General features: G+C 44.0%; 2 protein-coding genes across 10 annotated transcripts; one reads left to right on the plus strand and one right to left on the minus strand.

The window, feature by feature from the left end:
• Positions 1-23,893: 23,893 nt before the first annotated feature.
• Positions 23,894-54,591, plus strand: GDPD4 (PLC-like phosphodiesterases superfamily protein). 9 transcript variants are annotated; one of them, XM_086825233.1, is made up of 9 exons: positions 23,896-24,097; positions 24,334-24,420; positions 35,038-35,135; positions 35,270-35,354; positions 35,497-35,577; positions 53,074-53,166; positions 53,278-53,367; positions 53,833-53,960; positions 54,080-54,591. In XM_086825233.1, exons 1-9 carry the CDS (start codon positions 23,954-23,956, stop codon positions 54,108-54,110), a joined length of 837 nt encoding a protein of 278 aa, XP_086681359.1. In that variant the 5' UTR covers positions 23,896-23,953; the 3' UTR covers positions 54,111-54,591. The 9 variants fall into 9 exon arrangements, with proteins under 9 accessions (XP_086681362.1, XP_086681359.1, XP_086681360.1 ...); XM_086825234.1 differs by having other exon boundaries at positions 53,833-53,969; positions 54,075-54,212; XM_086825235.1 differs by having other exon boundaries at positions 53,833-53,969; positions 54,080-54,124.
• LOC147620958 (uncharacterized) lies at positions 35,591-40,768 on the minus strand. The gene is made up of 3 exons (XM_086825511.1): positions 40,526-40,768; positions 39,413-40,249; positions 35,591-35,677 (listed from the first exon to the last, which is right to left on the minus strand). Exons 1-3 carry the CDS (start codon positions 40,766-40,768, stop codon positions 35,591-35,593), a joined length of 1,167 nt encoding a protein of 388 aa, XP_086681637.1.
• Positions 54,592-72,089: the final 17,498 nt, after the last annotated feature.

A 72,089-nucleotide genomic window follows, 5' to 3' on the forward strand; every position in this document is an offset into this window, starting at 1 on the left:
CTATTTTTTAATACGTTGTTTGTAAACATTGTGTATTATTGATAAAGACTGTTTAAACGAACCATGTGTAAGGCTTTTAATTAAGAAACTTGTTTATTGATGTCAAACAATGTGGTAGGATTAAATAGAAAATAAATTGATGAGTGGGTTGGGTGGAAAGTGGAAGGATGGGATGCCCTACGACGACAACATCCTATGGATGGACGGATGGGTGGACCCGATTAGTCGGGTATGCCCTACGACGACAACATCCTATGGATGGACGGATGGGTGGACCCGATTAGTCGGGTAACTTTCCAGTAAATTAATTAGAGTGCTACATTAGATAAATTAATCCCTGGGCAACCCTACTTTAGAGGACTAGGTCAATGGCTGTGCCTTGCATAGATAAGAAAAAAGTGTTGTTTCTAGAAGTCAAGAATAGAGGTTGCCCGAATTAAAGTTGATCACTCTATGAGTGGTTTGATTTTAGAAACCCTTTAAAAAGACCACGCTCCCCTTGCGAGATAGAACTAGGTCATACCTACTAATCGTATCCTTGTATCTTACATGGTCAAGGTGTCGATGATTAGGAAACTACCCTAAGTTAGACTTAGTAGACTATCTTAAAGGTTTCCCCTATTTAGGAAGCGCGGGACCTTACAAGTGGTATCAGAGCCGATCTTAGTTCCTAGGACTTGTTAATAGAGATTGTTTTGGAACATATGCTTTACCTAATGCTGATTTATGAATTAACTTACTAGAATAATTTGAATTGGTGATTGAATGATTGTAGGAAGAGGGTGATGCCTACTCAAGATTCTTAGTCTTTCAGTGCATCTTCTAGACGGTATGTCTCTCTCCAAATTTTGAATTCCATGATACTATGGTGCAGATACTTGAGAGATTGTCCCTCCCTCATACCTCTCGTATCCAAAGAGGGTGGGGTAGAGATCACCTTTGGAATCGTGGGCCAAGGTATTTTTTCATTAGAGTAGATCGAACTGGGAACATCACCACCGATTTAAAGCGGATTCATTGGATCAAAAAATTGAAGATGGTTCGTTTATTTTGGTTCATGTTGGTGGGTACTCCCAGGCCTAACAGTTCTATAACCATAGATGGGAATCACATACCTCAGGACCACTGGTGGGTATATGACCAAGTAATGCAGGTCTTACCCACCGACAAGGTAGCCATTTTGGGACACAGCCCAATCCAGAGTCTACCACCCTTACTGTTAGTGTTTCGTGTCTTAGACTACGACGGAACCCCCATATTTCACCTATGTGGACCGCTCCAGTCTCATGTCTAGTTGAGCCTAGGATTTTTCTTTTCAATAAATAAGACTAATTATATTAGTCTCAAACCTTTGTAGTAATAAAACTTGTCCTTATAAATATTTGAGAAATAAAATGATTTCAAAAGTTTTACTTCTAAAGGCATGAGCATAATGTAAAGTATGAGTCTTGTAATAATCGTAAAATTTAATCGATGATGAATGACCAGGACAATCAACCTCCACTCTCCAATGCGTTATATACGGATGTCCAGGAGAAGAAGCTCCTACTCAAGCAAATGCAACCTCCCTCCTTTAAGGGGGAAGGTTCAAAGATTGAGAAGGATGCTGAAGTTTGGATCAAAGAAGCAATGCATGATTATTTCTCAGCTGCCAGTACTAGAGCGGCAAACTAGTCCATGTTTGCACGATTTTGACTTACTGGGGATGCTAAGCTCTAGTGGAAACAATGGTGCCCTGAAAAAGGAGTCACTGAACACTCCCAAACCTGGGAGGATATCAAGAAGGCTGTGAAGGAATGATATCTCCCACCTTCTCATGAATCCATCAAGATGAATGAATTTTTTAGTCTCAACAAACGGTTCAGCTTAACTTTGGAAAAGAGTAATATTCTAAATTCATCACTCTTTAGAAGTATGCCCCAGCCATGATGAATTCTCAGCAAGTGACTCGTTTCTGCCAAGGATTGAATGAACCCTTGGATTCCTGCATTGAAGCAATGAGACCAAGTACATTGCAAGATACTCTTATACGAGCAAAGCCTCTTGTGAAAGAACTAAAGTCTAGTAAAGCCAAGCCTAAGAAGAGATCTTACCCCGAAGCAAACCCTAAAGATCAAACTTACGAGAAGCCCCAACAAAATGCTCCCTACTACAATTGAGGGCAGCAAGCCAATTCTTTTGTTCCCCACTCATATGCTACTTCTTCTAGAGAGGCCCCTCTTTGTTTCAAATGCAATGAGTTGGGACACTTCAAGGTCAACTGTCCCAAGCTAGTATCATCTCTACCTCAAAGCGGTAGATCAAATCAAGGCCGTGAAACCCCCATCCATATGAAGGTGCAAGGGGTGGTGGACGTGGCAAAGGCGGCGGAATAGTTGCTCGCACTGCATGTGCTATAAGCGAAGAACCAACTCTGGAGATAGCTGAAGAAGAACGTGCCACAATCCATGCGGCGGTAGTAGAACACCAAGGTCCAATTTTGATGCCAAATGATCCCATACTGGACAAGGTCAAAGAAGTCTCATCTCATGATCCTGATTACTAGAGGATGGTGAATTAGTAGAAGAAGGAGAAACTTCAGAGAAAGAGAAAATTCTAATCAAAGGGTACTTTATCCATGATGGGAGTCTTTACTTCAATCAAAGGCTATGTATTCCTAAGAATCTAGATCTAAAGAGGCTAATCCTCCATGAAGCTCATAATAGCCCCGCTGTGCTGGCAAGGCATACAGGCTATGCAAAAACATTGAATGTTGTAAGGAGGAGCTATCATTGGGCAGGCTTGAAAAATGATGTCCTTCGATACTTAAAGCAATGTCTCTCATGTCAAAGGATCAAAGCTGAAAGAGTCAAGATGCCTGGGAAGCTTCAACCCTTGGATGTCCTCTAAATGAAATGGGAATGCATAAGCATGGATTTTGTCACAAGTCTCTCCACTGTACAAGGAGGATATGATTCCATATATTAGTGTGGTGGTAGACTTGCTTACCAAAGTAGCTCATCTTATACCAGCAAAGAAAACCTTCATTCAAAGCTTCTGATGTTGGTTGGTTATTTGTCAAAGAGGTCTTCAAGCTCCATGGTCTTCCAAAGATGATAGTTAGTGATCGGGATTCTGATTTCACTTCAAAGTTTTAGCAGTCCTTATTTCAGGCCTTAGGAACTCAGCTTTGCTTTAGCACAACTTATCATCCAGAGACCGATGGCTAGACTAAGAGAGTCAACCAAGTAATTGAAGACATTCTTAGGGCATATGTGGATGGGAACCAAGAAGATGGATTGAATGCCTTCCTCTTGTAGAATTCGCTTATAATACATCTTATCATCAGAGCATAGGAATGTCTCCATTCAAAGCGCTCTATGGACAAGAATGTTTATCTCCTCTAAATTTCTCTGATCCAACCATAAGAGTTGAGGCATCCAAAAAAATGCTCGAAGAGATGGAGTAATAGACCAAGGCGATCCAAAAAGATATTAAAGCTGCTCAAGATCGGTAAAAACATTATGTTGACACAAGGAGATCTAAAAGGATCTTCAAGGAAGAAGACAAAGTTCTTCTAGGAGTGTGAACCAAGCATAGTTCTCTGTCACTTGCAAAATATAAAAAACTCAGCCCAAGGTATTGTGGGCCCTATATACAGTTATAAGTGTTTGGGTAAAAGTGCCTATAAGCTCCAACTCCCAACCCATATCAAGGTCCATAATGTATTTCATCTAAGTTTATTAAAACTTTACGTACCTAGTCTAGATCATATTCTTGATGATAAACAAGTTGTAAATCCAACTCAGGGAGTCCTTGAGTTACAACCTAGTAGGATCATAGATTCTAGAGAAAGACAACTCTGATAAAACTCTTGTAGAACATCTAGTACAGTGGAAAGATTACCGTGAAGAAGATACAACTTGGGAAGATGAAGCGACACTCTTAAAGGATTATCCTAAATTCATTAACAAGATGAGGACATCTCGATTTCTTTAAGGGGGGAAGGATGGAACATGCCCATCTTCAATAATACTACATGCCCATGCCCATCTTCAATAATACAACATGCCCATGAATTTATGGTCTTTTATGATGTAAAAAAATTAATAATTTTAATAAACGAGCTATTTCCACTTAGAATCTTAGAATTCTGAGTCCAAATTCAAAATCTGCCAACGATTCTACCCTAATATAGGATTTTACATCATTCAAAACAGACACTGGATCGAGCCTATACGTAAATTTTTAGTTATTTTCAATTAAACTACAACAAACTTAAACCTTAATAAATACACGAGCGGGTGTCCGATTGACAAACGGTCAGTACCCCTACGACCAGGGAGATACCCCGGACATTTTTGCCAAAAAAAAAGTTTTTTGCACCGCCGGGCGCTCTGGGCACGCATATTAAGGCCAGCGCCCCAAAAAGATATCGTACACACACTCAAGCACCCGCACAAGGACCAAATACCCTGACCGCCCTAGTGTATAGTCCACATAGACTGCCACGTGGACGCCCATGCTGCCTCTGACCCGGAAGGTACATGCGGACCATAGCTTTTGTCCACACACAGGCACCACTCCTTTCCCCAAGCACACGCAGACCACAGGTCGGTGTACTTTCACCGTAAAACCAGTACCTCATGGTCGAGAAACCCCATCACACTACTGTACTCGTACTTGTCATTCTGCCAGCGTCTGCACCCAGCTCCCTGCGCAGTACTGAAGCGTTGTACTGTACCCGACAGCCTTCTAGCAAGCCATTTTTGTCCATCTCCAGGTAAGGCCTTTGCATGATATTTCTTGCCTCCTCCCACCCTTGAGGCTAGAGTGTCCTTAGTTGCTCCCCCTCTCCCACGTGTGAATAGACCTAAGGGGAGGACTCCTCCTCCTCTCCCTCTAGTTGTAGCCATCTCCTTGCAAATCCAGTTTAAGGACACCTTCCCCCCCCCAATTAGCAATGACTTTAGTAAGGGATTTTAGTCTCTTGGAGGTGATTCACGCCTAGGGGTTTTTTGCCCATATCTTGAGCAAACGAGCTCCAAATTGTGATCTGACACTGAAGCATTGGATTCATGGCATTGTGGTCTACAAGAAGGCAGGCAGAATGAATCCTTCACGAAAGTGCCAAAATATCACCCCCGAGAGCTACGCACATCAACGAGTCTTGAGAAGTTGCTCCTCTAGATACCGCCCCATCTCTCCCCTTGGGAGCCCCAGAAAGAAATAATCACCAGGTTAGCTTGGTCATCATTTAAAAGAAGGTTTTTATTTATTATTAATCTTTAATGTTAACTTTAAAGACATTAAGAAAGAGATGCTATTCTTCTTTATACCAAAATTTGCTGAAATTATTATTTAGTGATAAAATCTATCATGTTCTAGAATTCTGTTTGTAAAGTGTTATCTTGATTGAGTTAAGAAGTACAGGTATATATCTTCTCCTGCCTCGACGCTAACCCCGTTTTCGTGCTTGTGTAACCGGGCGCCGATGTTAGCGAGGCCCGAAGTTGACCCAAGGTATCCCTCATACCGTTGGGAAAATAAGATTTCGCCACCAATGGAGGCGAATATTGTGATGCTGCCTAGTTCTGCGGGCCTAGGCTAGTGCGGTGAATAAGCCCTCCTTAGCGCATAGACATCCCTCTGAGGAGAGGGAGGATCAAAGCGATGGAGCCTGAGAGGGCGACAGGTCCGCTCGAGTCCTCATTAGCTACTGATGACGATGAGGTGTATGGTCCCGTAGGGATTGCCCAGTCCGTAGAGGTTGGAAGGCCGAATTCTAGATCATCGCAGAATAAAGTAAAGAGCCTGGATTTGGCTATGAATGATTTTGAACATTGTAAAGAGCCTGGATTTGGCTATGAATAATTTTGGACATTGTACCTATTTTTTAATAATTTGCTTGTAAACATTGTGTATTATTGATAAAGACTATTTAAACAAGCCATGTGTAAGGCTTTTAACTAAGGAACTTGTTTGTTTATGTCAAACAGTGTGGTAGGATTAATTAGAAAATAAATTGACGCGTGAGTTGGGTGGAAAGTGGGAGGATGGGACACCCTAACGGCATTATCCTATGGATGGGTGGACCCAATTAGTCGAGTAACTTTCCAATAAATTAATTAGAGTACTACGTTAGATAAATAAATCCATGGGTAGCCCTAGTCTAGAGGACCAGGTCAACGGCTGTTCCTTGCACAAATAAGGAAAAAAAGGTTGTTTCTATAAGTTAAGAATAGAGGTTGCCCAAATTAAAGTCGATCACTCTATGAGTGGTTTGATTTTCGAAACCCTTTAAAAAGACCACGCTCCCCCTGCAAGATAGAATTAGGTCATGCCTACTAATCGTATCCTTGTATCTTACATGGTCAAGGTGGCGATGAATAGGAAACTACCCTAAGTTAGACTTAGTAGACTATCTTAAAGGTTTCCCCTATTTAGGAAGGGGGTGACCTTACACCCAGATTTTGTAAGCTTAGGTGTTGCTGCTGGTGGGGCTGTTGAAGGGTGACTATCCACAGGTGTTTTCCTTCCAATGATATCTTACTCAATTCCTCACCCCAATCCTTGGAAAACTCATCGTGTACCTTAGTGGCCTCAAGGTATCTCAGCCACCACCACTGGGTATCCGTGGGTTTTCTTCGTAATAGGGCATTTCGTCGAGCAATATATCGTTTCTATTTTCGCCATCTTCATAGGCATTGAGCGCTGGTACGGCCTTGTGTTATGGTCTCTTCTATGCTAGAGGTCTCCTCTTCTGATTCTTCATCAATGGTTTGATAATTAACCATACAAACAGAGGTCGTAGGGATAGTTCCAGATTTCACATACTGGGTCCCCCTAGGTTGCATCACATCTATGGTAGCTAGCACATGCATCCAATTTTCACTGAAGTCCGTAGGAGGAAGTGATGCGTACATTTTCGTTTCCTCTTCTCCCTTGGAATTTTCCACCGTGGTTTGGCATATTTGTACAGATGCGGTCCGCTCCATTACCTGTGACCGAATCATTACTGAACAATTGTCCTTCCATGGAGTGTGCTTTCTATGTTCTCAGATCTATCTTTAAAATTTGTGAATCCCTCTGCACATACACGTGATCTAATGCCCAATCATGCACCAATTTGGATTCCCTCATGAAGGGTCTCCCCAATATTATGTCATATGAGTCAGGGTTGGCGTAGGAAGTCCATTACCACAAATGTATGATGGTAGCAAAACGTAAAGAGTTTGAGTTTCACATTCTCCAACCAAAAGTCCAATGGGCCTTGAAGATGTTCCGTCATCCATTTTAACGATTAGATTTGCCCTTTTTAGATCAGGTTTTTCCCAGTTTTCCCAGCAACGTTTTGTGATGATGCTAACTCTCGTTCCACCATCTAGGATAGCCAGTGCCTGGTACCCGCCATGATGAATCGAGATTGTAGCATTTCTGTTGTCACTTTTGTAATAACGTCCTAGTTGATTAACTCGTATCTTAACGACTCGGGTTTTGCTTATGTGTCTTAGGGTTCTTTCTGCCAGAGGTGGCAGAACCTCCTCTATAGTATCGGCTAGATTTAATCCACCTTCTACCCATTCCTTTATGTCTATCCATAGGGTTGGTGAATTGCGTAACAGTTGTCCCAATGGCATTTGTACATGCATGGACAATACAGCCACGAGACTTCTTATGTCTCTAGGATCTTTGGTGATTCTCCCTAGGTGTGTGTCTCATATTCATCCATAGGGAAAGAATGGATAGACTCACCCAGTGCATTTTCCTCAAACATTCTGTACAGTGTGTTTGCTCGAGATCCCTCTTCTGTCTCTTCTGGAATTGGAGTAGGTACGTCCAAATCCCTTTACCTTGTTGGCTTGTTTCGTGGATACATTGTATCCCTGACCTGGTTAGCCCTTAGCTTGGCTTCATGAAGCCGTTGACATTCTTCTACTAAGGCCCTAGCGTCTTCAAGCTTTCTTATCTCCTCATCGACGTTGGGATACTCACCGACTCCTTTAGAAGTTGATGTGGTCGCTCCCTTTACTCCTCTAGGTCCGGCCCTTTGCGGTTGATCCTTTGATCCCAATCTTCTCTCAATTGGGTGGATCCACCGGTGTCGATCGTATCTTCTTCGGATCCATCTTGGCGGCGAGTTATGGAAATAGTCGCATCTGCTCGGTTCTTCCCCTTGTATCCCAATTAGGCTTGGACTCGTGTCAGGACATTAAGTGATGTGATATTTCTAGGCTATACACTAATGGTTCAGATGGTGGCCTGATTAAAAGTGGAAGCCGAACCACTTGCGCGATATGGACAATCCTTGATCAAATGATCAATACCACATTTAGTAAGTACTAGCATGTCATTGGGCGAAGCAGTCACTTGTTGGGGTAGGTGCGTATAAACCACGTTCTTGTTTGGGCACTCAACAATTCGATGCGACCCTCCGTAGTAGCCAAAACATTGTAGCGGTTCTCTCCTCATTTTTGAGTTCATATCCTTGCCCTTCCACTGTACCGTGGTTTGAAACATAGGTACTGGCGTGTTATTCTGTAGGACATAGAATTCTGGTGTGACCTCCATAGCTTCTTCATAGTACTCTTTGCTAAGTTCCATTTCACACACCATATCAATATCTTCAGATGGCTCTTCAATCAATACTTGGTTGATTTTAGCCTGTGGTGGTTGTGGTGGTAGAGGTGAAGTGTTCTTTACCTAGAACATCCCCCTACGTAAATAGGAAGAGTTGGGTTGTCTTGCAGCTGTAGTGATTTGTCCACGTGGTATTGGTAAAGCCAATGGAGCTCTAGGTGCTGGCAGCCGTGCAACAGTTTGGAACCTTGGATATCTACACATTGAAGTGTCATGATTCCCTAATTTACATAGTGTGCACAATAGAGTAATGGCCTTGCTCTTAATTGCGGACATTTGGTGGTAGTGTGATTCAATCTGCACATAAAGCACCACACCAATTCCCTACGGGGGTAAAGATGGTTATGCCCATGCCCAGATGTTTCTCTCCTCTCCTTTACCTTCAATTTCTCTAGTGTATTGTGTTACTGAGCCTGTCTACAGTCATGTTTCCGACTTGCTTGCTCCAAGTTCCAATCTCTTGGTGACTCGAAACACGTGAAGTCATTGTTGCTGAAGATATTCTGACGTTGCAGGAATTCTAGCATATTATCTTCATATTCAATTCCAGTTTGCAACATGCATCTAGAGTGGCTGATCAGGCTAATACCAGATAATCATGCATCTTGTGGTCTCTAACCCCTCTCCGAAAGCAAGGTAACAACTGATCGTCTCAGCAGTTAACCTTGTTGAAATTTGAGCTAAATGATGAGCTATGGTGGATCAAACACTAGAATCAACATCATTAACAAAGTGATTAGCAAATGATTAAGACGTAATTAGTGAATAATTAGCAAATAGATTAATGTAGGCATGGATACTCAAAAACCAGCAAATTCTCATTAGGGCTATGCCTCAATTTATAGAGTTTACATCAAGCATCAAATCCCATTGATTTCTCCATGATTCACTCCCAGAATATCTCCACCTCTTGCTTGATTCTCTCCACCTCTTCTCTTTTCCCTGAATATCTCCCAGAATATCTCCACACTCCTAAATTCCCTCATGCCACCCATTATTCTCTCCCAGTAGATTCTTCTCACCTTTTCACAGGTTCTTTCACAATTACATCTCCTCTTTTACAGCCTCTATCCAAGAGCTTGTTCCCACACACACCCTATTCACTTGTATATTTCAATACCTCCCCTCAAGTGAATAATCCTAGCACACCTGGACCCTGTATCAAGTTTCCCTCTTACTTGATAGCCCGCGACCAGTGCCTCAAGTCCCTAAACTCCATAGTCCTTGACACTCTCTCTCTCTCTCTATGTGTCCAAGGCTACTATAAGTGCCCGCGACCTTGACTAAAGTGCTCACACATACATCTACCACGTGGCCTACATCATCGGTGGCTCAGAGGTGGTTTTACTTTATTGGGGCAGGTTACATTGGGTTGTGGGGTCTCTCTCTCTCTCTCTCTCTCTCAAAAAAGATGATCCGACTCCACTTCCTTTGGAGCCTCCATGAAGTTTGCCGATGTCGTTCCTTCTTCACTGGGTTTGCTGTAGCAGTCTCTCGCCATGTGTCCTGGCTTTCCACATTTGTGGCAAGTGAAGGTCCTCCCTCCTACTCTGCCTCTTCCTCGTCCTCGTCCTTGAGAGAATCCTCCTAGGGTGAAGAATGCTTTTTCTTCTCCTGCTGTTAAGTTGAGCCCTTTCTTCTCTTTGCCTCTGCTCTCTTGCTCCAGTAGAGCTGCTTCTATCTCATGTATCTTCAATTCAGGTACATTCTTTAGTGTTGCTACAATGTTTTCATAATCTCCTTTGTCCACACTCTTCAAAAGTACAGCTAATGCTTCATCATCTTCTACCTTTTTGCCAATAGCTTCTGCCAGCTGTTGCTTAATGCTTTTATATTTGTTCAAGTGTGTGATTAAAGGTTCACTTTCCTTCATGTCCAATTTGTAGAATTGTATTAATAGATTTATCTTGGAATTTTTTGCTTGTGTACCAAATAATTTATTGAGTTCATCCTATGCATCTTTTGCCCACTGTATCCCTGTGATGTGATGAATGATTTCATCATTTAAACTGAGTGCAATAAGTCCCAATGCTTTTTCATTCCTACTCTTCCACTCATTTTCTCCTCTCTCTGGGCATTCATCTCTCCCTTCAACTAATCCCCACAGATTTTTCCTCATCAGCAAATACATGGTTTTTGTCTGCCATGTATAAAACTGTTCCCCATTAAATTTGGCTATTTCCTGTGCTGAACTCATGGTGATGTGAAGGGGGTCTTACCTCTTGATCCAAATTCAAGATTCAAGGGCAGTGTCTACCCTTTTACAACTCAATCTGGTGTTTAATAGATGATTACAACAATTTTATCAGCATAAAATCACCAAAAATTACATTAAATTAAGGGTAACCAATTTGTACGGGATGGTTGGAGTATCAAACCAACTCCGATTTGCAATCTGAAGCTTTAGGGATCTGTATCAGATACCTAATGGTTAATTTGAACCCTCAATTGTACCAAAATACAGTGATTAGTACTGATTAATCCACTGATTAGTAAATTAATGCTCTGGTTTGTGTGCAAAAAAAGAGTATGCAGGGAGCCCAGATCTGGTGCCTTCCACTTCAAATGAGCTCAAATGCTTTCAAAGGCATCAATAGCAATGAGTCTAGTAGAGGATTAAGCCAAGAAACACAAGATTTGACCAAATAATGAAAGCTTAATCTCTGTTTTACCAAAGTCACCTGCAGATTTGATGAAGAGCTTGGATCTCACTGTAGACTTGATGAAATTGTATTCTGTCTTCACTAACTTGTAGAGCATGCTTGATTACCCCTTGGGCTAAGAGAAATTAGAAAGATTTGATCTGATGAAGTGGAGATCTGCAATTTACTCAGAAAAATCAGAGCTGGCCAAATCGTCGATTTCTCTTGATAGCGCCGGCGGTTTGCTACGTTTTTTTTGATGGGCTTCTAGCCAAAGATGTAAGCTATGATATGCTAGAAGCTTGTGCCCTAATTGTGAGTGTGCAAGGTGCTAGAGATCCTCCACTGGCTGGGTGGGGTGAAGGGGAAGGTGAAAAACTCACTAAAAATTGATTCTTTTGCTAATTATCTACTAATCCTAATTAATTAACTAATAGGCTCATAAACCTAATTGATTCTAGGCATGGCTCTGATACCATGTTGAAATTTGAGCTAAATGATGAGCTATGGTGGATCAAACACTAGAATCAACATCATTAACAAAGTGATTAGCAAATGATTAAGACGTAATTAGTGAATAATTAGCAAATAGATTAATGTAGGCATGGATACTCAAAAACCAGCAAATTCTCATTAGGGCTATGCCTCAATTTATAGAGTTTACATCAAGCATCAAATCCCATTGATTTCTCCATGATTCACTCCCAGAATATCTCCACCTCTTGCCTGATTCTCTTCATCTCTTCTCTTTTCCCTGAATATCTCCCAGAATATCTCCACACTCCTAAATTCCCTCATGTTACCCATTATTCTCTCCCAGTAGATTCTTCTCACCTTTTCACAGGTTCTTTCACAATTACATCTCCTCTTTTATAGCCTCTATCCAAGAGCTTGTTCCCACACACACCCTATTCACTTGTATATTTCAACAAACCTCTCCTGTAGTTTGCACCTTGAATTTAAGTGCTTAAGTCAAGACACAGTCTCTCATTGACTCTATTTCCTTTTGTTTGATATTGTGCAATTGTGCCGCCACAACAGGGCTCCATCTGCCACCACTTCTGGAAAAGCTAGGCACATTCTTGAGTCATGCAAAGTTAACCTTATCCTCGGGTTTGAGGGTTCAAAACCACTGATTCGCTTTCCCTTCTAGGGTCAGTGAGAAAGCATGAATCATTGTCATATCACTGTGAAAGGCCCGCAAGTTTCGCATGTGGATTCAAAAATCTCTACATGTTGGATAAGATCTCCGTCCCCAGAGAATTTTTGGACAAGTTTGGAAATGATGTGTGGCTTCATCTGGGAGGGTTGGGATTCTAGAGCAGTGTCTGGTTCCCGGACCATTCCTCGACCCCATCTTTGTAGCCATATTTAACAGATTCGTCCTTGTGGCTGCATTAAAGTTAATGGTTGGATCCACCCTTGGTCTATGAATTTCTCCCCCCTACCTAGACCTCATCCTCTTCCTGTGTTTGTTGGCTCTTGTAGGTATCTCCAATCCATGGGATGGTCCTGGCACTGCACCTTGGAGTGGCTCCTCATGGCTGCCTCTACACGCCTTTGCAAAATTAAAAGTTCCATGTCCTGTAAACGTAGGATGATTGATCATCTGCTCAATATCTTTTTTGGTGTACAAATGGTCCTCCACTTCACCTGCTGCTCGTGCTAGATTATCCTCTTCTTCTAGGGTTACAAACCCTTCCTCAGCTCTAGGCTCTTCATTTATGGGTTCTAAGTTTGGATTTTCTCCCCTCACTTCTTTCCATGACTATCTCCAGATCCTTACCCCGTGATTGGAGTAGGTTTGAACCTCCCATCTCCTTTGTTCAGCTCTCACCCTTCGAGTATCGAGCTCTTGTTTCCTTAAGCTCAACTCTCGTAGCTCTCGTTCCACCTTAATCCTTTTTAGATCTAACTCTACTTCTAAGGTGTGGGGAAGAATACTTGACCCATCTTGGCTGCACTTTCCATGTCCCAGCTAGTGCTCGACAGCCTTGAATTTGACGTTTGGATGGGCACTTCTTGCCTTGGACAAAGTCCAGCGCTGGTTGATGGACCCATTTGGAGACCAAAAAATCCATGGGCAATATCAATGATACCACTAGATTTGGTTGGGGAGGGTGGTTTCTCCTCTTCCAACCCCCAGAGTACCACATCCCTTCTTCTCCATGGACTCTTCACTACTGATTTCAATGGTGGTCAGGTTCCTTAATGTTGAGATATCGAGCTCATCTAGTGAGGCGGTGGACACTGATGACCCGCCTGGGGGATAGGCCCCACACTTATACCACTGGCATGGTTGGTGAGATCTTGGGTGATATGCGGCCAGTGGGATGACAGGCTGTGTGACAGCCATTCTAGAGACTGGCATAGTTATAGCGCCAGCTCATTTAGTTGGGTTCACACTATAGAGAACCCTTGTATGTATTTGGTTGAGTACCTTTCATATGATGGTGTGTTGAGTACCTTTCATATGATGGTGTGTTGAGTGTTGAGTAAAGAAGAATAAGATTTTCAGCCTCTCACCTTGTGTGCTCTCTATTAGGGTTTTGTGAGTGTGTGTGTGCTTGCAAGAGCTCAAGCTCTCTTCCCCCCGGCATCTTTTCACTTAAGACACTCAAGTGACTGCTTATTCAGTGACCTGGACACACACTTTTTTGATAGAAAGATCCTGGGTCATTTGATACACTATCATCAGGTGTAAGATCCTCTGATGAGCTTTCCAGATCTCAAGTGCATATATGCATGATTTGATAAGCTACTTTGATGTCCCAATAAGTTTTGATCAGATTCTGTCGATCTATTTCTAAGGCCGTTAGATTGCAGAGAACAGTTCACATCGTGAACGATTTTTTGCACTTTCACGTGTTTAAACTTTTTTGTTCTTGGAATCAGAACTCCTCGTTACCTTGTTATTATGGGTGTCAATCTTTTCAAGACTTCCTTAGCCTTAACCTGATTATACCAAGCTCATGAGTTGGATTTGATTAAGGCGTGAGATTGCAGGAAAAAGTTCACGTCATGAAAAAATAAGGTTTCACGTCGTGAAAAATAATGGGTTCACGTCGTGAACAAAAATGGTACATGCCGTGAAAGTTTCTAAAATGGTTCACACCATGAAGAGTTTTGAAATGGTTCACGTCATGAACAATTTTTTATAGTTTCACGATTCTTGATTTTGTCAGATCTCATGGCATCATAGGTGTCAGGATAAGGTTACCTATTTTGGGCAAGGTAATCCCATGAATTGTGGTGTTAATCGTGGCACTGATGTCGGGAGCGATTCACGGCGTGAAGTTACAGAAAACGGTTCACAGTGTGAGCATTTTCCTGCAATTTCATGTGGGAACTTCCCATGTCAACTATTATGATTTTGGGTGCAAAATACTTATTCGACAGTTCCCAAAATGAACCCAAAATGGATGTGCCACATTTAAGGAGTGGAATACAAGTTTGAGGCACAGTCAATGGCTCCTTATTTTTTAGATTTTTATGAATTTTTGGAAGAAAAACAGAACACCAACCTGCTCATTCACGTTGATGCTTCCCAATGATGCAAATATCAAAATTAACTAGAAAAAACAGTGAAGCTCTATTCCAAGACCACTCCACGACACATATACACAACAAACACAACCAATTTCACATGATTTTTTACTTCCACACAAATCTTATCCATTCATTTCCTACACAATGCACTACTACCAGATTGCAAAGGCAATCATGAATCTTATGCAATGGGAGCTAAAACTCCAAGAGGAAGGAAGAAACAAAGGTGTTTCCTCGACAGCGGCGCCAAAAATGTTATGGGCTATTACACCTTCGATGCATTCACCTAAAGGATGAGCAATAGAACACACCTGTCATAGGGCACTTACCAATGTTTTGAACTTGAGTCCCTTGAGGCCTCCAAGCTCCACCTCCACTCCACCTCCACGCTGTCACCGTAGAGTTGCTCACACTGTCGCATAAGGCAATCACTCTCTCTCACTCTCCCACACAAGCATGAATCATACAAGCATAGAAGAGGCACAAATGCTAGAATGCTCTCTCTCAATCTCTCTCAAGACACAAAGAAGAGCTCCCAATAGCACAAAGGGGGATTGTGTCTTTTCTTGCTCAACCAAGATATGCATGAGCTACCGAGCATGAAACAAAAACCACTTGTGGACACTCTTGTGCCCAATCTGAGTCTGAAAAAGCATGTAAATCTGGCGGCAACGATCCCCCCTTGGGATAAAATAACCCAAGATGTATGGTGCCACTCAAGTAGCAAAAGATGCGTTTAACTGCCTTCCAATGCTGAGACCCTGGGCTATGCATAAACCTGCTCACCTGTGAGACTGCAAACTGAATGTCCGGCCTCGTAATGCATACATAAATGAGGCAACCAACAGCTGTCTGATAGAGTGTGACATCAAAGTGATCTCCAGCATCATGAAGACTCAACTTCAAACCTGTCTCAATTGTAGTAGCAATAGGCTTGCAGTCTTCAAGGCCAAATCTCTGCAACAATGTCTCAATATACTTTGTCTGACACAAAGCAATACCTCCATCACACTGCTTAAATTGTATCCCCAAATAATGATGCAAATGCCCCAAATCTGTCATCTCAAAAGAAGCATTCAAATCAGCCTTAAAATCAGCAATATGACTCTCATTTGGTCCTGTGAGCAGCATGTCATCGACATAGAGAGCAATGATTAGATGTATATCATCCACACGTTTAACATACAAAGTGCTTTCTGTTGGACTATTCTGAAAACCATGTGCAGTCAAATATGCATGTATCTTTTCATACCAAGCTCGTGGAGCCTGCTTTAAACCATATAAAGCCTTTTTCAACCTGCACACTTTGTTTTCATGCCCTCTTTGAACAAAACCACGAGGCTGCGATACATACACCTCCTCATGCAAATCTCCATTCAAGAACGCAGTCTTTATGTCCAACTGATGTACATTCCAACCATTATGAGCTGCCAATGCACAAATGCTACGAATGGTAGTCATACGACAAGTGGGAACAAAGGTCTCATCAAAATCAATGCCCTTTTCTTAAGCATAACCCTTTGCAACAAGCCTAGCCTTATAGCGATCAACACTGCCATCTGGCTTTCGTTTCAACTTAAAAACCCACTTACATCCAATGGCCTTTTTACCAATAGGCAAATCACACAAAGACCATGTACCATTCTTCATTATAGCATCATATTCACTTTGCATTGCAGCCAACCAATTTTTTGATTTTTGTGCCTCATCAAATGAAAGAGGTTTTTCCTCTTCACACATACTAGACACAGCCAAAGCATAACAATCTGATGCATAAGAGGCATGCTGAAAACCTGAACGAGTACGACTAGACATAGGTGCATCAATTTTACTATCACGCAAGGTTTGCACCAGCCATTTAGGCATACATCTAGCCTGCTCATTTTCAGCCCTATTCTCATAGATTACATCCTGTAAATCTACATCAGAAATAGGTTGATCTATGATGTCGTTTGAAATCTACATAGGCTGAGTATTTGCCTCATTAGGACTTACATTTGAATTCCCACCTGTAAATAGAGGTAACAACGTATCAAATACATCCCGTGAGCTCACACTTGTCTCTTTGGGACTCTGTAACCCTTGCTCTCAGCACTGTAACCAACAAAAATGCATTTGACAGCCTTATCATCCAATTTTTTGCATTGTTGCACAAGCACTAAAGCATAGGCCAAGCAACCAAAGACACGCAAGTGACTAATAGAAGGCTTCCTGCCATGCCAAGCTTCGTATGGAGTAATAGACTGCAAGGCCTTAGTGGGACACCTGTTGAGTACATATGCAGCACACATGACAGCCTCAAGCCAAAATGCATGTGGCAAAGCTTAGCTCTTGACCATACATCGTGCCATCTCCATAAGTGACATGTTTTTTCTCTCAGCAACACCATTTTGTTGAGGGGTATATGGCACTGTACATTGGTGTTTTATCCCACGACTAGCCAGAAATGCATCAGACTCTTTAGACATGTACTCCCCCCCTCGATCAGAACGGAGGGTGCGCACATTACAATGGGATACATTTTCAACCATAAGTTGAAGCACAAAAACACTTCGAACTTTGCCTATACCCATGCATACCTTGAGTAATCATCAATGAAAGTCATGAAGTACAAGTGTTTACCAAATGACGGAATTTGCATAGGCCCACATACATCACTATGTACAAGTTGCAATTTGCGAATGGCCCGCACAGAACCATCCTTTGGAAACTCAGAACGCTGCATTTTGCCCAAAATACAGCCTTCACAAACATGTTTCAATGGTGCCTCAAGAGTTGGCAATGAAGCAACCATATCAAATTTCTGCAAACGCAGCAAACTAGCAAAGTTCAGATGACCAAAACGAGCATGCTATAGTTTTGCATCTGAAACTGCCTTTTCATCAGAAATTGCATTTGCTGAATCTTCCACACACTTGTCATAAGAATTGAGCCTATACAGTCCAAGAAACAAGGTGCGAGATACAATAATCGTATCACCAGAAGTCAAATCATGAACAGTACATCTGTCATCCACAAATTTGACTACAAGTCCAAGTCTAGCAAGTGCAAAGATAGACAATAGATTCTTCTTTATCCCTGGCACATACAAAGCATCTGAAAGTGTGAAAGCGCTGCCATTTGCAGCAGTAAGCATAATTTTACCAATGCCCTTTACTAGGTAAGAAGCATTATTGGCACATGTGACAGTATTCCCATTAGGGACAGCCTCAAGAGAAGTGAACATATCACGATGCGAGGTAATGTGCTTTGTAGCACCACTGTCAAAATACCATACATGAGAGTCAACAGAAATTGCCAAACATGCATCATGTACAGATGGGTCATACTGGCAATACACGCTAAACGCCCATTCTGTATCCTGCACAACATTTGCAGAATCTGCATTTATAGAAGCATCCGCCTATTGTGGCTGCATTTGACTCTTTCGTCTTTGCCTCTTTAGCCTTTAGCTTAGGGCAATTCTTAATGACATGATCAGTTGCCTTACAATAGTTGCACCTAGTCTTTTTCTTGCCTTTATCATCAAGAGCCTTCTCAGACTTATTGTTGGTACCTGTGGAAGGAGAAGAAGTTGCAGACCTACTAATAGGAGAAGAAACAGTGGAAGGGACTGCCTTACCACTTCTCCTCTGCTGGGCAGCAATAAATGCCTGATCAACTGCACGCTACCTAGCCCTGTTTTGCCTGGACTGCGCTTCTTGCAAGAGCTTGTTGACTAAAGTATCATACTTGACAGCATCAGGTCTGTCCTCAGTAACAAGTCTCCACGTGGAAGCAAAAGTCTAATATGACTCAGGTAAAGCATCAAGAACAGTCTGCACAAGAGAATGATCTGGAATGATCTCACCTGCAAAAATCAACTGCTCCTTGAGATCTTTAATCTCAGCAAGAAAAACATTCATGTCATCATCTTCCTGCATAATCTTCGATTCTAGCTCTTTACGCAAGTAAGAGATTTTTGCCTCGTTACGACCTGCATACAAACCAGCTAGAATATCCCAAGCCTGTTTTGCTGTTTTAGCTTAACGAATATGTGGGGTGATGTTACGTTTGATAGAAAGTGCAATCAAGGCATGAGCCTGTGCATCTTTACAGTAGAGCAGTGGGTAAAACAGCAGCAACAGTAGAGCTGCTAGAACCTGTAACATCCTCAACAGATCCTACATCCATAGAACCTGGACGTATATCCATACCCTGCACAATGTTCCACACTAACATGCTGCATCATGTATGCCCAAAGTGGGTAGTTACTGTCTCCATCCAATTTGTCATCAGCAGATAACATGCGAAATACATCATTGCTGTTATCAGCCATGGCCACTGACTGAAACTGATGCAAAAGCTACTTGTAATGAAGCAAAGAATGAACAGAAAACAACTCGTGCTATGTAGCACGGTCCACAATAGAACACGTATGCCTGTTTTGCAAAAAACTGCACTGTCGAAATTTATGCAGAAAATAACGAAAGCACCTGTGCAGAACTTTAAATGCAAAAACGGAGCCCGAAACGACCTCAGATGCGATTTATGAGAATGCATAGCCCAATGGGCTGATTTGCAGAGTTTAGGGACCTGCAAGCGCTCGTGAAAGCTCACCTCAATTGGAGAACGTGAGTCGGAGGGTGCCGGTGGCGTAGCCCCGGGAGCCGATACCTGCTCTGATACCAATTGTTGGAATTAGGGTTGCAGGAAAGCACACAAAGCTTGGAGAAGAAGAAGCAAGAATGCACACAACACAAAGTGTATTAGATTGTGTCAATGTACAAAAGATAAGTTAGCCCTAAGAAGGATGGGCGTATATACAAGCCGGGGAAAAAAACCTCCTAAAGAGGGAAAAAATGCCCCGGCAGTCCTAAGTGTGTTCACAGACATCACTGCCTATATATATGGCAACACTAGGGACCAAAATAACAAGGCTAGAGTGCACACAATAGGGCTAGAATGCTCACTTTCCTCACTCATTAAAAGGCTAGGGACCAACACAACATGGCACACAATAGGGTGTCGCTCACCATTCTAGCCAAGTTGCTCACATGCCAACTGGCAAATTGGGTCGAGGGTCTTACTAGTGAACTCCCAAGGCTCATGCAATAATCCACAGGCAAGGTATACTATGCACGTATGCTCAAAAAAGTATTCTATCATACATCAGTAAAGAACTTACACCCCTTGTGCCTTCCCCAACTTTACCCCATCTTATGAAGCAACATCTCTTCATCAACAATCCCAAGCCCCATCTTCCTCCAAAGAGACAAAAGCTAGAAATCCCTTAGTATCCTCACCCATGGCACCCATTGAGGATCATTAGACCACATAAGAGATGCCCAAGAGCAATCACATCAGCTACTTCACACAACCATAATCCCAATTACCTAATCCACTAAAAAACAAGACCCTCTCAACTTCAAAAGTGACACGTTTGAGCCATAGGACTTCTTCACACACATGAGCCACCCTAGGGAGAGGTGCATGGAGCCCAAGCCGAAGCTACTCAGACCAAAAAAGTCAACAAAGTGATACATGAATAGGCTTATCTCTCCCTCCACAAATCCCTCACCAAATCCCACATCATTCCAACATCTACAACATCCACATTAGTTAGCCTCTCCCTCCACAAATCCCACATCATTCCAACATCTACAACGTCCACATTAGTAGGTCTCCCACGATCAAGACTACAACCTTCAATAAACTCTCAAAAAAAGTTGTCAATTAGTCTCCCATGGACCATATTATCCCACATAATGCAAGCATCAATGACCTTCTGGCTCCCCTAAGCACCTCAAAATTTTGCACTCACTAGTGGGTCAAGATTTTTGGACATCCAAGAGGCACTCGCCAGTTGGTCAAGATTACTGAACATCCAAGAGGCACATCCTCTAGCAAGAATGTAAGCTTAAGTGCTTCTCTAGTGTGGGTAAAACCAACCTTGACACCTTACCAACCAATATCGGTCCCCCGTGGATACCCTTACCCTTATTAACTGCACCTTGTCCCTTTACCTACTTTAATTCCATAACTTTTTATTTGACTCAATCTCAACCCCTCCCAAGCTGTCTCTTGTGTGTAACTGTCCTTGACACCTTACTAACCAATAGTCGGTCCCCTGTGGATACCCTTATCCTTATCAACCACACCATGTCCCTTTACCTACTTCAATTCCATAACTTTTTATTCGACTCAATCTCAACCCCCATACCCTTACCCTTATCAACCGCACATTGTCCCTTTTTATTCGACTCTATCTCAACCCCCACCTTCTACACCATCCTTGCCTGTATCAACACATTGCGGCAAACAACCAACCCTTGCCACCCTCTTCTTATATGACCAAGCCATCTCCTTCTTGGACAACCACTCCCTTTTCTACTCCATTGAATCTTGCTAACCCTTTGACATCATGCAGCAGTCTGTTGTCAATCATTGTCTTTCCTGTCGTCGTCGTAAGTCCTTCATCACTTCCTTCTAAGGCCGATAGAATATTTGGCACCAATGTGGGTTGATATGTCTCACCCCCATGGTAGGCTACTATGTCTCACCCCCATGGTAGGCTACTCCGTCTCACCACTTTGAAACTGTTTATGGGCCCAAAACTAGACAAAAGCCTTGTCAACTCAAAGAGGGATGCCATAAAAGCTTCATGACCTTTCTTTCCCCAAAATTAGGATAAAATATAGATGTCAAAGAGCATAATTAAGAGTCAAAGAAAGCACGGAGTTGCAGTCACACGAGCACACCTTCATCCCTCATAGCCTATGCACAACACCGACACCTACATTACTTAGCAGGCTTTCCAATTCACAAGCACATCTTGCCTACATAGGCACTCACAATAGCTAGCACTTATACCAACTCTCATCATCGATAGCCAATCTAGGTATATATCTAAATGGGGGAATCATGTTTTTTATACAAAGTATTAGGCTTATTTACCATATATTTTGCTATCCACTCTAGTCGTTGTATGTGAGATAGAAGAAGATATTGAAAGGCAAATGCTACTTTGGGAGATGTTGAATAGCACCATGATGAGACACGGGCATAAAAAGGTAAAATTGTATTATGGTTGATGAAGCTAAGGTAAATTGGTGAGTGATTAGGCATACATACAATAGAGGCTCATATTAAGAGGTGGAAGACCAAAAGAACACAAAAAATACTCCAGACTCTTAGAGTGTAATGAACATAATGCTTCTAAAAGATGTGTGTCATTGTTGAGTGCCCGATTCACCATAATTATTGGGCTAAGGCAAATTGGTGTGAGTGATTAGGCATGCATATAATAGAGTCCCATATCAAGAGATGAAAGACCAAAAGAGCACTAAAAATACTCAAGACTCTTAGAGTGTAATGTGGAGATAGGTGCTTCATTGAAAGACATCCAACGTAATGCTTTTAAAAGACGCGTGTCATTGTTGAGTGGCCGATTCACCACACTTATTGGGCTATTTAAAGAAACCCATCAAACAACAAGTTCAAATGTCTTGGATGGATTGATGTGAAAGTGAAATGTAATGATTACATTCAAAACTTATCAAATGGTGTGGAAGTTCCAAGGAACAGATGATGTGGTTCTGTAACGATGACATAACTCATACACTTAGCACCTAGATTGTAATATTAGTCTGATCCCAATGATTCCAAATGTTTAACCAATAGAGTGAGCACCAAGGCATAGGTAATCATGCTTTCATGTGGTGAGTTACAATCTATGATAGACTTTGGGCACACTATAAGGGATAAACAATCTAAGAGACTTGGGTAATGCATTGGGTGTTGTAAATGTTACATAATCTCAATAAATAGCCCTTGTTCTTCATTGGAAGAATGTGACAACATGGAGACCAAAATGGAGGCATGGAATTTTAGAAGAAGTTGTAAAAAGAATTATAAGTGCTCTTTATTTGTAGGCAGTCATTTTGTAATTGCTCTTTATTTGTAGGTAATCATTTTGACTGAGATAACTTAACAACCCCTATGTTATGGTGATCTTCCACCTCATGTCATAAAATCTTTGAAAAGCATGGTGCAACATGTGCAATTAATGTGTAGTTGCAACTTTCAGAAGAGAAGATGGACATACTCCTTCATCGAAAGAATATTATGTTCATAAGATGGACAATAGGCATGCTACCGTCTAGGCCTAAAGAGGTGGTATTTAGATGTAGAATGCTCATGCCTCAGCCTCCGCCGCTCCTTTCAAATATAGATGCATTTGCACCTTTGCGCAGTACTAGAACCTATCCTTGAGGTTGAAGGAATCTTTGTTAGTCCTCTCCTTTTTGAAGTTTTGTAAGAAGTGCATATGATGTCTGCAAGCCTAATTTATGTCTTTTCTTTTGAGAAAAGGAAAATAAGATCATATAAAGGTAACATATGGTGCTTTAGTCTATGTGGATACATATGGCTGTGCCAAAAAGTAATCCAATTTTAAGCACAATAACCAATAGAAAACATCACATGGATGATTGCAATGAAGGGATTGCATCCTTGGACTTAGCCATAAAGTACTGAGCATGAGTAGGGTAGCAATGAACTTTGTGGAGTTTAGTAATTACATCCTCCTGCAACAACTGCTCTACTGGCCACCAACAATAATTGCTCCATTAGCAAGGGAATTGAGATCTTGAAGGGCTTTTATGTCTTTTTGTTTTACCCTCTATGAGCGTTTATTCATGTCCATGTTTTTTTTCTTTAATGGTCTTAAACAACCACACAAAAATGAATCTTGTCTTCAAAAGATCCAAGTAGATGCTCACAAAAATAATACCTCCCATATCTCCACCATTTGAAATTTACACTTTAGCCTACTAGACACACCACATGGCTCGAACTCTAGGGCTCATGCCTATGTGAAGGCCCCAAGAACAAGGAGCGAAGGGAGTGGTGAAGAGTTGTAGCACCTTTGGGTGAAGCCTGCGAGGAGGAGTTGGGTGCTTCCATGCTCAAAAAATACACTACACTACCAGGCCTACCAAGTTATTTCATTTGAAGGGTAGACTCCTAACCACATTTCTTTGCTCTTATTTAAGGAGTGTATTTTTTTTTTTTCAAACTTAAGCTCTTGTTTTCGTCTTTTACTTGTGTGAAGGGGTTAAGGGGCTTGCTTAGTAATTTACATTTATCTTCATTGCAAAACAATGGCTCCTCCTCGCAGGCACCAACCTCAGCAGCAGCAGCTATCGAGGTTCAAGCTCTCCTTTCACAACTTCGCCTTCTTCCTGCTGCTGCTCTCCCTCCTGGCATTTGGACCGGCCCTTGTCCTTCATCTCTACCTCAAGCAGGTAGGCCCTTATCACCTTAACCCTAGATCTGTACTGTTTCTTCAAGTTTTCTTGCCTCGAAGATGCGGACCTTGGACATCCAATCAGACAGACATTTCCTTTGCCACACATGCTCCGTGTGTTTCCATTGCATCGGGTTGGACGTATGTCAGTCTGCAGTCTTAAATCTGGGGGTTTAACTGAGAAATTACTACATTGAGTGCCGATACATTCTATTTGCTTGCATGCATGACCAGGGACTCGTCAAAAAGTGCGGGTGGTTGCGAAATCGTCCACTCGTGTGTGCACATGGAGGAGACAGCAGCAGTGCACCTCCTAATACTGTAAGCATCAATTTCGTGTTTCTGTTCTCAGTGATGAATACTGTAGCCATATACAGGGTAGATTAGGTGAGAGACATGCCATTGTGATCCCCCAATAGAGGGTCACTGAGTGATCTGACAGCTACGGACTCCCTTAGGCTGGGAGCAATTTGAGCAAATTGATACAATGGCAGAAAAAATGACCATAGAAGACAGAGCAGGCGGAATGGCTTCCCTTGGTCATTCCTAGCGCTTCGGGAGTGGGCTACAGCTGGCGGAAATCTGTTGGAGGAATATGCAGAAGTGATGGGAAAGCTCGTGATTTTCTGCCACATCAGCCTTAGAGGAATGAAATTCACACTGCTGAGCGGCAGCGTCTCATGAACTTCTTGTAGAGCTTTCCAATAAATGATTGAGATCCAATCTCTCATTACCAGAGATCATGACAGAAGAAGAAGGAAGAAAGTAGGAAAAGAATGCAGAAGGAAGATGAAGGGGGGGAAGAAGGTGAAAAGAAAGAGGAAGAAGAAGGAGAGGGTGAGGAGAAAGAGGGAGAAGAGGAGGAGGAAGAAGATGAAAGGTGGGCCTTGGCTGTAGCAAGGCAGGAGAAAGAGACCAAAGGAGAGTTGGTGGCACAAATTTTGGGCAGATTTTTTGGCAAAGTGGCAAAGCAATAAGAGGAATGCAAAGAAAGCACACAGATAAACGAAAGCTGCTCATTCTTTCACATTCTTAGCTGATCATCTATCAGCCAGTGTGTGCATCATGGCTTGGCATCATTCCAAGTATATCAATTGGTACACTTAAACAATGCACACTGTTTGAGTTGTTGAAAAAAAGAGGGCAATATCATCTACAGAATGTTATACTGCCCCATTGTCAGATTGAATCTCTAAATGTGATAAAATGTGACATTGGGCATGTCTTCCTTCCCAAGTTCGGATTATGGTCATTGGGGCGTTTGACACATTCCGATTGATCTGGAACGTGTGCTTGTCCCACTTGACATCTGGAAGAAACTTGTGAAACCACTAAATACCCGAAATTATATCTGCTCCTACAAGAGGGGCAACCATAAAATCACGCACAAATTCTATGCCCTGAATAACTAACTTAGCACCTAGAGCTTCATACTTGACGCTCGTTGTCATGCCTGTGCTAAAACCCTCAACCTGTTTGTCCACCGAAGTCAGATCGAAACGGGCATGCCTAGCGGCCTGTTTCATGACCACATCCTCCGTGCTGCCGCTTGTCAAACAAGACAACTCCTCTCTGGCCACCTATGTAGCCAAAGGACTTGAGCAATTCGTTGCGCTTATACTCCTGGTCATGGGCGCCCTTCTGCTCATCTTCGAGCTCCCGGCTAATAATTGCTCCAATTGAAGCACCGGGGTTTGAAGAACTAGGGGTAGCCACTGGGGTTTGTGTGGGAGCTGAGCTCAGCACGGAAGCTGTGGAGGCTGCGGTGGCGGGCTTTGGAGGCTTCTTCGGACAATCCCGAGAAGTATGTCCTTTTGTATGACAAAAGAAACATCTACCCTCCTCCTTGTACTGAGAAAGCTCCTCAGCACTCAACTTGCCACTTGTCTTGCCTGCCTCCGCTTTCGGGTCTGGAGTAAGCTTAGACGCATTGTTCGAGTTCTTGGAACCAGAGGCTCCCGGGCTCTGTCCTGGGGAAGACCCCGTCTGGTTCTGGTCTTTGCCCCCCGAGGCGGTAGCCCTGGGAGAAGCCGGCTGGGAAGTCTTGGGCTTGCCACTATTATGTTTCATTTCTGCACTCTGCGCAAGCAAGAGTGCGTCTTCAAAGGTGGCTGGCCTAAACATACGCACCTCCCATTGGATTTGCGTGTCAAGGCCATACAAAAATTGCCCTTTCTTGTCCATATCAGATAAGCCTAATTGCAGACATAAAGTCAAAATTCTATTGGCAAACTGAAGGACTGGATGCGTGTTCTGACGCGCTCCCTTGAACTCGTCTTGGAGTCGCTCAAGGTAGTGGGGCGGTAGAAACCGTTGCTTAAGGTCGCGGACAAACTCGTCCCACACATAAGCTGCCATACCTAATTTGGTGTGGGCGTGAGCCCACTAAGTCCACCAAGGAATGGCCTCACCTTCCAAGTACTAACTGGCTAAGATCACTTTGTCATTATCTGTTTTTCTAACTGCGGCAAAGTAAGCTTCAAACTGATGCAACCATGAATAGAGAGTTGTGGGATCGAGTTAACCATTATACTTAGTGAAGTTCATTTTCTCGGGAAAATGATTCGAGGGCGCCGTCGGTGTCAATCTGGCGTCCAAAGCTTTGAGGTAACGCTCCTGTTCCACGCGTCTCATGGCTTCGTCTTCTCGTTGTCGGATCTCCAATGCATGCATCTGGAACTCAAGCAAAGAGCTCGGCTTCGGCTGTGACCCCGTGCGAGGGTCCCTGTGTCGAGGATTTGGAATCTGGGATATGGAAGGAGAGGGAGGAGGAGATGGAAAACGCGACGTTGGAGAACGGGTACACTCTTCCAGAGCCAAGATCTGCGCCTTTTGCTCATCCAACTTGGTTGTCTGTTCTGCGATTGCTCGCATCATCTGCTGGAACATGTCTGTAATACTCAAGCCTGGTGCACTCTGGTCCCATGGTTCTTGGTCTCTCTCGTCGTCGAAGCTCGCCATAGCAATCAGCACTCTTTTCGCAACGGAATTAACGCACAAACTGAATGAAGATGTGCAGAAAATAGAGAGAGAGAGGGAGAGATGGAGAGGACACAGTATTGGGTCCTAAATACCCTCTTTAGGCCCCCCACCACGGATGGTGTATTTGCTTTATTAGAATGATGTGAATCTGAAAAGAAAATACAGAAAACCTTGACCTTTCTTGGCTGGGAATTCCCTGCCCTTGACCTGCAGTCCTTCACCCCTTTGCTTAGCACCTTCTTGGCTTGTCTAGCCCCTTTATGCTTGAGCTCTTGGTGAGAAATGAGATGAACAATTGGGATTATGGACTCTCCTATTTATACTACTCCACCTAGAGCAGTTGGCCAGCTGAAGTCCAGGTGGCCAGCATAAAATGTCCCACGACTGAGTTTTTCAGCATTTAATACTGAAAAAAATCACAAACTGCTGTGCAATTTTCCCTAAATGGCTGGCCATTATGCGCATGCTTCTACATAGCTGGACAATGCTTTTGCAACCTGCCTAGTATGTGGTGTTAGACACCATATACTACCCCTAGGCATGCTGTCGGCAGCCTGTTGTGGCTCAGATCCTAGCATTGCAGCCCATATGACCAGTCGGCCAGCAGCCAGAGGCCCACGTGTGGAGCATATCATTTAATGCTATATATTTCATTAGTCGTGGACATAAAATACTGGCAGATAGCAGCATACCTCCACCAACCAGGTGTAAAATTTCATATATAAGCAAACCATGGTCCCTTGCATAAATCACATCATTCATCAGAATTCAGCAAGGCAGTTCAACATAATGTGTGCGCTTGAGATCCCTCAGGGTTCTTGCAGCATACACTCAGCCTCACGCACTCCATGCTTCAGTCCAAGACAGCATAGAAGATCATCTCATCTTCAGGCAGCATATTTGTATATCCTCAGCAGTTTTGGATTTGCATAAGTGGCTTCATAGAGCCTTCGTTCAGCATATGGTTCAGCTTGCGTTCGGTCTTCCTTGTCCTTGGGTTGGGCGGTCCATAGTCATCATTCTCATCATCGTACAATTCTCCAAAGTAATACAAGCAAATACTCTTGTTTGCGGGAGGGGGGGTGGGGGCCCTTCAGTGGGTAATTGGGATCCAATGTGGTGTCAACTCTCATCTTCTCTCTCTCTCTCTCTCTCTCTCTCTCTCTCTCTCTCTCTCGCTTTTTTTTTCGTGACAAGGTGTTTTATATTATATGTAAAAATGTACATCAGCCACATGGCTCACACAGAACCTATGGCCCCAAAAAAACCCCCACAAAAGATCCTCTAAAGGATCATGACCATGCAAACCTGTACACTAATAAGAAAGCCTCCTAGCCAAATAAGCATCCCAGATAAAAGCATCAAAGATGAGCCAGCCGAGCCGCCGTAGACCATAACGAAATAACATCTGCATCCAGTAGCTGAGCTGAGAGAAGAGGAGAAAACTGCCAAAGCAGCAAACCGCGGATACGTAGAATGTGCCCATGTATTCCAGACAAGGAATCAAAGATGAACCTATTCCGTGTAGTCCAAATATGCCAAAGTCCTGTCCATGTAAGGAAATGGAATATCACAAGGTGACTGTCCGAAGTAATGACTTGAGGACAAATCCCAAATATCCACTAATGAGCCGTAACAGTAGACCTCTCTACTGCCTCCCAGACGCGAGAGACAAAAGACCAAATCTGACGGGCCACTGGACAACTTATGAACAGATGCATAACTGTTTCAGTGCATGTCGTGCAGAAGAAGCAAGAGGCCAATGTAATTTTACGACGGCTGAGCTGATCCTGTGTAGGTAACCCTCCCACCAACATCCTCCAAATGAAAACCTTACCTTGGTAAGGGAGTTTAGAGTGCCAACCACGCATAAGAGTTTTCTGCCACCATGATTTAGACTTGTGCAATCCCCACACCTTATTGGCCTTGGCTGAAACCCTATCTTTCTCTGATACGAGCTTATGATAGACCTTGTTAGCTGAGAGTGATATCAAGTCACCAGATTTACATAGTGCCCAATCAAGCCAAGGCTGATCTGCAAATGGCCGATGCAATGGAGTAAAAGGCTCAACTGCATGCATGATGTCAACCCATAGTGGTTGAAATGTCCGAGGAACCCTAAAGTGCTGCTGAATACGACGAAACGAATATGGCCTGTCACGACCAGGTATCATAGCATCTCGGATTCTAACCTAGCCTAACCTGACCATGCGGTTGAGTCGTATGCGTGAAGCATCTCTGTCTGGCTAAACAATGACACGCGACTCCACAAATGTTTCGAACTGCAAAGAGTTCAAAAGTAGTCTTTCATGACCAGGATCCCATCGAGCCAATAGTAGAACTTCATGTCAAGAAAGGAGAATATGCGATAAAATGTGAGATGAGCGAATACGGACAGGATGAGCCGCATTCACAATGTCCCACCATGAAGCCTGCACACGTGTCCGTCCATGTGACAATTCCTCCAACTCAATCAAGTCACGAGCCATGAATACCCAAGGCTGCTCCTGCAAACACATCTCCTGAAAAAGCGCCCACCTACGCGCCACCATATGCAAGCGGACATCCAGTAAAGCAGCCCCACCCATTCTTTTGGGCGTCGTAATGTGATTCCATGCTATCCATGTTTGACCCATAATATTTCCTTGCCTCTTCCACAGCATAAACCGAATGGGAGCAACCAAACGGAGAAGAGATTTGTTCGTCCAAGGTAGCAAAGGCAAAAAATAGGAAATCATGCTAAGCATAATAACCTGAGCTACCTTAACCCTCACATGCATAGGCCACCCTTGAGCTTTCCAATACACAAATTTATCCGAGATCCGAGCAGAAATCCAAGCAAGAAGCGCTTGGGGGTCCACATCCACACCCACCGGATACCCAAGATGACGAACAATGTCTCGTGTATGCACCACATGGCCTTGCCACCCTAATGCCTCAAGATCAAATTCCGTGCATACAATGAGGGCTGATTTTGTTGAATTTATTTTCAGCCCAGAAGCCAATGCAAAATTATTCCAAGCTTCCATTGCTCGATCTATATTGGCTTTTTTGGCCCTGAGAAACATAAAAGTGTCATCCGCAAGGGCTTGAGCAACCAATTGCTTGCCATGAGGGAGATGTAAACCAACCACTTCACCATGCGATGCCATAGCATCTAGGCGAGATAACATAGGATGAGTGGCAATGGCAAAGAAAAGAGGGCTAAGAGGACAGCCCTGCTGGAGAGAACGGGTGAGAGAAATACCATCCGAAAGTCCTCCATTGAGCATAATCCGCGTGATAGAGCCAGAGCCAAGTAAATGCACCAAATTAGCCATTTTGGGACCAAAGCCCATGGCTGTCATTAACTGAGAAAGGAAAGACCAGCTGACATGATCAAAAGCTTTTTCAAGATCCAACTGCACCATCACAATCTCTTGCTTCTTTGCCTTGGCATAATCCACTCCAATTTGAACATTAAGAATATTATGGAATATATTCCTGCCATGCACAAATCCATATTGATATGGATGAATAAGAGTAGGAAGCACCTTCTGCAAGCAAAAATCTTTGTAAAGATTTTATACATAATACCCATAAGTGAGATTGGGCGCCATTGAGCCAAAGAAGTAGGCGAAGGGACTTTGGGCAACAAACGAAGTATGCCCAACTTCCAATCGGCAGGCATATATCCCTCATCCCAAACCCTTTGACAAATAAGCATCAAAGGCTCTGCAAGCTGATCAGCATATTTTCGGAAGAACTCATTTGTCAAACCATCCCAACCAGGGCTCTTTCCCATGTGAAGTTTGGAGAGAACAGCTTCCACTTCCCCTTAAGTAACAGGAGCATCAAGCTGAACCGCCACATCAAGGTTAACTTGATATCGTACTTCAGCAAACAATGACTCCCTTGCAGCCAGGACAGCCAGCGAGATATCCTCTCGAGGGACAAGCAAATCTTCATAAAACCTGATGCAATGCTGAATAACCTCAGAAGGTTGAGTAACCAGGTTGCCTTGGGCATCCATCAGCCTAACAATATTCTCACGCATATGTTTTTGATGCAACTTATCATAGAAGCGATGAGATTGACAGTTAGCATCCCGCAGAGCATCAAGACGTGCAAGTAGTTTAAAGCAAACATATTGTGCTTCCTGCACCCTAGATAGCTCCTTTTTCAGCCATTCTATGGCATCCACAACTTCAGCATCCATAGAGTCAGTAAACATGAACGCCTGCAAGCCCTTTAAAACCTACTCAAGAAGAGCCACATGCTGTTTTGGTATGCAAGACCATAATGCCGCGCCAATTTCCGAGTGTTGGTAAGGAACACTGGCCAAGCATGATAATCAGCCATGGACACTCTTGTGGAGAAATGTCGTATCAAGTGACGCATATACACATCAAAAACTTCATGCTCCAAAAAAGTGTGATTTAAGCGCAAAGGCAAGCGTCCCAACAAGCCTTTATATGCATCCACAGGATGATAGACCATTTCAAACACAAGCGGCCAATGATCCGACAAAACCTGTCGCTGATCAACCATCATAGTAAGAACCTCTGGCGAAAAGAGATCTTGATGTAAAATGTATATCCGCATAAGTGCCCCGAAACTGTTGTGAGGCATAAGTGTAACCCCTTTCATCTGGATGCAACCAAGACCACATGTCTTGTTTTAGCGACCTTGTTGCAAAAGCTTCCCACGCTATTCTCTCCGGGCCATCCATTATAGAATGAGGCGACGTGGCTTACTCCCCGGAGACACACATATTAAAGTCCTCCCATCACAAAGCCAGGATGAGAGATTGAAAGAGCACACAAGTCATTCCACAGCAAACGGCGTGCACGAGCATTATTTGGAGCATACACCCCTAACAACCATAAAGGCGTATCATCCCAAACAATCTGTATCACTAGAAATCTTCCATGAACATCTTGAATCACAAGAGAAGGCTGAAACTGCGAACGAACAGCAAACATAACACCTGACTGCGAAGCAGGATGTCCGCTGTAGAAAACATGAAACCCCTTATATACATAGGCTTTGCCAGTCGACTTATGCTGCTTATGTTCAACTGCACACAAAACATCCCAAACATGATAAAAAGTTGTACGCCAAAGCCTGAACTGCTTTTGGCGCGAAGAAATACCCTTTACATTCCATTGTACAATTTTCATAAGCCTTCCCAGAAAAGGAATCAACAAGGCCGTGTACTAGGCCCAAGACAATCTGCCAAATCACGAACCTTTTGAAGCATTGCATTTTTAGACATGGTATTTGTGATCTCAGACTGCCCTTGGAGTCCCCGAGCACGTGCCAAAGGGTAATGACCATCCCATGGCGAGATGACCTCACCCTTCGAACCAAACATAAGAGGCAATTGTTGTTGTGCTTCTTTTGTTAGGCGACTTCTAATAGGATAGTGTTCTACTCTATCCACCCCAAGAGCCCCTATACCCTGAGAAAGTTGGCCTCCCGGCCTCTCAATCTTGGTCTGTTGTTGGGCACCTGAACCCAAGGGCGACGAGCATATGTATGTAAGGGCCCCTGATGAGTACGCAAAGGCCCCCGCCAAACAGCATCTGAGAAATCCCCCCCGCGGGGCAACAAATCGTGTCTTTTTACCACGTACTTCCACCCATGGCTGCTCAACCTCATTCTGAACATCCACATGTACATCCATGTGCTGGGCATCATGTAAAGGAGCATTATGCTCATCTTCCACGGGCAACTGTCCATCAACGATATCCTTGGTAGCAGCAACTTGTTCTTTCTTAGAACATTCGGAGACAAAGTGGCCCATCTTACCACATTTGAAACAGTGGCCAGCAAATGTATCCCACCTCAATTCATACATTAAAGGTTGCAGCCCAGCCATATTGACACGCAATGTGTTGGCCTAGGTCTCCCAGTATCCCATAACATGCATAGACGATTTCGGTTTCTAGATGTCATTCGAGGCACCACCAAGACATCACCGATACCTCGCATGAGATCTGGTAAAACACGCCAAAACATTGGTGGGAATTGTTTCACTTCAACCCAAACTGGGCAAGCCTGGCGCAACATATCTTGGTACTCTGCCATAGGTTTCCACGGGACCACATGAACCAACTGCCCATCCAAAAAGAGTGGCACTTGCTCTGAGACTGCCCTACGGGCTTCCGAAGTGCGAAAAAGTATTTCATAAAAGCCTCTCGGACCATCATAAATCTCCTCAAGTGCCTCAGGCGACACCAAGTGGCCCAACCATGCTCTAAGACGAGGCAACAACGAAATACGCCCAGTAAAGAAGAAGATAGCAGCACGATCATGAAAATCTGCTAGCTGTTGTAGCAACAAAGGAGTCTCCATGCATACATTAGCCACACCACCATTATCTATTGCAGCCATTTGCACGCTATTTGCCTTGACATATTCTTGCAGAAGCTCACTAGTGATCTGCAGCAAACATGCAAACTCCGGAGAAGGTACCTGAGAACTTTCCTCTGCATTCTCTCCAACATTCACCAGAGTGTAGCTTGCATCAACATCAAGCCTTTGACGTTTTTGTTGCTCCGAGGCATCTGAAGCATAACCCACATCCTTCTCGATCATCTCCTCAATAAGATCCATGTTAAGGCTACTGGCAGCCGTGCCACCAACAGCAGCAGCCGGGTCATCCAAATCCATGTACAAAAGCTAAGAAAACCCTTTCTCTCAAACCCTAATTCAGCACCTGAAAACCCTAATTCAGCACCTGCAAACTCTTAAATAGTTGCTTGAACCATTGTTGCACCCTTGAGAAAACCTGCAAACCTGAATTTTTTTTATTTTGTATTTTTTATTTTTTATTTTTTAATCTTCTTCCACTACTGCCTGAAACCCTAGAGCCGGAAACCGTGATTATATAGAACCCTGATTTTGCAGGTGTTGGTGTCCTTTGAGGCAGAGCCTGCGAGGGATGCACGGGCACCAGTGAGCGAACCTTGAGCTGCGCACGCGGGAGCTGGTGACAAATAGGCGTTGTGGGAGAGTCGGTAGCATGCAGGCGGGTAGGGGGAGTGCAGCTTGGAGCCGGCGGCGTTGACTGTGCAGGACCCAGCAGGTGTAGGCAACAGGACCGCACCTGTAGCAGACGGCGGGAGCGGGGCTTTGACAGCGTGAGTACAGAAGGCAGCGATGGCAACACACCAGGCGTAGGCGGGCTCTCTCTCTCTCTCTCTCTCTCTCTCTCTCTCTGCTCATCTCTCTTAAAGCAAAGTGGATTGCATAAACTCACAAGTTTAAAGACGGCTTTGTTGTGCGTTATGACGGTCAACCTATTGCATGCTACAGAGTCTCTTGCACTAGTGCTTATACCCCGTGTACTTCCCCATGAAGATCATTGTATCAGCCTCTACTTTTAGAGAGCTATGTTATTTGTACTTGTTTTGTTTTCATTTGCATGATGACATACCATGGATAACATTGTATCACTTTGGTCTCATAGACCCATTGGGTCTTTAGGAGACGTTGAATATAACTGTCTCTCTCTGCTCTTCTCTCTTAAGGCAAAGTGGATTGCATAAACTCACAAGTTTAAAGACGGCTTTGTTGCGCGTTATGACGGTCAACCTATTGCATGCTACAGAGTCTCTTGTACTAGTGCTTATACCCCGTGTACTTCCCCATGAAGATCATTGTATCAGCCTCTACTTTTAGAGAGCTATGTTATTTGTACTTGTTTTGTTTTCATTTGCATGATGACATACCATGGATAACATTGTATCACTTTGGTCTCATAGACCCATTGGGTCTTTAGGAGACGTTGAATATAACTGTCTCTCTCTTATATTTTCCATTCCATGATGAGATATGCCATGGACATTATTTTACCACTTTGGTCTCATAGGCCCATTGGGTCTTTAGTAGACGCTTAATCTCTCTCTCTCTCTCTCTCTCTCTCTCATATTTAACCTTATGGTGCTTTGGCCCAATTGAATATCTCAGCTTGAAGCATACAATCTCGCCTTGAAGACAAACACTGACTGCATTGAGATTGATGCATCGCGCACACGTGATGGAGTGTTGGTGGCTTTACATGACAGGTAAGAGCTATATAGATATTAGTATGATTTACAAGCTTGTAAAAAGCAAGGGTTTTTGTTTCATGGCTTCATAAAAAGCAAGGGTTTTTGTTTCATGGTTTCATAAATGCAACTAGATAACAAACTATGTGAAGGAAATTTCGCCTTTCACAGGACAGGGATCTGCAGAACATGTATGGGAATGATCATATACGTGTAGGGGATCTGACAATTGATGAGGTAACTCGTTTCTAGTCTTTATAAGCTATTGAAAGACAAAAGGGCTCTTTCTACCTTTTTCTGTTATCACACCATCACAACTCAAATGCATATAAAATACAAGCCTCAAGGAAGTTACACCTATGTCTTTTCTTTTTTGCAGATAACAAAGTTGGATGCAGGGCACAATTTTCCAACGGAATTTCGTAATCAGATGGTTCCTTTGCTGGCAAATGCCCTTCAGGTTTTCTTTCTAGTCACTCTTCAACTTCATTACAGACTAGAAAGGAAGCATCGATTATGTGTGCTTTAAATGTGAAGGACATGTCTCTTGTATGAATGTGCTACACCCATAAATGAGCATGCTTTACAATCTGCACTAAGGAGATGAGAGAGTGAGACAGCACAGATGGGAACAAGATAGAGAGAAGGGACACTGCAGTAGGAACAATGGGTTTCAGCATATCGCTAATTAAGAGGAGCCTCGATTTTGCCAGCAAAAACTGGTGGTAAGATCCAATCCGAAGGATAATATAAAGGAAAAGTTAAGAATTTAGGTAATCAATAGGAAAAGTGAAACACAAAAAGGATGCCAAGGAGTGCAACAAGAAGCAAGCAACGCAACTAATTGTTTGCTATGCATGGTGGTCAGAAGTGCTGCTGCTGTGTAGACAGTGAGACGGAACAGATATGAGAGAAATGAAATGATATATTAACGTCTTCAGAAGGCCAAAATGACCTATGAGACCAAAAAGGTTACAACAATTGGTGGATCTGATACAATGTCTGTGTAAGAAAAGCTAAAAACAACTAAACAACTAACTGAAACTGAAACAACTATGAGGAAAAGTACGGTACTAGGAGCTCCTAACGGATAACATCTGGGAGGAAAACTCCAGCAACAAAGGTAAGCATCATACACATCACTATCCAAAGATGTCTCTCATCGGTCGATGGCGGATATCCTCAATGTCCTCCATGGTGAGTACTCTGACTGGACGTCTCCCATGCCGTGCTAGTATGGTCCTGATCCTCGAGAGAAATGAAATCAAATGAAATGTTATATTAACGTCTTCAAAAGGCCAAAGTGACCTATGAGACCAAAGTTACAACCATGTGACATCTGATACACTATTTGGAAAAGAAAAGAAAGGACTGAAGGTAAGTATCTAGCCCTACAATACATCAGTAGGGAGCATCCGGAAGCAGCAACTAGGGAGAGTGGGAAGCTGATGCTACTAGTCAAAATGGGGTACATGAGTACATGGATACATGAATACATGAATATGGGGGAGTATAAAAGTGACAGTGAGTACAACAGTATATGGCTGGAGTGGTAATCATCCTAGGAGCTCTAGCATGGGTCTCTGCCGGATGGCCTGGATATCTGCTATAGTGAGATGCTTGGTCGGACGAGCCCGATGCCTCGCAATGATGCTCTGAATCCTCCGGTGTAGGCACCGTCTCTGATGTAAGGATCCGCGAACCCTCGGGCGTTTGGATCTGCCCAATTGGATAGCGCTCTCAATTAGAGTCCCACGGGGTGTCCACTGTTGGGCTGTCGGCTGTGTGTCCTCCCGGGTAGTCCCTCTAAAGAAGTCAGTAATCTGTCTCTCTGTGGACTCCCTGCCAGTCGGGCGTCTGCTCCTCATAATGGACTCTCTGAGAGCCTGCGAATCTCCAGGAGATAAAAACCCAAGCATCGCTGATCACAATAGTCCATGACTCTAGCCAGTGGTCCAAATCCCTCTCTGAAAAGGCAATGGTAGCGCCCTTGAATCTCATAATATGCTGTGCAGCGGACAGATGTAGTGCTCCTCCGTCTCTGGCTCTATCCAACAAATCTGACATATCCTGTCCCTTGGAGGTATGCCTCTAAATCTGCCTGTCTCTATCTCTAACTGATGTGAAGAGGTGCGGATCTGCCCAATGGCGCAACTCAATCCATGAGACAAATGGGTATCCATGTAGCTCGGTCTAAGTATAAAGCCATCCTCAGTGGTGCGGAGAAGATGGTCTCTATAGAAAGCCATCTTCGTCCCTAACTCCTGTGAGGGCTCTAGCCATGTCCTCCTAGTGTCCCAATTGAATGAGGTCCTGTCTAATGACTCTACTAATCTCAGAATGTGTCAAGGTGAGAGAGGGTGTCTCTAGAGAGTACTGGAAGGGTGGAAGTCTGTCTAAGCTGAACCCGTGGAGCTCAAACGAGGATGCTATCTGCGCATACCAACATGAAGTGTCTCCCTCCATGGCTAGCTGATGAGAGGACTCTAAAGCAAGTCGTGCATACCGGTGTCGGGGAAGCTCCCAGGTGCTATGAATGAAGGACACTGATCTGGCAAGAGCCTCGAATACGATCGGTGGTGCTCCCATCTCGGCTCGGATAATCTCACGGGGTACCGAGGCCTTAGCCCGAATCATCCTGGAGATCATGGATACAAGTGGTCTCTCCATCGATCTCCATCCATCGTATGTGCGTCTTGATCGACTGTGACGATCTAGGCTAGGCCCCCAGATTTGTACTCCATATAGCATAGCCGATGTGACCAGCGTGTCAAAAAGCCACAACTTAGTGCGTGGCTCCTGAAACTGTACCTGTGAGCACATCCTCTCTAGACCTCCTAGTGTTGCATATCCTCTAGTCAATCTGGCCTCTGCTGCCGCCCTCATGGAAAATGTGGGCCCAGTGAACACCACTCCAAGATATGTGTATGAGTCGACATACTCCACTGTCTCCTGCCCATATGTGAAAATAGGCGCTGATCTCCAGACCCACTGAGCTGTAGTCTTAAACACCATAACCTTGGTCTTACCAAGGTTAACTGAGAGCCCAGTGCCCACTGTCCTGTGCATAAGCGTGTAAAGTATCCAAGTGCCTCTGCATACCCTCTGGTGAGTCTGCTATAAGCACAATATCATTAGCATATAAGAGCAGAGGTATCCAAGTGCCAGCCAACTTGGCTCCTCTGTCCCCTCGTGTCCCAATATAATCAGAGATCTCATCAATGTATAGTCCAAATAGAGTCGGAGAGAGCGGGCAGCCGTGTTTCACCCCTATAGTGGAGTGTACTGGCTGGGAGAGACCCTATGAAGTCCGCACCTGCCCAACTACTGTCTCATAAAGTGCCATAATACCCCAAATGAGCTCACATGGAACCCCCAAGTCTTGCAGCCTGCACATCAGTCTAGCTCTGGGCATTGTGTCAAAGGCCTTGCGGAAATCCACAAAGCCACAGTAGATTCTCCTCCCATGTGCTTTGCCCTCCTCAATGATAGCCCTGAGGGTAAAGATATGATCCAAAGTAGAGAATCTCCTCCTGAAACCGGCCTGTCCCTGAGCTCGGACCCCTTGTCTCTCTGCCCATCTACCCAACTCATGCTCAAGAGTAGAGGCATATACTTGGCCAGCAAGTGACCAATCATAATGGTGCGGTAGTTAGTCGGCAGGCTCGGATCTCCAGACTTGAGTACCGGCACAATCGTGGAAGTACTCGAAGTCCCAGGAAACCCCTCACACATGGCTCTATTAAACATGAGAGCTAGCAAGTCTGCAATCATATCTCTAGCATGTATGAAATGCTTGGCTACAATGCCCTCATGATCCTGTGCCCTCCCTGTATGCAATCTGTTGATGATCCTCCTCACCATCTCTGCTGTGAAGAAGGTAGAAGTGGGTGGACAAGGCTCTAGAGGGTTCGGTAGTGGTGGCTGCTCTGGTACTGTGTAGAGGGAGGCTGCATACTCGCCCCATGTATCTGGAGAGGTAATTGTCGGAGGCGGGGGGTGCACTCTAAGCAATCTCCAGGCCTCCCCAGAATCCTGACTCAAAAACAACTGATAGATGTCTCTCTCCAGCCGAGCTGAGAATGCTCTCTTCTTCTGGTCGTACTGTGGGCTGCGTGTGTGGGAAGGCCGTCGCTGTCTGCAGTTGTATGTAAAGCCTCTGTCAGGATCTGTGTGAGCTCTGCTAATGGCCTCTGTGGATCCTCTACACTCAACAAGCTGTAGATCTCTGCGGCGTATACTCCATCAGTCTCTCTACAGAAGGTATATCTTGGGTGATAGGAGGACTGCCCAACCTGGTGGGTACTGCAGTGAAAATCCACCGTAAAGGAGAGAAGTGCATGATCCGCCGTAACTCCGATGTGCCTGGGGCCAATCACAAAATCCTGGATACTCGGGATAAAGGTTGGCGAGGCTAAAACATAATCCACTGTGCTGGCCCCATGTCTGTGTGGAAAGCAAGTAAAGCCAGGATACCTCTCTAGGCCATTTAAAATGGCCAGCCCATGTGCAGTCCCCATCTCCAAGAGGTATCTCCCATACTGAGTACACTCCACCTCATCCTGTGATCTCCGGGTCAAACACATCTCCTCCACATCTGTCTCTCTCAACATCTCCTCCGAAGTGTCAAAGAAGGAGGTCTGGTACTGAGCTGTCCGAGCATTAAAGTCCCCAAGTATGATAACATCTCCCTCCTTGGAGAACTCCCATATGTCCTCATCTAGAATCATATATGGAGATTGCCCCTTGGGAGCTGCATAATGAGATGTGCTGGGTGGAAAGTAACATATAGCAATGTATAGGGGTCTACCCTCATCTGCCCTCACTCTGACCCACATGTACCTCGCGCTCTCATCACGGCGCATAACATGGATGAGGGGCTGAAGCTCCTCTCTAAAAAGAATTGCAACTCCTCCGGATCCGCGACCACCATGCTTCGAACGGGCCTCCTGTCTGCAACTCGTCTCCCATCTGTATCCCGCCACTCTCGGTAATGTGCTGCCTGGGGCGTGACGTGTCTCCGAGTAGAAGATGATGTCCCTATCTCTAAAGTTGTCCTCAAAGGCCCCCACATCCAGTCTCAATGCTCCGTTGCAGTTCCATACTGCAAGTCTCAGACTGGTCCCATAGGTCTCGCACCGTCAGGTGGTGCGTCTCTCTAGTATCACCACTCTGCCTCCTCTGTAAAATGCTAGCTTCCCTTTTTCTCTGGCTGCCCTAATCTCCGGCTTGCACTCCCTCATATGTGCTAGCTGTGCCAAGGTGAGGTCATCTCCTAAAAAGATGCCCGTTTTCTTAAGGGCGGAGCGCTTGGCCAAGAAATCCTTCTTGGCCTCCAAGGTGGGAAAGCGTAAAATGAGAGCTCTCTCCTTCGAGCTCTCTCCTCCGTTCTTGTCTTTCTTGCCCACTCTCCAAGCCCCCGTGTGTGTAGGCCTCGAAATGCCCATGCGTGTGTATAAATCTTTGGCTTCCTCCTCTACATTGTCACCGTCCTTGAGCCCCGTGATCCGCACATGAAGTTCCCTTGTCTTTCTTCTTTGTTCCTCCTCAATGGTTAGGTTGATAATCTTTGAGGTAGATGTGCTTTCGGCCTCCTTGTTCTTACCTTTCTTGACCACTTCTAGGGCCTTGATGGTGTTCAGCTCCTCCATCATGACGGGCTAAATTTCACCTTCCTCGAGCTTATGTTGAGCACGTGCTTCTTCTATCTCTATCTTGAGATTTGCGATCTCTGCATCTTGGGCTGCTATCCGCACTTCAAGCTTCTTGACTTTGTCAAGAAGGCTCCGATTGACCATATTAATTGCATTGTCTCTCTTTCTTGTGTTGTTGGATGGTTGCCTTGATCAGGTCTTCAATGTTGATCCTCTCCATCTTGTCTTGGGCTGAAAAAGGCTGGTTTCGGGTTAAAAATTAATTAACCCTTGGCCATAGGAAGAGCTCTGTGCGTGTCGGTAGCGCTTCCCACAGAGAGAGAGAGAGGCTAGAGGGGGCTGTTGCGAAGAGAGAGAAAGATAGGCAGCAGGCGCGAGAGAGAGAGAGAGAGAGAGAGAGAGAGAGAGAGAGAGAGAGTTATGTTAGAGAGAGAGAGAGAGAGAGAGAGAGAGAGAGAGATAATACTGACGGAAACAGAAGGCTCTAAGGCAGGCTGTTTTAAATCAGGGTTCGCGCTGCTCAGCCCTCTGCTGCTTGTGGCCAGAAGCTGCCCACTTGCTGCTGCTGCTGCTGCTGCTGCTGTTGAGAGGTGGCGGGGGGGGAGAGAGAGAGAGAGAGAGAGAGAGTGTTGGGCAGTTTCATCTCCGCCATGGGATCTACGGACTTGAGAAGACAACACACCGCCTTTCGTTATCAGTGGAGCTGCTTGCAACAAGAGGTATTACTGTAAATACAGCAGGTACACTAGGGTTTCTAGCAAGTACTGCAGGTTCAGTAGGGTTTCCAGCAGGTGCTGCAGTACAGTAGGGGTTCTTCGAGGTACAGTAGTTTCCGCAAGTACTGCAGGTACAGAAGAGTTTCCAGCTGCCAGTACTGTAGGTACAGTAGGGTTTCTAGCAGGTGACTTGCAGGTACAGTAGGGTTTCAGCAGGTGGTACAGAAGAGTTTCCAGCCAGTACTGCAGGTACAGTAGGGTTTCAGCAGGTACTGCAGGTACAGAAGGGTTTCCAGCCAGCACTGCAGCAGGTGCTGAATTTGGGTTTGAGAGAACGAGTTTTCTTTGCTTTTGTACATGGATTTGGATGACCCGGCTGCTGCTGTTGGCGACATGGCTGCCAATAGCCTTAACATGGATCTTATTGAGGAGATGATCGAGAAGGATGTGGGTTATGCTTCAGATGCCTCAGAGCAACAAAAACGTCAAAGGCTTGATGTTGATGCAACCTATACTCCGGTGAATGTTGGAGAGAATGCAGAGGAAAGTTCTCAGGCACCTTCTCCGGAGTTTGCACGTTTGTTGCAGATCACTGGTGAGCTTCTGCAAGAATATGTGAAGGCAAATAGCGTGCAAATGGCTGCAGTAGATAATAGTGGTGTGGCTGATGTATGCATGGAGACTCCTTTGTTGCTACAACAGCTAGCAGATTTTCATGATCGTGCTGCTATCTTTTTCTTTACTGGGCGTATTCCATTGTTGCCTCGTCTTAGAGCATGGCTGGGCCGCTTGGTGTCGCCTGAGGCACTTGAGGAGATTTACGATGGTCCGAGAGGCTTTTATGAAATACTTTTTCGCACTTCGGAAGCCCGTAGGGGAGTCTTGGAGCAGGTGCCACTTTTTTTGGATGGGCAGTTGGTTCATGTGGTTCCGTGGAAGCCTATGGCAGAGTACCAAGATATGTTGCGCCAGGCTTGCCCAGTTTGGGTTGAAGTGAAACAATTCCCACCAATGTTTTGGCGTGTTTTACCAAGTCTCATGCGAGGTATCGGTGATGTCTTGGTGGTGCCTCGAATGACATCTAGAAACCGAAATCGTCTATGCATGTTGTGGAATACTGGGAGACCTAGGCCGACACATTTGCGTGTCAATATGGCTGGGCTGCAACCTTTAATGTATGAATTGAGGTGGGATACATTTGCTGGCCACTGTTTCAAATGTGGTGAGATGGGCCACTTTGTCTCCGAATGTCCTAAGAAAGAACAAGTTGCTGCTATAAAGGATATCCTTGATGGGCAGTTGCCCGTGGAAGATGAGCATGATGCTCCTTCACATGATGCCCAACACATGGATGTACATGTGGATGTTCAGAATGAGGTTGAGCAGCCATGGGTGGAAGTACGTGGTAAAAAAACATGATTTGTTGCCCCGCGGGGGGATTTCTCAGATGCTGTTTGGCGGGGGCCTTTGCGTGCTCATCAGGGGCCCTTACATACATATGCTCGTCGCCCTTTGGGTTCAGGTGCCCAACAACAGACCAGGATTGAGAGGCCGGGAGGCCAACTTTCTCAGGGTACAGGGCCTCTTGGGGTGGATAGAGTAGAACGCTATCCTATTAGAAATCGCCTAATAAAAGAAGCACAACAACAATTGCCTCCTGTGTTTGGTTCGAAGGGTGAGGTCATCTCGCCATGGGATGGTCATTACCCTTTGGCACGTGCTCGGGAACTCCAAGGGCAGTCTGAGATCACAAATACCATGTCTAAAAATGCAATGCTTCAAAAGGTTCGTGATTTGGCAGATTGTCCTGGGCCTAGTACACGGCCTTGTTGATTCCTTTTCTGGGAAGGCTTATGAAAATTGTACAATGGAATGTAAAGGGTATTTCTTCGCGCCAAAAGCAGTTCAGGCTTTGGCGTACAACTTTTTGTCATGGTTGGGATGTTTTGTGTGCAGTTGAACATAAGCAGCATAAGTTGGCTGGCAAAGCCTATGTATATAAGGGATTTCATGTTTTCTACAGCGGACATCCTGCTTCGCAGTCAGGTGTTATGTTTGCTGTTCGTTCGCAGTTTCAGCCTTCTCTTGTGATTCAAGATGTTCATGGAAGATTTCTAGTGATACAGATTGTTTGGGATGATACGCCTTTATGGTTGTTAGGGGTGTATGCTCCAAATAATGCTCGTGCTCGCCGTTTGCTGTGGAATGACTTGTGTGCTCTTTCAATCTCTCATCCTGGCTTTGTGATGGGGGACTTTAATATGTGTGTCTCCAGGGAGCAAGCCACGTCGCCTCATTCTGTAATGGATGGCCCGGAGGGAAAGGCGTGGGAAGCTTTTGCAGCAAGGTCGCTAAAACAAGACATGTGGTCTTGGTTGCATTCAGATGAAAGGGGTTACACTTATGCCTCACAACAGTTTCGGGGCACTTATGCTAGATTGGATAGGATGTATATTTTAAATCAAGATCTCTTTTTGCCAGAGGTTCTTACTATGATGGTTGATCAGCATCAGGTTTTGTCAGATCATTGGCCGCTTGTGTTTGAAATGCTCTATCATCCTGTGGATGCATATAAAGGCTTATTGGGACGCTTGCCTTTGCGCTTAAATCACACTTTTTTGGAGCATGAAGTTTTTGATGTTTATATGCGTCAGTTGATACGACATTTCTCCACAAGAGTGTCCATGGCTGATTATCATGCTTGGCCAGTGTTCCTTACCAACACTCGGAAATTAGCACGGCATTATGGTCTTGCTAATGCCTCTATACAAAAACAGCATGTGGCCCTCCTTGAGTCGCTTTTAAAGGGCTTGCAGGCGTTCATGTTTACTGACTCTATGGATGCTGAAGTTGCGGATGCCATAGAATGGCTGAAAAAGGAGCTATCTAGGGTGCAGGAAGCACAATATGTTCGCTTTAAACTACTTGCACGTCTTGATGCTTTGCGGGATGCTAACTGTCAATCTCATCGCTTCTATGATAAGTTGCATCAAAAACATATGCGTGAGAATATTGTTAGGCTGATGGATGCCAAAGGCAACCTTCTTACTCAACCTTCTGAGGTTATTCAGCATTGCATCAGGTTTTATGAAGATTTGCTTGCCCCTCGAGAGGATGTCTCACCGGCTGTCCTGGCTGCAAGGGAGTCATTGTTTGCTGAAGTACGATATGAAGTTGACCCTGATGTGGCGGTTCAGCTTGATGCTCCTGTTACTCAAGGGGAAGTGGAAGCTGTTCTCTCCAAACTTCCCATGGGAAAGAGCCCTGGTTGGGATGGTTTGACAAATGAGTTTTTCCGAAAATATGCTGATCAGCTTGCAGAGCCTTTGACGCTTATTTGTCAAAGGGTTTGGGATGAGGGATATATGCCTGCCGATTGGAAGTTGGGCATACTTCGTTTGTTGCCCAAAGTCCCATCGCCTACTTCTTTGGCTCAATGGCGCCCGATCTCACTTATGGGTATTATGTATAAAATCTTTACAAAGATTTTTGCCAATCGCTTGCAGAAGGTGCTTCCTACTCTTGTTCATCCATATCAATATGGATTTGTGCATGGCACGAATATTTTGCATAATATTCTTAATGTTCAAATTGGAGTGGATTATGCCAAGGCAAAGAAGCAAGAGATTGTGATGGTGCAGCTGGATCTTGAAAAAGCTTTTGATCATGTCAGCTGGTCTTTCCTTTCTGAGTTAATGACAGCCATGGGCTTTGGTCCCAAAATGGCTAATTTGGTGCATTTACTTGGCTCTGGCTCTATCACGCGGATTATGCTCAATGGAGGACTTTCGGATGGTATTTCTCTCACCCGTTCTCTCCGGCAGGGCTGTCCTCTTAGCCCTCTTTTCTTTGCCATTGCCACTCATCCTATGTTATCTCGCCTAGATGCTATGGCATCGCATGGTGAAGTGGTTGGTTTGCATCTCCCTCATGGCAAGCAATTGGTTGCTCAAGCCCTTGCGGATGATACTTTTATGTTTCTCAGGGCCGAAGAAGCCAATATAGATCGAGCAATGGAAGCTTGGAATAATTTTGCATTGGCTTTTGGGCTGAAAATAAATTCATCAAAATCAGCCCTCATTGTATGCACGGAATTTGATCTTGAGGCATTAGGGTGGCAAGGCCGTGTGGTGCATACAGGAGACATTGTTCGTCATCTTGGATATCCGGTGGGTGTGGATGTGGACCCCCAAGCGCTTCTTGCTTGGATTTCAGCTCGGATCTCAGATAAATTTGTGTATTGGAAAGCTCAAGGGTGGCCTATGCATGTGAGGGTTAAGGTAGCTCAGGTTATTATGCTTAGCATGATTTCCTATTTTTTACCTTTGCTACCTTGGACGCACAAATCTCTCATCCGTTTGGTTGCTCCCATTCGGTTTATGCTGTGGAAGAGGCAAGGAAATATTATGGGTCAAACATGGATAGCTTGGAATCACATTACGATGCCCAAAAGAATGGGTGGGGCTGCTTTACTGGATGTCCGCTTGCATATGGTGGCGCGTAGGTGGGCGCTTTTTCAGGATATGTGTTTGCAAGAGCAGCCTTGGGTTTTCATGGCTCGTGACTTGATTGAGCTGGAGGGATTGTCACATGGGCGGACACGTGTGCAGGCTTCATGGTGGGACATTGTGAATGCGGCTCATCCTGTCCGTATTCGCTCATCACACATTTTATCGCATATTCTCCTTTCTTGGCATGAAGTTCTACTGTTGGCTCGGTGGGATCCTGGTCATGAAAGACTACTTTTGAACTCTTTGCAGTTCGAAACATTTGTGGAGTCGCGTGTCATTGTTTGGCCAGACAGAGATGCTTCACGCATACGACTCAACCGCATGGTCAGGCTAGGCTTGGTTAGAATCCGAGATGCTGTGATACCTGGTCGTGACAGGCCATATTCGTTTCGTCGTATTCGGCAGCACTTTAGGGTTCCTCGGACATTTCAGCCACTATGGGTTGACATCATGCATGCAGTTGAGCCTTTTACTCCATTGCCTCGGCCATCTGCAGATCAGCCTTGGCTTGATTGGGCACTATGTAAATCTGGTGACTTGATATCACTCTCAGCTAACCAGGTCTATCATAAGCTTGTATCAGAGAAAGATTGGGTTTCAGCCAAGGCCAATAAGGTGTGGGGATTGCACAAGTCTAAATCATGGTGGCAGAAAACTCTTATGCGTGGTTGGCAGTCTAAACTCCCTTACCAAGGTAAGGTTTTCATTTGGAGGATGTTGGTGGGAGGGTTACCTACACGGGATCAGCTGAGCCGTCGTAAAATTACACTGGCCTCTTGCTTCTTCTGCACGACATGCACTGAAACAGTTATGCATCTGTTCATGAGTTGTCCCGTGGCCCGTCAGATTTGGTCTTTTGTCTCTCGCGTTTGGGAGGCAGTAGAGAGGTCTACTGTTTCGGCTTATCAGTGGATATTTGGGATTTGTCCTCAAGTCATTACTTCAGACAGCCACCTTGTGATATTCCATTTCCTTAGATGGACAGGACTTTGGCATATTTGGACTACACGGAATGGGTTCATTTTTGATTCCTTGTCTGGAATACATGGGCACATTCTACGTATCCGCGGTTTGCTGCTTTGGCAGTTTTCTTCTCTTCTCTCAGCTCAGCTACTGGATGCAGATGTTATTTCCTTATGGTCTACGGCGGCTCGGGTGGCTCATCTTTGATGCTTTCATCTAGGATGCTTATTTGGCTAGGAGGCTTTCTTATTAGTGTACAGGTTTGCATGGTGATGATCCTTTAGAGGATCTTTTGTGGGGGTTTTGTTTGGGGCCACAGGTTCTGTGTGAGCCATGTGGCTGATGTACATTTTACATATAATATAAAACACCATTTCACGAAAAAAAAATAAAAGAGAGAGTTATGTTGCTGCCTTGGGGGGCCAGAGGGAGGGAGGGAGGCAGGGAGGAAGGGTGGGTGGGAAAGGGAGGCGAGAGAGAGAGAGAGAGAGAGAGAGAGAGAGGGCGGAGAGTGAAGCGATGGGCACAAGGAAGAGGCGACGGGCGAACAGTGAGAGAGGGGGCAGAGAGTGAAGCGACGGGCAAGAGGCGAAATGGGCAGGAGGCGGGAAAGGGAGGCGAACAATGAGAGAGGGGGCGGAGAGTGAAGCGACGGGCAAGAGGCGAAATGGGCAGGAGGCGGGAAAGAGAGAGAGAGATAGAGAGTTGACCAATGGCCACTCTACAATAAACATGATGAAACTCAAGAGAGAGCTTATGTTGCATGACTCAATGAGATACTTGATTGATTATTATCTTACACCAAGCACATTGTCACCAATTGGCCGACCATTTGGTCCATCTCCAGTTATTGTGTCTCGTTCACTTGAGGCCAGGCCGGTGTCTCATGTGAAGAGGCCAGTATTTTGCTGACATGGACGGGAGCCAGACTGGTGCCACCCGTGTGTTAGCAGGATGGTGTCGTATGGACGGGAGCCACCCGTGTATGACGTGGACTGTGTTCTATCCATGGGATTGTCACGCCATGGAAGAGCCAGTATTCGTGCCGTGTCTTGCCTATGGGACTGTCACTCCATAGGGAGGCTCGTGCCTGGTAATGGTGCTGAAAATGGTCCAAATGGACAGCCAGAGATGGCAGAAGATATCCCTATGGATATACCACAGTTAGAGGAGATATCGGGCATGATTTTTCAGCCTTATGGCATGGAACAGGAGCCACCAATGGGTGATATGCAGGCTGGACAGCAACCTGCAAATGATGGTCATTGGTTACGGAGGTCCACAAGACTCTCCAGAGCCCCTGACAGGTTTGTTCCAGGGGTTGACTACTTGATGCTTACTGACTGTGGGGAGCCCTCATGTTATAAGGAGGCTTTACAGAGGGCAGACAAGGCTCTATGGGAGCGTGCCATGAAGTCAGAGATGGATTCTCTGTACAAAAATGGAACATGGAAGTTGGTGCATTTGCCTACAGGCAAGAAGGTTTTGCCATGCAAGTGGGTTTACAGGCTCAAAGTTGCACCAGATGCAAAGCCAAGATACAAAGCCAGGTTAGTGGCTAAGGGCTTCAAGCAGGAATATGGTGTGGACTTTGAGGAGATCTTCTCTCCAGTGGTCAAAATGACCACACTTAGAGCTGTATTAGCTTTGGTTGCACATGATGATCTGGACTTGATTCAGATGGATGTGAAGACTACTTTTCTTCACGGTGATCTCCATGAGGAGATATATATGCAACAGCCAGAGGGTTATGCAGTAAGTGGAAAGGAGAAGCTTGTATGCAAGCTGAAAAAGAGTCTTTATGGGCTCAAACAGGCACCAAGGGAATGGTATCAGAAATTTGATACATTCATGAAATCCCAGAAATTCAGGAGAAGTGACATAGATCACTGCTTGTACACCAAGAAAGCTTTGGATGGCAGTCTATTGATCCTCATCTTGTATGTTGATGATATGTTGATTGTCGGGAAATCTCGTAAGGAGATGGATACCTTGAAGCAGAGGTTGCATCAAACCTTTGATATGAAGGATTTGGGTGATGCAAATCACATCTTGGGTATGCGGATACTTCGGGACAGAAATCAGCATGTGTTGTATTTGTCTCAGAAGGAATACATTGGCAAAGTTTTGCAGAGGTTCAATATGGACGGGGGGAAGAAGACTAGTACTCCTTTGCCTCCATATGTGAAACTCAGTGCTATGGACAGCCCACAGTCGGATAGAGACAGGGCTGATATGGTCAAGGTTCCGTATGCTTCAGCTTGTGGCAGTCTCATGTATGCCATGGTTGCTACTAGGCCGGACATTGCATTTGCAGTGGGAGTGGTTTCTAGATACATGGCCAACCCTGGCAAGAAGCATTGGGAAGCAGTGAAAGGTGTCATGAGATACTTGAAGGGCACACAGGATATGTGCATATGCTTTGGCAAACAGGATGCATTAGTGCATGGTTACACGGATTCGGATTATGCCGGTCATCCAGATAACCGGAAGTCTACTACCGGTTATGTGTTTACATTCACAGGAGGTGCTGTGTCATGGATATCCAGGATGCAGAAGTGCACTGCCTTATCTACTACAGAGGCCGAGTATATTGCAGCCACAGAGGCTTGCAAGGAGGCATTATGGCTATCTCGGTTAGTGGTTGATTTGGGTTATACAGGGGATATTCCATTGTTGCATTGTGACAGTCAGAGTGCCATCCAGTTGGCAAAGAATCCTGTCTTTCATGCAAAGACGAAGCATGTGGATGTGAAGTATCACTTCATCAGAGAGGTGATAGAGAACAAGCAAATTCAGCTTGTTAAGATTCATACGGATGACAACCCGGCTGATCTGTTGACAAAGAGTTTGCCTCCGGAGCGGTTTGCTCATTGCAGACACTTGATGGGCATTGGATGAGGCGAGTTTCAGCCTTGATATGGCCTTGTATATTATCATGTACATGCTGATTTTTCTTTTCCTTCATTTAAGGGCACTTTGCCTTTAAGTGGGAGGTTGTTGGGGTAAAGGCGTTATGCCCACCCTTATAGTGTGTACAAGCCCATAAGTTATAGTACATAGTACACTTAGTACTTTTAATGTACTAAGTGCACTATGTGTACTAGTGCAATATACATGTGTGATAGGGGAGTCACACACTCATATCATTATGAGTTGACTTATCCCCACAACTCTCTCTCTCTCTCCCTTGTTGTTCTCTCTGTGTATGTCTCCCACATGAATTAACCTAACCCTAATTCTTCTCTCTTCCACACAGGGCTGAATGCTGTAGATGCTGCGTTTTGCTGAATGAAGGTTGAATGCTCAAGCGTTGATGCTCCTATATGCTGATGGATGAAACGCTGATGGCTGATGTGCTGAATTCTCTAATTGCTTATGCTCCTTGGGTTGAAGGCTTCAAGCGTTGAGGTCTTTTGGGCTGAGTATGATATGAATGAATGAATGAATGATATGCTCAACTATTTATATGGACACTTGATGTTGGTCGGTTGGCTGAAGGGCTGGTCGACTGCATCTTGTCCCGGATAATGGATAAATAATGTAAAAATGCCCATTAAATGCTATAAATGATGGGGAAAATACTAATAAATGCTAGATGTTATTTGAAGGCTTCTGCAATGGTCTATATGCAATGGATGAATGCTATGCATTATGCAAAGTGCTTTCTAATGCAAACCCTAAGGCTTCTACTGACTCTACATGCATGAATGCGTCTCTTCAAGTGGGTTAAGGGACTTGGACTGACTGTCTAAGGCTGAGGAATGACCTACGTAGCTCGTGCCTGACTTTATCCTGGATTGAGGATTACAATGGGGTCACGGCGTACAACAAATATCATCCTAAAAGGTACTAATAATGTACAATGTTGCATTGATGATGATGAGCCATCTTGTCACCATGCACTACAGTGCAGAGTGCATGCGACATCTCGGGCTTAGATTTGGCCAGTTGCAACCCAGGAGATGCTCACGTATTGATCGTTGTGAGGCATGGTGCCAGTAGGGGGTCTGGCGGTGGATCGGCTGGTGGTGGCTATGGCAGAGCTGTGTAAGATTGTGGTGAGCTGAGAGGTGAGGTCAGCTAGCATGGATGCAGCTAACATTTCTATGCATAGTGCTGTACACCCTCCTGAGGAGTCGGTACTGCGCAAACCCCCCCGCACGCCCTCCCCCTCCCCCTCCCCCTCCCCCTCGTCTTCCCCCTCCCCTTTTTCGGGCTTTATTCTACAATGGGAAATCCAAGTACAAAGCTTAATGGCCAGTCAGTGAGACTCTCACCCAAAAACACCGGCTTTTCAATAAGGCATGTCAACTGGGTGAAGAATCCAGTCCTCATGTGACATCAATGTCTAAATCCAGACATGTCCCTGTCCATAGGACATAGTCAAGTCAAGCCCGTCAGCCAAGTTAAGTCAAGCCCGTCAGCCAGAGCTGACAACACGATGACCTCAAATCCTGCTTGGCAAGATATCCAGCTGATTGGTTATCAGCCTGTACAAGCCTTCTGGGCGTACATCTTTCCATATTTGTGTACCTGTTTGTACAATTGCCCACTTTCTCATGTACTTACTGTACATCTGTCCATGCAGCCATGTAACTGCTGGTCCACTGTCCTTGCATCTGTACTTACTAAACCATTAGTTATCCACTTTGTCCGTGCTACGTGGTCACAACGCAGCAAGCAGCTTGTTTCACATTACAAGATGCTGCTTGTCCATGACCTGTTCACACTGTCCATGTCTTACCTAATTACCTGCCCAGGCTGTCCAATTGCTGCCCAAGCTGCTTGGACACCTGCCTGTGCTGCCCAATGCTGACCAGTCTGTTCTTACTATCCATGTTGAGCTTAGTGTCCTGCTCACACTGCCTATTTTCACGGTCTAACAGCCTATTTACATAGTCCAAGAGTCTGTTTACAGTGTCCAACTTTTGTACCACCTCGGAGAGAGGAGTGGTCTGAGCAGTGCTTTCACAAGTCCATGGAAGCATGTTCAATGTTGTTAAGCCTACTAAACTTCAACCTTGAATGTTGCCAAATGGTTGCAAGTGTGCCACACACATTGCTTTTCCTCTCTTCTGGAAACTTATGTCCGGCGGCTACGCGCATCTTCCAGGAGAATGGGCTGTCCATGACACGGGCAGGGTGAGTACGCAAGGTGACAAGGCAAAAAGCTGATTCCAAAGGTTTTATACAGGTAAGGGGTGATTGTCTTGTACTGGCCTTCAAAATTGTTCAAGATTCATGCACACTTGTGGCATTTGTGGGCTGCCATTGTTTTCCTTGAAAAAGATAGAGAAGGCAAATTATGTATGCATGCCTTTCTCCCTCAAATGGCAAGCCAGGTAAAAGTGTCATCACAGGCCGTGAGAGGTGGTGTCCATCTGATGAGAGCATTGAGAGCTACAAGTATGCAGGAGATCGAGACTGAGGAGCGTGCCATTGTTTAATGCCCAGCATATCACGAGATCAGGGGTCACTTCCACTTGGTCCTGTTCCCCAACATCATTGAATATGAGGACCAGTGATGGGTGCACATTTCTTGCATGAGATACAGAGGCACAAGAGCAAACTCATACAAGGGGCAATGGAGGCGACCAAACACTTGTCACGTCTTTTTTTAAAGGAGAGCCAGATGATGCTGTGGACACACAAGGACACCCAACCAGAGCATGGCTTGAGAGATCCCTGCCTCGGGGAGTCCCCATCATGACTTACACAAGTAGCTGCATCTAGAAGCCCATGGACTTGTCTTAGGACCCACACCATCATATAGACTCAGGATTTCTGGAACCACATCCACTGCCCTGAGCAGCCCACAAGGAAGTTATGGACATATGTATAGACGCTATGTATGGTTCACCACATATCCCCTACCTTCAAGGATGAGGTCCTCACCTTCCTCTGGCACTCTCAGGTCTTTGCACAAGGTGAACTTGCAGCCCTTGGGCAGGAGTCACTAACATCCTCTACGTTCACCATGTGATAATTGTGCTCAATTTAAATTTCATGTTTCATTATGTATTAGGAGATCCCAAAGGATTATCTATTTTTTGTCCACTTGTATCACAAAGGATTACTAACAACATATTGCCAATGTACTTGATAACAGCATGTCTCAAGATTTCTGAAGCTAGTCATTATTGATGCCAAGATTGGGCCTCCCATGTTTGGAATCTCCCTTGCAGCTGATATCCTCAGTGTGGTGAGCAAGCCTAGTCCTATTTTTTCCCCGTTGGTTTGAATCTGGTCTCTCAAACCTCCTTTACATCAAAGAGATTTTTTTGCAATCTATGAACCTGCTTCAATCTGGCAGGTCAATAATACAGAGTGCAAAAACTGCCTTGTATGGTCCAAAATTGATGCGATAGTGAACGAGCTTAAGATCTTATCCCCAAAAGTTATGGTAAGTCTTCAGGTGTGTGTGTGTGTGTGTGTGTGTGTGTGACAGTGTGTGAGAGAGAAAGAAAGAAAGAAAGAAAGCTGTATTAACGTCTACTAGAGGCCGAACTCGACCTATGAGACAAATCAATGTACAACTGTCAATGTCTTCTGGATGTCCAAAAAAAAAAGAACAAAATGAACAAGAAATAAAGTATGAAAGTATTGAGCTAGTGGGGGGGTGTGATACTAAGCGTCTACGAAAGGTCCAAGTGTTACCTTTCCATGATATATCTCATCCTAGATAGTACAAAAATGAAATGAACTGAATGTAAAAGGGTAATAGCTGGGTACAATGATAGAGCCAAGTGATAGATGAGGTAATGTACAGATCTCCTTAGGGTGTACCTCTCCCTGGTAGTGGTTTGGTTCTAGGCATACCATTAAGTGTTGGAGTGCTTGGTTATGAAGCGCCTCTGTGTATACACAGGCAGGATACATAGTGATGAAAGATCAGATAACGGGAAGAATAACTAATCCGACTAGAATGGAGACGGTGGAAGTTGTTGGGGCTTACCATGGCGCAGTCAATGCAAAAATTGTTGCTGATATCCATAGGTAGGGTTGGTAAGTTTTGATGTCTGAGAAGAGCATCAAACTTTCAATATCTATTCACTTGTTTCCATCTTGGATACCACAACCTTTTTTCTTAGTTTTGTTGTTACTTGTCAGGGTAGGAAAGAAGATATACGTATGGACGGTAAATGATAGAGAAACAATGCAAAAAATGCTGTTTGAAGGAGTGGATGGCATTGTGACGAGCCACCCTCGCTTGCTACAGGAGGTGATGCTGGAAATAGAGGATGAGTGCTCTCAGGAAGGTTACTCACCATAATTCTTACCAGTCCATCACATGCATGCATGCATGCAGAGCATGACAAAGTTCGTGTGTTTATTAATTGGAGGAACAATATTGTGCAGTAGCCCTTTCTGAAAACTACAAGTGGCTGATCCATAATTTTTAATCATATTCTTTTGTTTGGCTTGGCATTTAAGCCTGGAAAGAAGCTTATTTATAAAGCATCCTGGTCTATCGGAATGAGAGAAATACCAAGGGTTCATGTGTCTATTGTCTTCACAGATGAGGAACTGTCATTTGTACAACATCAATGGACGTGTCACATCATCACTCATGTCATTTTGTGTGAGCTTTTTTTTGCGTCTTTAAGTCTAACAAAACTTTTGGGTTTCTTACTGAGAAAATCCTTTTCTCAACTAGCAATGACTATTGGCCTCAAAATCCTCCCCATGGGATACTTGCTCTCCTCTCTGCACTTCCATCCTTGTAAGTTTGTTAGTAAACACATTCTCAACCTACACCAAGGTTTTCACTCAGCTTGTGAAAATCGAGAAGGAAACCTCCAAGACATGTCAAGTTTTATCTTTATTTTCTTGGCAACGTTGCTAATGTTTTTGGTTAAAAATTCAACCCTTAGTAGGAAAATTGTGCTTGCCAAAGTCGTCACAAAGAAGTCCAAATAGGTTCACGACTTGAGAAGCATTTGAGAAGACACACAACGTATCAAAATCTCAGTCATATTTCTCGAGTCTTGAACCTTGGTGCATTTCGACTTTTGATTCACAATGGAGCCCTTTGTGGTGACTTTAGAGACACAAGCAATGCTGCTAGGAAAAGCAACATGAAACTTGACGTGCTTTGAAGGTTCCGAAAATAACCAATGTTGCTATATGATCTCAAGTGGAAGGTCTACTCTAGGAAGGGCTCAAAATGCAGAAATTTTATATACAAGGGATTTATTCATGTCCTTGAAATGATTGTTCCATATTGTGTGGGCTTGCAACCTTAGTAGTTTTGAAACACAATCAATGCTGCTAGGAAAAGCAACATGAAACTTGACTTGCTTTGAAGGTTCCGAAAATAACCAATTTTGCTATATGATCTCAAGTGGAAGGTCTACTCTGGGAAGGGCTCAAAATGCAGAAATTTTATCTACGAGGGATTTATTCATGTCCTTGAAATGATTGTTCCATATTGTGTGGGCTTGCAGTTTTTTGGCCTTTAACTACTTGGTACAATTACTATGGCATTGGCATGTGTGTCTAAAGAGTTAATCTTTTCAAACTGTATACCTCGTGACAGTCTGAATCTGTGTTGAAAGAGACATTGAAGTTTCCCCCCAATCTCGTAGTAACATGGGCATCTGAACATGTAATGCTCTTTTGTGTTGACCTCCTATGTTATGCATATCTTGCATATCCATGCCTCTCGAGGGCGTGATCTTCTCTACTACACTCAATCCGTAGATGGTGGGATGATACCTAAAGTTGGTTGCCAATGGTGAGCCGGTGGGATGATACCTATAGTTGGTTGCCAATGGTGAGCCGCATGGCATGTGATTGTGCCTCTATAAATAGTGAAGGTTCACAATAAATCAATCTTGTGAAACTTGTAAAAATGCTTTTCATAGAAATGGAGTTTCGTAGTGAGCTCTAGTGGAGACATCCCATGTGTGGCCTTGATAGATTGAAGGTGGTTGATCTCCTATTGGGGAGAGATCAAAAAATGGTGAATAAAGGTTGTACTTGAAGGGAGGGAGGTGGTACATTAGAAGGCTATGTTTGGCAAACTAGCTAACCTTCATTGAATACCAAGACTTGTTGTGCCCCCCTCAAGCGAGTTGCACGGAGGACTCAAGATCCAAGCGTGGGAGACGATCTGTAGCCAATGTATATACATGTTGTATGTAAGTGATGGTCTGAAAGATTGAGTCTATGATGAGAGAGCTCAGCTGAGATGATTTCATGCAGCATTGATGGCTTACTCCGGATCATACATGAGAGCATCATCACATGTAGTCTCTCTATACTCCGCCAATCATCCACTACTCTCAAAAAGGGGCATTATAGGTCATTGCACAGAGACAAAGAGAGAAAGAAGAAAGAAAGAGATATTAACGTCTACAAGAGGCCAGTGGCCTATGAGACAAAAGTACCACTACATCCAAGACTCAAGGAAACTAAATGTCCCAAGTAGAAAATGAAAAGCATAAACTGAAAAACAACTAGCTATCACATGTGGCCAAAGAGGAACTAGTGGCATGATACAATTGCTAGAAAGAGGCATATTTGATAAAAGTGTGGAAGTGGAAAAATGGTAGGCTATGGGAAGCAGTTCAAATAGACTCATCCCATAATGTCTCGCATAGGTCTATCCGAGCGAGGAAAGAAAGAAAGAAAGTTATATTGACTTCTACGGAAGACCCCAAGGGCCTATGAGACCAAAAGTAATACAATGGTACCATAGATATATAAAGCCATGGAAAATTGAAAGAAAAAGTAAAATGAAAACATTTGACAGTACATGTGATCAACAGATGATCTTGTGTAGAGTGAGATATGTTGTGATAAGCTAATGACGATACCTGCCTCGGCCAGAACTGATCTAATGGTGGAGTGAATGTCAGGCCTCTGTGATGGGAGTGTGTCATGTCGGGAGAGAACCTCATGAATCTCTCTGTGCGCGGTGGAGGGTCTTGATGCTTTGGGTCGGGGATGTCTGGCTCGCAAAATGGATCGAGCTCTCTCGCTAAGAACTCCTTTGGGGCATGGAGTTGGAGTGTGGGTATGGATGGTGGGCTGTGATGTTGTAGTAGAGGAACTGTTGTGGGCAATGGATTCCGTTGTGGATGTGTGTACCACAAAGAAATCTGTGATGGCTCTCTTTGAGGTGTCCTATCGGAGTCGGGGCTATCTCTCAGCATGTTGCCTCAACGCTACATCCCTATGTCGTCTAAGCTCCATAAGTACATGCCCAAGCACCTTTGATCCTCAAACTGTATCACCCATGTGAGTGGTCTAAATCCCTCTCAGAAGAGGAAATGGAATCTCCCCCGTATCTCATAGTAAGCCGAGCAACTGAACATATAATGGACCTCATCCTCTACTACTGTGATGCATATTGTGCATGTCCTCTCCTCACGTGGGGTATCCTTAGCTCTGTGTGTCTCTACTCTGAGGCGGTGGGAGGATACACTGAGCTGGCCGATCGTGATATGCATAGCATGTGACATGTGTATCTGTATGTATCTCGGGATCTCAAAGAATCCATCCTTAGAGAGAAGTGATCTGTGTAGAACTCACACTTCCTACCAATCTCTGACGGAGACACCCATGTCTGGTGTATGTGTAGCCCGAGTAGATCTAACCGGATGATCCGGTTGATCTCTTGTTGTGAGAGATCAAGGTAGGGGGAATCGAGGCTATAGTGAAACAGGGGGAGACGATCCATCTGTATGCGATGTGCATGAAACCATTCGACTACCTTAGAGTACCATGCATGTGTCAGTAATGGTGGTGATTGTGTTGCCGCGGGGGGAGGGGGGGGGATCTAACTCGTCTTAATCGCACCCTCTCCTTGTCGCTCGCAGTATAATTGCATAGAGGACTCTAGTGCTAGTTGTGGGAGGCGATCTCTGTCAAGCGTGTATACATACGGAATATAAGTGAGTTTGAAAAAGGGCATCTATAAACCAGTGGGGCCACCCTAAACTCTGCATGTAGAATGTCATGTGGTACAAATGGCTTACTCTTGATCATGCATGACAACATCATCACATGTAGCCTCTCTATGCTCCTCCAGTGATCCTTCCCTAGGCTTGGCCCCCAAAACGTTGCACCACACATAGCCGCTGGTTGTACTAGAGTATCAAAGAGCCAACACTTAGTGTGAGGTTCTTGGAAATGTACTTGGAAACACTGTCTCTCCATACAGGCTAAGGAGGCATGCCCCCACACCAGTCGGTCAATGGCAGAGCTGTGGTCATGCATAACAAAGGGCCTGTAAAAGTGACTCCTAGATACACATACTTTTACACAATCTCCATTGGGGCATCTCGATATATGAAAGAAAATCGTGAGGCGAATGTATAAGATGTGTTGAAGACCATAACCTTGGTTTTGCCCAAATTGATCGTAAGGTCTCTCTCCTTGCAAAATCTGTCCAATGCATTTAAGTGTTCTATAAAACCTTGGCTAAATCTAAGATCTAGACAATGTCAATAGCATATAGCAATATGGGCACTGCTATCTCAGCCAATGGTGAACCTCTACCTCCGAAACTATCCACAAATATTGCGATCTCATCAATGTATATGCCAACAAAGAGTGTAGGTGAGAGTGGGCAGCCTTGCTTATAGTGCTACATATATCTCCCGAGGTCCCACCGGGTGCACGTACTCGGCCGAGTACTGCCTCGTATAGTGCCATCACACCCCATATCATCTCATGTGAGAGAGCTGGAGCTCCTGCAAGCGTCTTATGAGACGGGATCAAGGGATGGAGTCAAAGGCTTTGTGGAAATCCACAAAGGAGCAATACACATGTCTCTTCAAGGACCTCGCCGCCTCTATGATAGCCCGTAAAGTAAAGGTATGGTCCAGGGTGGAGGAATTTCTCTTGAAACTTGCCTAGCCTGATGCTCTATTTCCCATCCTCTCTGCCATAGAGCTCATCATGTCCTCTAGTACTGCTCCATAGATTTTGGCCATTGTGTGACCAATCATGATAGTCTTATAGTCACCTGGGTCCGTGGGGTCTCTTGCTTTGTGGATGGGGACAATGGTGTTGGTAGTCCACGAGGGTGGGAAGCCTTCACAGAGTGCTCTGTTAAAAAGACTGGCAAGAATGGGAGCCAATACGTGGTGCCCGTGGGCAAAATGTTCCCTATAGATCCTCATGATATTTTTCTCCCCCATTATGCAACTTTTTAAGAGCCCTAGTGACATTGGGGGAATTAAAGAGATAAGATGATGTAGGCCGAGGGATGTGTGACATTTGTGGTATAGGTTGGTTTGGCACATCATACAGTTGTCATGCATAGGCTTCCCAAAGGCTAGGATCCGTTGATAGGTGTAGGTGCTCTTTCTTTTTTCAAGAATGTGCCAAGCTTCTGAGTTGTCCTCGCTCAAAAAGAGCTAGTATAACTCTTGTTCTCGTCTAGCGAGAAATGCCTGTTTCTTTTGGCAAGTGAATGTACGGAAGATGCGTTGCATCTTATGTGCTGAAATCAGCCCATGTTCCCTCTCGCGTAAGAGGGAAAGCCTGGTGGTTTTGCACTCTTCATTATACCATCCATTCTGGGGTTGACATCCCACTGGCAATCTTGTTGTGGAGCATGTGGTGTAGGGGAAGCTGGCGTGGGCGCAGTCATGGATGATCGAGGAAAGCTGGGATGTGATGGTGGAGATAGGGAGTGATAAGTCGAGAGCTGAAATGTGATGAGAGAGGCGGTCCTCATAGATTGGGGCCGGGGGCATTGGGCACATTGGAATGCGGAAGCCCGCCGGCCCGAGGTAACTCCTCTTGGGTGAGGTAGGTCCGTAGAGCAGTGTGAGGTGGGTCCACAAGATCCACTGTATGGGTGTCCTCCACCTCATGGGTCCGGAAGAAGCTGGTGATGGTTGTCAGGCATGGGAGGGGTCGAGGTGGTTGGGGCCGAAGCTCTCTCAAGAAAGTGTCCCCGTGTCTGTGGAGCTCCAGCATGAAGAGCCCTAGGCAACGCTGGTTCGGGAAGTCAATAATCTTCGAGAGTGGACCAAATTCCTCATGAAAAACAGTGAAACCTCACGCAGGCAGAGGCATATGTAATGCTCCTTTGTCTCAACCTCTGTGTGGCATAATCTGCAGATCCTCTCCTCGCTTGGTCTCCGTATGAGCTCCTCGGCTCTGAAGACATGCCTAGCTCTACCTCTCTCCACTTTGAGGCGGTGGGATGAAACCCGTATTTGGCCAATTGCAATCCGCATGGCATGGGACATGTGGACACTCAGGTAGCTAGGCTGCTAGATGAACCCATCCTCAGTGAGCGTGAGGAAGTGATCTCTATAGATTGTATCTTCGTTATTGTATCTTCATTGTGGGAGCTTTGAAGGTGTGATCCATGTGCAATGGGTGTAGAGGTTGAGAAGATCTAACCAGATAACCCAGTTGGTATCCTCATGAGGGAGCCGGAGAAAAGAGAAAAGGGGAGTCCAAACTGTACTGAAGGGGTGGTAGGCGGTCCATGCGAAGCCCATATACTCTATTGAACATGTAGGCTAGTAGGGGCACCAAGGTACCATCGGCATGCGAGATGTACTCGTCGGTAGTGAGTCCCTCACGATCCTGGGCTTTCCCATTATGTAGTCTACGAATGGCCTTGAGGACCAAGCCCGTTGTGAAGAAGGTGGAGGTGGTGGGGTGGCGCGTGCACACACACACACACACACACACATTGTTCGGTGGATTTTTATTTGAGAGAGAGAGAGAGAGAGAGAGAGAGAGAGATACCAGCCAATGAAGTATTCTTATGCTAGAGAGACAAAGGCCTTGGTGGTGTCCTTGGTTCGTTGATATTGGCCAATGAGCAAGTGATAGAGTTCATCAATGGTGGCATTGCTTCATGAATCTTCATTTTGTTTAAGAGGAAAGAAAAAGTCCATAGTGAAGTTGAGTTGCAAAATTTAAACTTTCTTTAGTTAGTTCTTGTACACACAAACACATAGTTAGGTGCCTCTTCTAGAGAGAGAAAGAAAGAAAGAAAGAAAGATTTTATTAACGTCTTCCAAAAGACCGAACTCGGCCTATGAGACAAATCGGAGTACCTGTATGGGGTATCCTCTGTCATCCCAACAAAATGAAAAAGTACTGAACAAAAAAGCTGAATCTGGGTGTGCAGGGGATGGAGCTCTACTACTAGGAGAGTGCAAAGCTATATGCATGGAGTATACAATCATGATATGCAGCCTAGCTAGCTCAATCCTGTACCATACTGGGAGAGAGAGAGAGAGAGAGAGAGAGAGAGAGAGAGAGAGAGAGAGAGAGAGAGAGATTAGCGTCTACGAGAGGCCAAAGTTGGCCTATGAGACAAAAAGAAATAATACAACTGTGTTCTTCCGGTCATCGAAAGAAAAGAAAGAAAAACTTATTTGCTAGGCTAATGGGACCCACAAAGTCTAAGCTCCATTTTTCAAATGGTTGTTCCAAAATTTCTTCTCTTGGACCATGGTGTACCTTTGGCATTGAAGTGTCCTTCCAAGTGTAGGCCCCTATAGTATGGCCTAGAGAACCAGGCAAGATTATAGTCCTAGAGAAGTCCATGTTCTGCTCCCTCATCTTTGCTAACACACGCTTTCAATAGTATCGATGAATTTGTCTAGCTCTTCTTTGACCTTCTTTGCGAACATGCATCCAATAGCATCGATGAGCCTGTTTATGAATATAAGAAACACCATGTTACGATGAGTTTACAACAAAGGTTAGACGCAGTTTGGTATGCCTAAAGGAAAAAGATACCAAATGGGACACCTCGAATCAGTGGAAGCCGCAAGAATAGAATAAGAGGCAAGATGAAAAAGAGAGGTAGAAACGGAGGCCGAAGTAGCAGTTTGGGTACGTGAACACCTCATTAGACACTGTGAAGGAAAAAGGGGCACATCAGATCACATAGTAATAGAAGAGAAAAAAGCACATGATGTGAGACTCCCCTAATGGCAATAGAAGAGGAACAAGCACATGGTATGAGATTCCCCCAAATGCAAGACTATCAATATGAAAGAATGAACCGACTAGAGGGCATGATAGCTTCTCTAGTGGAGAAAGTTTCAAACACCAAGGATACACATCCCATAAAGTTTGGGTCAAGAGGAAAGAGATGAGTATACTCATAGGATGAGGGTTATGGAAAATACAACCCGCTTCCTTCGGAGAAGTACATTGGGCAAAGAGACTGTTTAACACTACCCAAATGGATCATAGAGATAGAAGACTATCTTATCATGAACAAGATGTCAAATAGACATTCAATCAGAGTGGCACCATGCTTGTTATTAGGGATGCATATAATTGGCTTCTTGTAGAGGAAACAAAGGGACCCTCGCTTAGGTGGGAGGACTTAAAGAAAAAAAATACAAGAATACTTTGTGCCACGGTGGGAATGAAGTGTTACATGTGCAAGATGGTTGGCGAAACCTCAAATAAGTTAAGGAAATCAACAAGTTGAGAGGCCTAGCATCCCCATAATTGAAGAGCCGAAATCGCCCCCAAGAAGAGGCGAGACCCCACCCAACAAGTGGGAACAATGTAGGCAAGGCCAAAGTGCATGGCAGCAGGTAGCACAATAAGCCACAGAACAGAACCTCCATTTCAATGCCAGAGTCAAATGGAACACAACAACCATAACTTTACCACACCAAAATGCACCAAGAGGCTAGGAGTAAAGGTATGTAACTCCAATAAGTTGTCAATGTCTTTTGCACAAGGAAAGGATAAAAATGTGAAGATGGCCTACAATGTGGTAGTATAGGCTGGGGAGTGAAAAGCCAGCTAGATTTCATAATGGTACCCATAGATGCATTTGAAGCAATCATGGGACTCACTTGGGTAGTACCTCATCGCCTTCATGGGGTAAAGGAGTGAATCTTGGATATGCAAGGGTTTGGAGTAATTGTGTAGTGCACCTCACCTTGAGTGGAAATGGCAGACAAGGGTAACCAGTGGGTGGTGGGGACAAGGGTAAACCCGTGGACAAGGGTAAAGTAGTGTAGGGTGAACCCATGAGGAGCTTGCTTGTACCATATTGTATGCATCTATATGGGAGATACCTTTGAGGTGGAGTAATGTGGCCTAGCCCAACCTCTCCTACCTGCATTCGATACACACTCACTTGTGGGGGCAAGGAGATGTCGTGTCGTTGAACCCCCACAAGTCACTTCCTCTCAGCACGAAATTCACATTTTTCAGTTTGGTGAACAACTTATTCACACAGAGTATTCTCATCACTTTCCTTAGAAGATGCTCTTTGTGTTCTAGCATTTTTCTATAGATGAGCGGGTTGTCAATGTAGATAATGAGAAACTCATCCAGATATTCCTCGAAGGTATCATTCATCATGGTACATAATGTAGGTAGTTCATTGGTTAACCCAAATGGTAGCATCAACCACTCATACCTTCTGTATCTTGTTTGGAAAGCTATCTCTTCTCGATGTCTTCATCCACTATTCTTATTTGATGTATCCTGACTAATGTAGGTAGTTCATTGGTTAACCCAAATGGTAGCATCAACCACTCATACCTTCTGTATCTTGTTTAGAAAGCTATCTCTTCTCGATGTCTTCATCCACTATTCTTATTTGATGGTATCCTGACCTCAAGTCAATCCTTGCGAAGTAATTTACTCTGGCCAACTAATCCCCACTAGTAACTCCTCCATTGCGGGGACATGATATATGTTCTTGATTGTAAGTTTATTGAGGTCTCTATAGTTTGGGCATAATCTGGCTGTCTTGTCTTTCTTTGTTACAAATAACATGGGTGCACCGTATGGCAATTTGCTAGACTTGATCATTCCACTATGGTTAAGTTCCCCTAACTACTAATTCTTGAGTTCCTTGAGCTTTGTGGCATCCATTCTATATGGATCCTTGTTGGTTGGCAAGCTCTGCTGCCTTGGTGTCAGTTCAATTATGTGATCCACGATGTGTCTTGGAGGCAAATCGGTCCGATAGTCATTTTGGTAGTACATCTTTGAATTCATCCACAACACTTCTTGAACCTCTGCTAGACCAATCTTACATTTTTCCTACTCTGTATTTGAAACCTTCATCACACATAGATGAATTAGGCAACCTTGTTTTGGTGCCCTTTTTGCTACACCATTATGTCATACATCTCTACTGATGGGTACTGATCAACCCTGCTAATTGCATTAGATAGCTCTTGGCATTGTTCCCACTAGTGGTGTCCACTTGTTTACCCTTGTCCTCCCCATCGGTCTGTTTTTGCTACTGGTTTGTTGGTTCACCCTTATCTTTGCTTTACCCTCGTCCCCAGTGGTTTGCACCATGTGAGGCTGGATAGAAATCCCAAGCCTCACATACTTGGGATTCATGTGATTGGCTCTTTGTTTGGATGGTTTTGCACGTTCATGAAGAGGATGGTGTGTTTCACACCTTTCGGAGGAATTCCCTTTATGTTACTGTATTTTTTCCAAGTAAAAACATCTTGAAATTCATTGAATAAGGCTAACAAATGTTCTTCTTGCTCTAAGATGAGGTCTTTGGCAATAAATGTTATCTTAGGTTCTTCATAGGGCCAATGAGATTTACTTTTTTGACCTTGGAGGGGACGTCACATGAAGCATGAGGCTCTCTGCCTAGGCTTCTTTAAGCCTTTTCATCACCTGCTTGTCGTATATCACTCTACCCCAATGTTGTAGGACTTAAGTACTTGGGCACTACCTCATATCTTTTTCTTGAGGCTCGATAAGCTCTTTGAATTTAGCTTCCTTCTCTGCCTTAGCCTTGACTTTGTTGGCGGTGCCTCAACAAAGATTGGCTAGCTCAAAGCTTGTCGGCTCCTCGCCACCTTTATTGTCCATTATCTTGGCTTGAAGGATGATCTTGTTTAGTGTTGCTTCCCACTGTGTCATGGGATTCCACATCTGGAACATGGAAAGCCAATGAAGATCTGTCTCCATGGGGAGAAGATACTTCTTAGGCTTTCAGGTGATTTTCTCCTTCTTCACCTCAACATGGGAAGCCAATGAAGATCCATCTCCATGGGGAGAAGATACTTCTAAGGCTTTCTATGTGGGAGTAGGTCTCATGGATTTTATGGCCTTAACATACCAAAGCCAATGAAGATTTCTCTCAAAGGGGAGAAGGTACTTCTTAGGATTTCTGTGTGGTTTTCTCCTTCTTGGCTAACAAGTGGTTTTCTCCTTCTTTACCTCAACATGGGAAGCCAATGAAGATCCATCTCCATGGGGAGAAGATACTTCTTAGGCTTTCTATGTGGGAGTAGGTCTCATGGGATTTTATGGTCTCAACATACCAAAGCCAATGAAGATTTCTCTCAAAGGGGAGAAGATACTTCTTAGGCTTTCTATGTGGTTTTCTCCTTCTTGGCTAAGTAACTGTGGGCAATGCAAAGGTTGCTCCTTCCATGGAGGAGTCCTTCGCTAAATGAATCACTAGCTACTCCTAGTTCAAAGTCATTGTTCTGATCATCACGGGAGTCAAAATGCTTAGATCACTCAAGGGATTTGGTGTAGGGTCCTTGAATGAGGACACTTTGCAGCAATATGGTGTGAGCCTTTATATTGAAAGCATTACATTGGTGGAGGCCTCTGTACCATACTATCAAGGTCTCTTTCCCTTTGTTGCACCATGGCTTTGAACAAGGCATAGTCTTATGGTTGGAGCATGTTCGGGATACCCAAAAGGATCATATTGCTATTGTTATTCATAAGACTCATAGCTCTCATATTATTATGTTTCTATCTACAAGTAGAGTATTGTTATACTAGTGTGGTTCTTGGAGGAACTGACTGAGGTGGTAATATTGGAAGTGGATATGCAACAATGGGGGTCTATACATAACTCTCAATAAGGAGGTTTTGCTAAGTAGGCACTAGAGCTTATGTCAGTTGCTAGCTAGGCCTTGCTAATTAGGCCCTAGAGGAGTGACTAGTGGGGTTAGCAAGGTTAATGATTACCTTGGTGCATGGGAGTGGTGTTAGAGTGCATCCTGTTGGGATTCCTTTTGGTACCAGCAAAACAAGTTATGTAAGATGTCTCTTTGTGGGTGGAAATAAGTGTGGGTGTCTGAGAAAATGTCACTCTTCACAAGATTCTAGGTAGCGGTACTCAGAGAACTTGTGACACTGATGAGTAGCTATAGGCACAATTTTAAATGTGGTATACTGATATAGTTTATCATTTTTGAGCAATATGTGCTTATAGTAGTAGCCACAAGATTGATGGAGAAGGTTGTAGGAAATGCTATAGTTCATCATTTTTGAGTTCTATGTGCTTGACTAGGACTCTTGTTGGTGCTAGGGTTGGACGCATCGAGGACTTAGATGATGTGTCCCCTATCTCTTGGTTTGGATGGTATAGATTATCTACTAGGTCCATTACCTCATGGGTGGCACCATTTAAAGATGTAGTCTCTAGACATGTAAAGATGGTAGTGAAGCCTCTTACTCTTGAGACACCTATCATAAATCAATCCAATGAGTGATAAATCATCAAGTCTTTTACTCTTGAGACACCTATCATAAATCAATCAATGAGTGATAAATCATCAAGTCTTTTGTGGGGACTAGATCTCATATGGAGATACTTGGTTCTAGCAATATAGTCCCACCACATGTCTCGCTTTTCTCTTGCTTAAGGTTGAAATTTATGCAAAATGGGGCTCCATCTAGCTCCATTAAATGAAAATCCCACAATGAAGGTGTGTCTCAAGGTCAAATGAAAATCCCACAATGAAGGTGTGTCTCAAGGTCAAATGATGGGGCTGCATCTGGTTCCATTGGGTGAAAATCCCACAGTGAAGACATGTCTCAAGACCTCATAGTATAGCTGGCCTTTTCATGTGGGTCTAGTACCCTAAACCACTAGCCTCAAGGTATTGTACTTCAACAAGGACAAGGCTCAAGGTATACGCAACCAATCCTTGGGAGCTATTCTACTTCAACAAGGATAAGGCTCAAGGTATATGCAACCAGTCTATTATGCCAGCAAAGTGAAGACTGAAGTAGAAAGAAGGTATACTGAGGCAGAATTAATTCTTTCTAGCTTGGCGTATACATGTAGCAGACAGTTTAGCTCTTATTTACTTATTAAACCTTTTACTGTATTAACTAGCTACTCTTTTGCCTCAATTGGTCAACAATGTTAGTTTCTCCAAAAGTATGATAACGCGAATAATTGAACTACAAGAGTTCAATTTTTCTTTCTTAGTAGAAGAATCTACTCACGCTTCATTAGAAGATCTTCTTTCCTACAAGGAAGGTCCAATCTTGGTCAAAGATGTGGAGAAAGAGGAGACTTCAATTAAGGAGATGGAGCTGGACAATGCATACACTGTATGTTTTGATAGCTCTTTTAAAAAGAGTCTCAATGAGGCTACATGAGGATTTGCCATCCAACATCCACAAGAACATACAATGAAAAGACAAAGTCTTCGGCTGAAAGCTACAAGTAACAATGAAAAGACAAAGTCTTCGGCTGAAAGCTACAAGTAACAATGAGGCAGAATACAATGCCCTACATCAACGCTTGCTTGAATGTTTGTGACTAAGAATAAGAATAATGATTAAAGGGGGTGCTTTGTTGATTTATCAAATAAGTGCTAGGTGTTTGGCAAACCAAAAATGCCAAGCTCAAGGCTTTAGTCAACCATCAAGAAACTTCTTGGACATTTTGAAGCATGGAGACTATGTCATGTAGAGAGAGCAAAAAACCATCTTGCTCATGAGGTGGCTCTCTCGAGAAGCTATCACCAAGGTTGTGTATGTAATGGTGGAAGGCCCCTTATATCTTGGACGGGAACATCTGGCTCAAGAGGAAGAATTTCTTATGACAGGAACAATCCCTCTAGATTTTCCAAAACCAAAGAAGTACCAAGTTTTCAAGAAAAGCTAATAACACATCCTTCTCGTCGATGATTGCGTGGCATGAAGAGTTGTACCACATTTTAGAGGAGAACCATGAAGAAGCTTGTGGAGGGCATTTTGCCTTCAAGATAAATCTTTGAAAAATCCTTCAAGAAGGATATATGTGGCCATCTATCCAAAGAAATGTCCAAAACTAGTGCAAGTCTTGCCATCAATGTAAATGAATGAGTAAAAGAATCCTTAGATATGAACCTAGGAATGTGATGCTTGCATATGATATTTTTGAAAGATGGGGGATTGATGCTATTGGTCCATTGCCAATTACTACAAGTATAAAATGCTATATCCATAGTCATCAATTATTTGTCTCGTTGGGCTAAGGCAAAGGCAGTAAAACAAGTTAATGCCAAAGAAGTAGCTAATTTTGTGTATGAAGATGTGTGTTGCTGCTTTGGTGTACCATTGGAATCATTGTCTGAAAGGGGACCAGGTTTTTGAAGTGAGCTCATGGACCTATTATGTGAGAAGCTAAATATTAAACATCGGTATGCCACTCCTTATTACCCTCAGTGTAATGGCCTGAATAAGCGGCTCAATGGAGAATTAATCCGAATGATGAGCAAAATGATGAGGAGTCTGAGAATACCTGGGATCTGGAGCTCCCATGTACATTGTGGGCCTATAGAATAGCAATTAAGTAGGGAACATGTTTCTCACCCTTTCACTTGCTTTATGGCAAAGAGGCTTTGCTTGCAATTGAAGTGAAATTCCCGCTTGGAAGATGCTTATCAAGCTACAAGAAGAACCCTTGAGTTACTATCAAAGCAGGTTGACAACTCTCCAGACCATGCAATTAGATCGTCATGCAACATTCGAGCATTATCAGAGAACATAAGAACAAAATCAAAGATGGTTTGATGAAAAACTCAAAGAAAAATCAATCAAAGAAGAGGACTTAGTGTTACGATACAATAGCAAATTGGATAACACTTTTCAAACTAAATGGGAAGGACCTTTTAGAGTTAAACACAAATATCCCAATGGCACTTATCAACTCTCTGACCTGGGGATGGCACCTTAAACAAAAGAAGAGTGACTGGTTTTAGATTAAAGAAGTATGTTCCTCGCCTCATGATGGTAATCACCAAAGAAGAATTTCTAGTAGAGATTGATGATCCATCTTTCACTCAACAAAAAGAAGAAATGGAGATAGACTCATGCCATCTTCAACAACCTTTTGAGTTAGACTACTGGACATACATGTCCTAGCAGCCTAAGGGGTGGGTAAACCATGTTAGGAGAAAATGGCAAACCCCAAAACCTTGTATAGAAGTAACTAAGGTGGTGTGCTTTGAGCTTTGGTATACCCAAATGAATGAACTTTGTGTTTGTGATTGGCGTAGTAGTAGGATCCTCTAATGGGGATGCACTAGTATGCTTGCATTAGGTTTAAGTGATGTGTCAATTGATCTTTGTAAATATAGCATGTTGCTCATTGCACATTGTGTAAAAATGCTCAAGGGATGATGACAACTCTTCTAAAGAATCTCTTAATGACATTGCACTCTTGATCTCGGAGACTTTTGATGGTGTATGGTGCCATTGACTGGGCATTGGATTGATGTGATGAAGTTGTAGCTATCACATCTTGAGAAACTTTCTTTCGAGAGAGAGTGAGTGAGTTGGTGATGTGATGTGGTGGTCGTGCTCCACTTAATTGTATCACCTTACTACTTAACACATCCACAGTTTATTCATAGCACCCACTTGGCACAATAATAGCAGGAGAGTAGGAGGAGAGGTGATACAATCTTTTGAAGAGAAACACCACAAGGAGACTTGTTGGCTTTACAATATACTCTTGGTCACAAGTTTACACCAACCCAAATATCACAATCGAAAACGACTACTTCAATTGAACAACAAAAAACCATGTACTTATTTATTACTTGTACTGGAACCCTGAGTGTAATGTATAAGAAGTGAAGGTTTTCAGATGGACGTGGTTGGCTCATTCCGGATGGAGTTCAAGTGGTTTGTGTTAATCATGCCTCCTTTAGGGATGAGAAATGTTACCATTCCTAAGGGAATCATAGATGCCAAATTGTATAATGACGATGAAGTAGATTGATACCTCCTTTTGTACTTCAACCACCCATCCATCTTGATGTTTTGTATATAAATAAACACTTGCTCAGGGTATCTATTGCAGTTGTATAAATCCACTTGAAAGCTATTTACTTCGATTTAACATAGCCTATTTCCCTAATCATGTCTAAGTTAAATTGTGCTTTTGGAGGGTGGAAATGAAAGAGCATTGATTGTAAATACCTTGATGTTGGGTGTTGTGGTTCTGTTGGTGTTCCATAAGGTTGGGTTTGCTATAGAGGCCCTGGTTTTGTTTTGCTAAACCTAAAAACATGAGAAAATACAACAGAAAAAGAAAATTTTCTCGTCTTATATGTTTCTTAAGAAAATCCGATTGATGCAACAAAAAGCACATGAGAAATTTGTTGAGATATCGAGCTCAACTAGTGCCATGGGGTGGACATTGGGTGATAGCTTCCGCACTTATGTCACTGGCACGGTTGGTGTAATTGTGATGGTTGATATGCTACCAATGGATGATAGGTTGTGTGACAGCCACTTTGGAGTACTAGAGTTATGGTATAGTTATAGCGCTAGCTCATATAGTTATAGCGCTAGCTCATATAGTCGAGTTTATACTATGGACTGATCACTTTGTATGTTGTTGTAGGAGAGTACTTTCCCTTTATGTATGTACTCTTATCTTTTAGTTATACGACTGTAGAGAAGAGAAGAAGATAGAAGAAAATTCAGCCATCTATCTCTCTCTTATGTCTTGCACTCTCTTGTGTGTATGTGTGTGTGTGTTTGCTTGCAAGAAACTCAAGCTCTCTCTCTCTCCCACATTCTCTTTATGGTATGAGAGCTTGGTTCATGCTAAGAAGATGAGCAGAAAGCAAGAGAAGCATATGAAGTGGTATGAGGGTAAGAGCTTCATATCCCCCTTTATGTTGGCTTACTACACCCTTGTCACTCAGGAGCTCTTGGGTGGAGACACCGGCAAACGAACTCCGATTGAGGAGTTGTCTTTGCAGGAGCGGAGCTGCAGGGCAACTATACTGTCCATTTTTCGGGTGCGTCTTGACCTCCATTTTTCAGTTCATGGAGGCGTTCACGTGCATTGCAGGTAAGTTTTGATTCTCTGTAGATTTATGTTTTGGGAACTACAAGAAGGGCATTTGGTTGTACAGACACTGTGTGTACTGCAAAGAGGTCTTACAGGTGCTATTTTGTGTATGTATACAAATTGAGATCATTGGTTGTGATAGTTTAGGTGCAGTATAGTATCGCTCAGAGATTACAGTAGTTTGTGTGGAACAAACAAGAGTGCTGTTTTTGGTGAGTTTGTGTTGTAGACAAGATGTCGAATGATGGAATTGACTAGATTGTCGTAGAGAATCTTGAAAAGAACAACTTCCATGCTTGGAGGTTTAGATTAACAAATTTTCTAATGGGAAAAGGCTACGGGGATTACATTGAAAGTAAACATGAGGAGACACTAAAGATACCTGAGATTAATCCAACTGCTACCGATGTAAAAGAATATAAGGAATGGAATCAAGGAGCAAGGAAAGTCATGTATTGCCTTTCCATTAGCATACAGAGGACACCATGATTGGTCATATACAGGATGCCAAGTCACCCACGAAGGCATTGGGCATAGAGAAGCTCCACAAGTTTAGAAGCTTACTTAGAGTGCAGTGTGTGTGGAGTTGAGCTTGAGGGGAAGTGTTGAGATATCAAGCTCAACTAGGCCATAACGGACATTGATGACCCACTTGGGTGATATCTGCTGCACTTATGTCACTGGCACGGTTGATGCGATTATGGTTAATATGTCGCCAGTGGATCACAGGCTATGTGACAATCACTTTGGAGTACTAGAGTTATGGCATAGTTATAGTGCCAGCTCATATATTCGGCTTCACAATATAGACCGACCACTTTGTATGTTGTTGTAGGAGAGCATTTTCCCTTTATGTATGTTGTTGTAGGAGAGTTATGGCATAGTTATAGTGCCAGCTCATATATTCGGCTTCACAATATAGACCGACCACTTTGTATGTTGTTATAGGAGAGTATTTTTCCTTTATGTATGTACTCTTATATTTTAGTTATATGGTTGTAGAGAAGAGAACAAGATAGAAGAAAATTCAGCCATTCATCTCTCTCTTGTGTCTTGCACTCTTGTGTGTG

This window comes from Cibotium barometz, chromosome 31 (genome assembly GCF_041138505.1).
Source record: "Cibotium barometz isolate CiBa-2024 chromosome 31, ASM4113850v1, whole genome shotgun sequence".
Lineage (NCBI taxonomy): Eukaryota > Viridiplantae > Streptophyta > Polypodiopsida > Cyatheales > Cibotiaceae > Cibotium > Cibotium barometz.

Excerpts from the sequence above, each read along its gene's own strand:
- GDPD4 (XM_086825228.1), top strand. The coding sequence starts at position 23,954 with ATGGCTCCTCCTCGCAGGCACCAACCTCAGCAGCAGCAGCTATCGAGG. Across the intron at positions 24,421-35,037 it reads GCAGTGCACCTCCTAATACT|CTTGAAGCATACAATCTCGC; the intron begins GTAAGCATCAAT and ends TGAATATCTCAG. Across the intron at positions 35,136-35,269 it reads TTGGTGGCTTTACATGACAG|GAAATTTCGCCTTTCACAGG; the intron begins GTAAGAGCTATA and ends AACTATGTGAAG.
- LOC147620958 (XM_086825511.1), bottom strand. The coding sequence starts at position 40,768 with ATGGAGGAGCTGAACACCATCAAGGCCCTAGAAGTGGTCAAGAAAGGT. Across the intron at positions 40,250-40,525 it reads CACACACGGGGGCTTGGAGA|ACCTATGGGACCAGTCTGAG; the intron begins GTGGGCAAGAAA and ends TGACGGTGCGAG. Across the intron at positions 35,678-39,412 it reads TTCACTGCAGTACCCACCAG|CACATTCATACAAGAGACAT; the intron begins GTTGGGCAGTCC and ends TTATGGGTGTAG.